This window comes from Gymnodraco acuticeps, unplaced genomic scaffold (genome assembly GCF_902827175.1).
Source record: "Gymnodraco acuticeps unplaced genomic scaffold, fGymAcu1.1, whole genome shotgun sequence".
Lineage (NCBI taxonomy): Eukaryota > Metazoa > Chordata > Actinopteri > Perciformes > Bathydraconidae > Gymnodraco > Gymnodraco acuticeps.
In genome coordinates, this window is record NW_022991521.1 from 1 (window position 1) to 72,089 (window position 72,089).

The 72,089-nt window shown below is 40.5% G+C and overlaps 3 protein-coding genes across 6 annotated transcripts; 2 read left to right on the forward strand and 1 right to left on the reverse strand.

Annotated features, from left to right (window-relative positions):
• Positions 1–57: 57 nt before the first annotated feature.
• On the reverse strand, positions 58–19,504 carry LOC117533378 (src substrate cortactin-like). Of its 4 annotated transcripts, XM_034197074.1 has the most exons (11): positions 19,352–19,504; positions 15,530–15,633; positions 15,352–15,425; positions 13,391–13,520; positions 10,726–10,836; positions 9,407–9,461; positions 7,495–7,605; positions 5,924–6,034; positions 4,794–4,904; positions 3,755–3,865; positions 120–558 (listed from the first exon to the last, which is right to left on the reverse strand). In XM_034197074.1, exons 2-11 carry the CDS (start codon positions 15,614–15,616, stop codon positions 263–265), a joined length of 1,197 nt encoding a protein of 398 aa, XP_034052965.1. In that variant the 5' UTR covers positions 15,617–15,633; positions 19,352–19,504; the 3' UTR covers positions 120–262. The 4 variants fall into 4 exon arrangements, with proteins under 4 accessions (XP_034052968.1, XP_034052967.1, XP_034052966.1 ...); XM_034197076.1 differs by lacking the exon at positions 4,794–4,904 and having other exon boundaries at positions 91–558; XM_034197075.1 differs by lacking the exon at positions 7,495–7,605 and having other exon boundaries at positions 104–558.
• A 6,741-nt stretch (positions 19,505–26,245) lies between these two features.
• LOC117533376 (fatty acyl-CoA hydrolase precursor, medium chain-like) lies at positions 26,246–32,122 on the forward strand. The gene is made up of 13 exons (XM_034197072.1): positions 26,246–26,485; positions 28,936–29,128; positions 29,214–29,355; positions 29,607–29,740; positions 29,873–30,026; positions 30,119–30,223; positions 30,314–30,412; positions 30,544–30,687; positions 30,810–30,887; positions 30,976–31,123; positions 31,222–31,371; positions 31,452–31,524; positions 31,608–32,122. Exons 1-13 carry the CDS (start codon positions 26,410–26,412, stop codon positions 31,792–31,794), a joined length of 1,683 nt encoding a protein of 560 aa, XP_034052963.1. The 5' UTR covers positions 26,246–26,409; the 3' UTR covers positions 31,795–32,122.
• Positions 32,123–47,815: 15,693 nt separating this feature from the next.
• Positions 47,816–54,670, forward strand: LOC117533377 (fatty acyl-CoA hydrolase precursor, medium chain-like). The gene is made up of 13 exons (XM_034197073.1): positions 47,816–48,035; positions 51,465–51,657; positions 51,743–51,884; positions 52,135–52,268; positions 52,401–52,554; positions 52,647–52,751; positions 52,842–52,940; positions 53,067–53,210; positions 53,333–53,410; positions 53,499–53,646; positions 53,746–53,895; positions 53,976–54,048; positions 54,132–54,670. Exons 1-13 carry the CDS (start codon positions 47,960–47,962, stop codon positions 54,316–54,318), a joined length of 1,683 nt encoding a protein of 560 aa, XP_034052964.1. The 5' UTR covers positions 47,816–47,959; the 3' UTR covers positions 54,319–54,670.
• The last annotated feature ends 17,419 nt before the right edge of the window (positions 54,671–72,089 follow it).

The window sequence follows — 72,089 nt, forward strand, 5'->3', positions numbered from 1 at the left end:
AGAGACTCTGGTATTGACTACAGAGCAGGGTCCAACAGGCCGTGTTGAAGGTAAAACACCACGGCCGACACAATCAAACTAGCTTGTGTTAAAATACTCAACAGATGTTTACTTCATCTCAATTAAAAGCAATATAAACAGCATATATGGTTAATATTTGCCCTTTTACATTAGATCACATTAATTAATTACTATTTATATAAATAACTTGTCTGCTAGTTTTGCAGGATGTGTAGAAAGTAGCGTTGCCTATGGAAACGTTTTAGCGTGATTTTAGTAATCTGCCCTGTTCATCTCGATAGGACAGTGGTGAGTCTGTGGGGAAAGGAAGGCGAGGTGACGATGCCAAAGAAGGAGCAACAAGCTGGAGGAGTGTTTCTGGAAAAGGATGCAGGGTAAATAATAAGGAGGGGTTTCGAGGTGGGGGATTTGGGGGTGTTTCTGTGCCTTTCTGGGACTCGTGCTTAGCCAAGCTCTCCTTGTGTTCATAGCCCAGAGCACACTGGTCCTGCTTCTCCTTCTCTACCCCATACTGCCCTCCAAACCCACGCTTATAGTCTGCAACACAACACACACACACATATATATACACACACACACACATATATATAAACAGACAGACAAACATATAAAGACAATGATCAGGGTATATGCAGGAATCCTGAAGTCACATGTAAGACATTTTAAGACCTTTTTTAAGACCCTTTCCATACATTTTAAGACCTCATCGCCACTTGGAGTTCTAACCGGTTACCTTGGCGACACACTTTACCTCACATTGACTATATACAGTATTGATTGTCCTTCCTCCTGATCTTCCAACCATTTGGACGCAGACTTGCATTTCCCCATAACGATGTTGTTTAACAACCGGCGTAAACGGACCTTCGTGCTATCAAGCAGTGAGCGTGCGATGTCCTGTTCAGATGACGTCAAACCCAACGGGATGCCATCAATAAACTACACAGAATCACACTACACACCTACGCCATGATTACATTCAGGCAGACTGTAGAACACAACCTCTTTGGACAATTTATATACTTATTGAAAACAAGCTACAAAATGTAATGCCTTGGAAAATGCCGTTTAATAGCCTTCATTTTCGCTAAATTGATTTATCAACTTTTAATACTTTTTAAGACCCCGCGGACCCCCTGTATAGGGACATGATGTTAACGAGATACAGCCTGATGATACACTAGACAGGCTTTTCAGTGACATGAAGTTGTTCTGGTTCTACAAGACAAGAACCAGAGGGAAGAGCATCATTCTTCACGTGATGAATACATTATTAACAAATCTGAAGAAATGTTCAAAGACTTTAAGCTAAACATTGAGTTTTTAATAACAATTGTACTATATTTAGTCTTGGGATTACTTTGTTTTCCATAAGTTTCTTTATGTTTGAGGCCATCATCCTAACAAATAATCCTGAATTTATCTAAAGTCGTTTATTGGATCAAGTGAGTTATGGATAAAAAATAAAAAAACCTTTGTATGCTTTGTTTTTGGGGGATATACTAAACATTGGAAGTAGTTACAGTTGGATACATAATAATAAATAAATAGATAGATATACTATATTTACAGGTGCACGCAAGCATTCACACGTACGTTTAATAACAGAATTGTATTCAAATACACAAAAAAAGGTGTTGAAGGAACTCATTCCTGCCCCGTCTTTTTATCTCCTTTTGTCACTACTCTGAACAAAAGGATGAACACGGAGACAATAGGTTGTGAGGGGATTGTAGCATCCTGTGGCCATGACTATCAGATTTGATTACATGGCTTAGTTGAATACTTGATTCTGATTGGTCAATTCAGAACACGTGACACGTTGTTAATCCAGAACAGACAGACCGCTGTCAAGGACTTATTGACCGTTGTTAAGGACGCTCACATCTGCAGAAAGAAGTCCGGTCGATTGAACTGTATACAGTTTGCTTTTCGAACTGGAACAAGAAAACAGCGGAGAAGTAACGGGGCAGAAACCCTCCTTTTTACGCAGCGGTCCAGACATCGACATCGAACGGCGACACATATTCAGTGTGCAGTTCCTTTGGCATTAGGGCAGGGATATCTAGATACTTCCCGAGGTTTGACATAATGAATTGTGCTACTTTTAAAGCAACCAACGATGTTTTCAAATCTGTAATCAAAAAGCTCCGCCTTCCTGCCGTTGCTACCCTATGGTTGCTACGTGTAACAACGGACTATTTTTCTTAGCGGATGCATGTCAATTTAAATCAATACAACTATTTTTTAAATCCATAAAAGCATTTCAATTAGTATTGGGAGTCATGTCGGGATCATATGCAGCGACTTGGTCCTTATGGGGTCGCTGCACATTATCCCTTACATTTGTTATAATGAAAGGCGAGTTTATTTATATAGCACCTTTCAACACAAGGCAATTCAAAGTGCTTTACAAAAGACGAAAGACATTAAGAAAATGGCAGTAAGTGGATCATTGTGATGTTAGTAGGTCAGCACAGTAACATGATGGGATTCCACTTGTTATAAATTGGTCTGAATGAAAGCTTCAGCTAACATTCAAATATAAATCTGAGCTGCGGTTTCACTTCCTCCATCAGAGCTTTGTTTTAACAGCAGATTGAGGAAGTGAACTTTTGAAAGACCACATCCGAAACCACAATATAAACCACATCAGAGCCGAGGAGGAACACAGGTTTCACAGAGAGTAGCTACACTGAAAGCAGAACACATTTAAGATCCTCGTTCAACGTTCTAGCAAAAGTCAGATGAGGGTTTGATGTGAAACAGTTTAAATGGAGAAATGTAGAAAACAGCTGTTCAACAACAAAATATTAGGATGTGCAGAGCAGTAAGTCTGAACGACATTTTTAAAATGACATCGCTGGTCTTTTGTGAAATGTATAGAAAAAACCTAAAGGACTTTTAAACGGATGAAGACAAAGTGTGTGTTGTTGGTTTTTCTGTAGCCAAAACCGTTTTTGTTCGACTGATATGTTTATTTCCTGTTCCACGCCCAGTTTCTGGCTTTATTACAGGAGCCTGCTTTGGATTTGTGATTGACTGATGAAGGATAACTGAGATTGGTAGTGGTTTAAATGTCTCATTAGCAGCACATTTGTAAAATAACAGCTGAGAAATAAGTTAATGATCATCTATCAGACCTGTCTTGTGGAGTTACGGCCCGTCCACACTACAGCTTCAAAAAAAGCTTGGAGCTGGGCGTGTCTGAAGCTCGACCAACAACCAATCACATGAATCTCCCGCCCCTGACACACAAGCAGCGGTTTGATTGGCTAGAGCTTGTACTGGCATATGATTTGATTGGCTGACGCTTCCACCAAAAGCTTCAGAAGCTTCAAAAGTTGAACATTGCTCAACTTTTGCAGCCTGAAACGCCAGGAAAGCTCCGCTCTGCTTCCCACAATGCAGTTCGGCGAAAAGTGACGTCACCCCATTCAAAGTGAATGGGCAGACGCGTTGGAAACCGTTTTTGAAGCTGTCGAAGCTGTAGTGTGGACGGGCCGTTAGTCACGGATAACGTTTTCCTTTGGTATCAAGCTAAAAAGTTGTAGCATGACATGTTTGAGTTAATTCACCTCAGTAGACCACGTCCTGCCCACGGTGCAAAGTTGAAACTAAAATAGGTTATCGTGCAGCCAAACAGTCTGAAAACACTGTTTCTCTACTGTCTGTAATCTGATACTTCTAACATCCACTTGCCATTCCTTTCACATTTCTGATTTGTTTTTACCTTTCTGGGACTCGTGCTGCTGTAGTTTCTCCTGGTGGTCCCATCCCAGCGCAGACTTGTCCTGTCTGTCCGTCTGCACACCAAACTTCCCTCCAAAGCCCTTCACATAGTCTACAGGCAGACAAAGAGACACAATGCAACGCCCCATCTGTTTTTTAAAGGAATTATCTCCAAACTAGAAAGACTCAAAGTTGCAACTCATGTCGAAAGCTTCACTTCAATCAATTCATGTTGTGCTGACGCGAGTGCATGATGTGCATATTTAGAAACAACCCACAATTCATGTGTGCAGTATTGCAACTTTGACACAACACTAGCAGGCCTGTTATCAGAGCACGTGACCCGGTTATCACATATGCAAATCTAGGAGGCAAACACAGCCCGGTGCATTGTGGGGAATGTTTGAAGTCAACTGCTTTTGACAGCAGCCCGTATCTAAGAGCTGCAGTAAAGGTTGAACAGGTGTGTCGGACAAGAAGCTGCAGGTAAAGCAACGAGGAGTTCAGACAAGTCAGGACTCATTCAGACCCTCTGGACTCAAACAATCAGTTCAGGGATCAAATGTTAAATACCAACTATGTGCAATATGTGCAATATATATATATATATGCAATATATACCTGGCTGCTAAATCCTCAGAACTGTTACAGGATGTGTATTCTGTAAATAGTGTAACTTTTTTGATTATAACTTTTTTTTAATCTTTATTACTTCTGTATGCATGCTTAACATTAAGCTGTCTCTTTTCTGCCGTAACGCGCATGCCCCCTCTGAGGGACGAATAAAGGTATCCTGATTCTGAAATCAAACTGCAACTAACATGTTGAGCACCATTTGTTTTGGTTTTCACTCAGTAGGGAAGGATCAAATATATATAACCAGTGGAAAGGAAAACAATCCAAAGTGCTTTTCCCCCACTGTCACGGCAACTGAAGTCATTAGACATGAAACCGTCAGTAATCAGTTTGTTCTCAGTGGGTATAAATCACATGCTGTTTATCATTGAATGAAGGAGCAGTTTGTTCCTGTGCGCACCAACCTGTCTGGGACTCGTGCTTCTCAGTTTTTCCCTGGTACTCAAAGCCCATCGCGCTCTTGTCCACTTTGTCGGTCTCAACACCGAACTTTCCTCCAAAGCCTTTAGTGTAATCTGAAGAGGAGAGGAAACATTTAAAGTGTGCACAGGAAGAGGAGCAGTGTGTACCCATCACACATATGGGGTGTTTCTCAATGTCGAGGAAGGATGCTCCAGAGCCACTATTTCAAGGATGCTACGTCATCGAATCCTGCCGAAGGACTGTTCCAATGTCCAGGATGCTTGGAATTCTACCGAGGACTGAATCCTTCATTGCGGGAAATTTCGAGGATGCACCAGTGGGTGTTTCTCAATGTCGAGGACGCTTCCTTGGTAGGACATGTCCCTCCGAGTCAGGTCCTTCAGAAGCGAGGCAAGAATCCTTCCTAGCCTCGGAAAACGAAGAATGGTGGAACAGGCTAACAGGTGTGCGTCATATGCGAGGCCCCGCCTTAAATGGAGCGCAATTTCCGCCAAAGATTTGGGAAATTGGTCCGTGCGCAAAGCATTGTGGGGATTTTAAGACCGGAGGATACACATGTGCAGCCTCGAAATTTCCCGCAACAAAGTACGCCGGCCTCGGTAGAATTCCAAGCATCCTGGACATTGGAACAGTCCTTCGGCGGCACTCGATGACGTAGCATCCTTGAAATAGTGGCTCTGGAGCAGCTTTCCTCGACATTGAGAAACACCCAGTGTCTCCTCCGCGGTCTTAAAACCCCTTCAATGCTTTGCGCACGGACCAATTTCCCCAAATCTTTGAAGGAAAATGTAAGGCGGGGGCCTCTCATATGACGCACACTTGCTAGCCTGTCCCATTATTCGTTCTCCGAATGAAAGTAGGGTTCTTGCCTGGCTTCTGAAAGAACTGACTCGGAAGGACATGTCCTACCAAGGAAGCGTCCTCAACATTGAGAAACACCCAGAGTCTGGAATCTAAAACTAGGAGGGAGGAACTTATTCAAAGATTTTTATTAAAGAAATGCTGACGTATTTCCGAAAAGACTGCCAACACATTCAAACATCCATTGCCTACAACACAAGGGAACCGGAGTCAATCCTGCACCACTTTTCTCCGGGTTCTTGGGACAAACCTGTCTGGGACTCGTGCTTCTCAGTTTTTCCCTGGTACTCAAAGCCCATAGCGCTCTTGTCCACTTTGTCGGTCTCAACTCCGAACTTTCCTCCAAAGCCTTTAGAATAATCTGAAGAGGAGAGGGGGGGAGAAACATCACAAGTTAATAAAGGAAGGGGAGGAGCACCAACAAATGTTTCTCTCCCTGTGCAACTGCACTGTCGACATAAAATGAGGTTGATCAATAATACTTTTCATTATGTCCTGTTTATCTATCTATCATGGCAACACTTCCCTTCTGTAAAAGTGCGCATTTTTACATTCACCACAAGAGAGCCCAATTTGATATGAAAAAAACCATATGAGCATATTTCACAATTGTATATCTGCCGTTTTGGAAAGAGAACAAATACGTTAGGTGGAAGAAAAGCTTAAAGGTGGGGTAGGTACGTTTGAGAAACCGGCTCGAGATACACTTTTTGTTATATTCCATGGAATGCTCTTAACATCCCGATATCAATGAATATCTGAAGTGCTTTGTGGAAGCCGTGGCGCTGTAAAAAGCACGACCAATCATTTGAGCCGGCCCGGCTAAAATAACTGGATGGCCTACCTGCCTGTCAGCCTTCCATCTGTGCACAAACTTATCTCGTGCCCTCATTGGTCATGTGCGCATTCGTGTGTGTTGGAGGAGGGGCTCTGTAAGGAAGTGGCAGATTTTTTCCGGTTGTGTATTTTCAAATTCTAGCCACTCGAGCTGGTTTCTCCAGAATTACCTACCCCACCTTTAAGGGTGACAAACAGCATGTTTAAGGGGAACAGTAAACTAAATAAAAATATCCCATGGGCACTTCCAAGTCTTTGCCAAGCACCTGAAATCTGAGATGATAAGGGAGGAACACGTTCAAATATGGTAATAAGTACAAAAGGTCTCCCATGTTCTTAAAGACCCGTGTCCCACATCTTACAAACACTATTATAAGTAGGGCTGCACAATTTGAATAACTTATTGTGATTAACTTGAATGACACTGCAACTGCGATATGATTTGAGATATTAGATAGAATGATAATTTCCTGGAAAAACTATTCACATTATCATAAAAAAATATATATATAAATACATTTAAAGACACCTAAAAAGTCTGTTTTCTTAAATCTGTAAAATACATTTGGGAAGTCAGGACTACAGCTCCGAGATCATTCATCCAGATATTTTCACACATTTTGCCTTTACTAGATATTGTGCTTAAGGACATTTGGATATTGAATTTATTGTGATACATTTTAAATATTTGTGCAGCCATAATTATAACAATGTTTTTACGCTGGAGGAAAAAACACATCACAAATGCAACTGAGAGAAAACATAGTAATAACCTAAGTCATGGTTTGCAACATTTTATAAGCAAGCAGAGGCTGAGGACTGAAGGAGGAGGGAGAAATGCAAAACAACATTTATCAGGATCTGCATGGAGCTCACTTTTTGAGGTGTGTGTGTGTGTGTGTGTGTGTGTGTGTGTGTGTGTGTGTGTGTGTGTGTGTGTGTGTGTCCATCAGGCCACGTCTCTCCGGTGTTAATAGGACAAACCTTTCTGGGAATCGTGTTTGTCGGTTTTCCCCTGGTAATCGAAGCCCATGGCGCTCTGGTCCACGCGGTCCGACTGCACGCCGTATCGCCCCCCAAACCCCACGGAGTGGTCTACACAGCAAAGCAGGGGAGGGGGTCAAAGGTCAGGGGGAAGCAGCATGAAGCAGTGGTCACGAAGCAGCGGCCCAATTCCAAACTCCTCGTTAACATTACAGACATCTTTGTGTGTCTCAATTTAAAGGTAGGTAAGGATGGAGAAACCAGCTCGAGTGGCTAGAATTTGAAAATACACCGCCGGAACAAATCTACCCCTTCCTTCAGACTTCCTCACAGAGCCCCTCCTCCAACACACAGGAACGCGCACATGACCAATGAGGGCACGAGATAAGTGTGTGCACAGATGGAAGGCTGACAGGCAGGTAGGCCATCCAGTTACTTTAGCCGGCTCAGATGATTGGTCGTGCTTTTTACAGCGCCACGGCTTCCACTGATGACATTTTTTAATGTATTTATTGTCAAAGCATTTAATATATTCATTGCTATCAGGATGTTAAGAGCATTCCATGGAATATAACAAGTGTTTCTGAAGTGGATTACCTACCCCCCCTTTAAGAGAGCCCTTAGCGAAAGAGCGGGCACAAGAATTAGCAGTAAATACCAAAGTAGTCTGTTCCATTAACTTCTTATCATGTAATAAATAAACGAAAAAGATGGTAATCTGCACGATATGTTATCCAAACGAATTTAAATAATCAGACGGGATCGATTTGATCCAGACGTGAACACTAAGCGGTTTCCACTGTATTAGCTCATGTGTGCTAAATACTAAAAAGAGCTCAAGGCACCAGATGTGAACAAGTGACTCCACTCTGAAAACTCATTTAATTTATTCCATTATTCTCCCTTTGTCATACATGCATGTTTATTCTATCTTACCTAGTTCAAACCAATGTTTAGACTGATGAAATAAATGTTGCTGTTTAACAAACAAAACACTCTCTTCAAACCTAGATGTGCTAGTAAGATACATTTGAAATACTTTCTGTTTAGTGTCTCTCTTCTCAGCTTCAGATCGCTTATCACGGTGTCCCGTATCTCCATTCTGTCTTGGGATCATTGTTGCATTTTGAACTGTTTGCCAAACATTCGTTGCTGTCATTATCACGATCATGTGGTGCTGTTTTTAAGTCCAGAAGAAGCATATCTGCACTGCCGTTAAACTGAGACAGCACTGAGGAAACGTTGGAACTGGGCAAATGATCCTCAACTGTGCGCAGGTGATGAAGGCAACACACAGGTGATGACAGAACGGGGAAAGCAGCTTTAGAGATACTCAAACGCAAAGAAGCCACGGTTCACACTGTACACTCGCAGTGTGGACGTAATACGAGTTGTTTTGTTTGGCTCTCTTCCAGCACATTCAAGGTTACAGGGACGTTAAATAAATACTTCTCCCATAATCTTTTTTTCCCTGAGAAGTCTTGAAAGACATAGAAATAATTCAAGGTATCGCCATTGTGTTATTTGTGTGGGTGAAGTATTCCTTTACCACACTAAAATACCTCCAAAGCTGAAAGTTAGCAACTCAATCGTCTTGCGCTGAAGTATAGAGCAACACAATGCGTGTGCTACCGTCATAACAATTACAAACTACACTTCAACGTATAATATGGCAGGAAACAAAGACAAATCAACACCATACATAAATCTGTCTGTACAGGAGCGTCCTGGCTGAGCGACAGCCAATCGCTCATCAAACTGGAAAAAGTCTCCTGCAGGCGATTTAGAAATCTATCGCTGTTAGCTAAACCTAAATGGATAATACAAATAAACAGATGAAATGAAGTGGAAGTGAGTTCTACACTTCAGGTGATCTGAGGCGGAAGAAGACGTGCACAAAGACAACCCTTACCTTTCTGAGACGCGTGTTTCTCCGTCTTCCCACTGTACTCAAACCCAACAGCTGACTGCAAAGAGAGAGGGAGAAGACACTCAGTTATTAATATGAACTTACTGACGGTTTACCCCTCGTCACGCTCCACTGCAGTTAAACTCAGAAGCGTTAGATATACAATGTGACACTGAGAGATAAACAGTCTTTATGTCCCTTGCATACCTAGTTGTAGTTGTTGCTTAACACAACAGTGACAAGCTCTTTGAACCTAAATGTTGGCTTTGGACATCTTTTACTAGGACTGCATAGAAGCTTTTTTCATAACGTACACATATGATTATATATATCAGTGTTTCCCCTACCATTGTCCAACGGAGCCCCGCGCCCCCCCTGACACTCAGGGTGTTTTAAAAGGAGTTTGTTTTTGTGTGTATATATATATATATATATATACATATATATATATAGCACTAAATTGCAACTAATCTATATTTCACATTGAACATGTGCTCTTTTATTAAATAAACTAAACGCTATCATTTTAAGTTTTTGACCCAAAGAAACACTGATGCATTAATCAATAACAATAATCCACAGCTCCTCTTTCTGCTCCAGAGGATTTAAAGAACATATATCCCAATACCAGCCCCCCCCCCCCGTATGTCTACTTGTATGGCAAAGTATGTCTACTTTGCCATACAAGTAGACATGCACGTCTATTCACTCACAGGCAAGTCTACGGACAAGCTAAATAGACAGTTTCTATGTAAAAAACGACATTTGGAAAGCTTTAAGAGGCAATCAGGTCCAGCAGCTGCTTCATCAGCCACATTAGAAGCAGCAGTAGCTCAAAGGGACTTAGTTTGGGAACTGTAGGGTCGCCGGTTCAAGTCCCAGAACGATTAGCAAGTACTGCTCAATGCATTTATATGTTCACTTACTCTGATAAATCTGATATTTTCACCATGGATGTATCTGAGTTTTATTATATTAACATGTGCTTGCCTCCATATTTAATATAAAAATGTAACGGCGCCGGTGATGATGGCTGCCGGGTCTTTTGCAACTTTGTTCGCTTTATTTCAGTGTTTGTTTGCTTTTCGTTGTGTGCTTTTATCACTTGTATAGAGACTCTTATGGCACTACTTCTATTCTATTGTCTTGTCTTGCACTGTTGTATCTGTTTTATTGTGTTGCTCTGTTGGAGGAGCCTGTGACCTAAGATTTGCATCGACATAACTACAATGTAGCTATGTTCGAATGACAATAAAAGCCTTGAATCTGGAATCTGTTCGTCTGTAAACTGCCATGAAATAAAGGCTTTCTAACTGAAGTACCTGATCGACACGGTCCGCCTGGACTCCGAACTTCCCTCCGAAGCCTTTAGAAGTGTCCGTCTGGGAGCAGTGCTTGGACAGCTTGCTCTGGTAGTCATGACCCACAGCGGACTGAGAAGAAAAACACCATTTCAACACATAAGGAGGGCAGTGAGCGAGGGGACACTGGAGGAGGGGGGGGGGGGGGTCAGGGAAAGAGCAGTGGAGCTGGAAACTAAGGAAGTGGTGACACCTGACTCATCACAGACTAACAGTGTGTGGAGTAAACAGCGCACGGTCATCACATTCAAGCTGCAGTGACCACGGCACAGAGATTAACGAGTGGAAACAGCCAACACACACTCAGCCTGTTCACACACACACCGAGAGTATTAAAGGTCCCCAATCACACTGTTTTTCATATTAAAGGTCTCAGATATATACAGAACATGTCTCTGAAGTGTTTGGCTCCAAACACCAAACAGATCATTGCAGCATTACCCATAATCCCCTCTGTTTCAGCCCTGTTTCCAAAGTGCTGATTCTCTGTCTGTTACTTTAGATGAAAATAAGGAGCCCCTCCCCACGCCCCTCTGAGAGAGATCTGGTTACAAAGAACTCAATGGAGCTCTAGGAGGAGATTCAGGTGATAAGGGGGGGGGGGGGGGTTACCTTGGTTGCTGATTGGCTAATGGTTACACAAGACAAAACATCGTTATGACATCATAAAGTGGCCAAAATCTGATCAGCTCATTTTCAAACAGGTTTTTATAGAAATGGATCAAAAAGAGAGAGAATCTTTGTTCCTGAAACTTTCAGAGTCTCTTTCCACAGAGGGGACACATGTTGATGTAGAAGAGACATGAAGAAGAGGGGACACATGTTGATGTAGAAGAGACATGAAGAAGAGGGGACACATGTTGATGTAGAAGAGACATGAAGAAGAGGGGACACATGTTGATGTAGAAGAGACATGAAGAAGAGGGGACACATGTTGATGTAGAAGAGACGTGAAGAAGAGGGGACACATGTTGATGTAGAAGAGACATGAAGAAGAGGGGACACATGTTGATGTAGAAAAGACATGAAGAAGAGGGGACACATGTTGATGTTGATGTAGAAGAGACATGAAGAAGAGGGGACACATGTTGATGTAGAAGAGACATGAAGAAGAGGGGACACATGTTGATGTAGAAGAGACATGAAGAAGAGGGGACACATGTTGATGTAGAAGAGACATGAAGAAGAGGGGACACATGTTGATGTAGAAGAGACGTGAAGAAGAGGGGACACATGTTGATGTAGAAGAGACATGAAGAAGAGGGGACACATGTTGATGTAGAAAAGACATGAAGAAGAGGGGACACATGTTGATGTTGATGTAGAAGAGACATGAAGAAGAGGGGACACATGTTGATGTAGAAGAGACATGAAGAAGTGGGGACACATGTTGATGTAGAAAAGACATGAAGAAGAGGGGACACATGTGATGTAGAAGAGACATGAAGAAGAGGGGACACATGTTGATGTAGAAGAGACATGAAGAAGAGGGGACACATGTTGATGTAGAAGAGACATGAAGAAGAGGGGACACATGTTGATGTAGAAAAGACATGAAGAAGAGGGGACACATGGTGATGTAGAAGAGACATGAAGAAGAGGGGACACATGTTGATGTAGAAGAGACATGGAGAAGAGGGGACACATGTTGATGTAGAAAAGACATGAAGAAGAGGGGACACATGTTGATGTAGAAGAGACATGAAGAAGAGGGGACACATGTTGATGTAGAAGAGACCTGTGATGTGAGAGACATGAAGAGGGGACACATGTTGATGTAGAAGAGACATGAAGAAGAGGGGACACATGTTGATGTAGAAGAGACATGAAGAAGAGGGGACACATGTTGATGTAGAAAAGACATGAAGAAGAGGGGACACATGTTGATGTAGAAGAGACATGAAGAAGAGGGGACACATGTTGATGTAGAAGAGACATGGAGAAGAGGGGACACATGTTGATGTAGAAAAGACATGAAGAAGAGGGGACACATGTTGATGTAGAAGAGACATGAAGAAGAGGGGACACATGTTGATGTAGAAGAGACATGAAGAAGAGGGGACACATGTTGATGTAGAAGAGACATGGAGAAGAGGGGACACATGTTGATGTAGAAGAGACATGAAGAAGAGGATTTTGTATAATAGGAGACTTGTGAGATGAATTTATCATAATAACCTCGTGAGGCTGTCCAACAACATCATCTCGGACCCAAACCATGTTCTGAACAGAGAATATGAACTGCTACTATCTAATGGGAGATTCAATAAAGTCAGACTGAAGCATCCTTAGAAGCATCCTTTGTGCTCCAGTCAATCCTCACAGTAAACACAGAGCTGAATCCAGATCAAATGCACGCTGAAGGCTCTTTGAGCATGTTTTCTCTCAGTGATCGTGCTGTTATGTTAAATGTGTGTTGTTTGTTTGTCATGTATTGTGTCTTGATGTTTGTCTGTGTTGATGTTACACATGGAGCTGCTGGGATGCAAGTCACATTTCAGACTTGATCTGACCATTAAAGTATTATCGTATCGTATTAATATTTAAACTTGTAACATAAAGTATCTTTCTTCCCCAATACTGTAGATCAGCAACCATTACAGTCCTGTCTTTGACTCCCTCTCACCTTGTCCATGCGGTCTTGCTGAACTCCGAACTTCCCCCCGTATCCGTCGGATGCTTTGGGCTCGGTGTCCTGCTCCTTCTTCCTCAGAGAGCTGTGCTCCGTGGACACCGCCTCACGCAGGCGGTTGATACTAAACCAAGGAGGAAACAAGTTAGGAGACACATTTAGATGATTCACATGTTTCATCCCACAGGCCAAAAGACTGTTCAACACCTGAACTTTTGAAAGAACATCCATAACATCGATCTGTTTCAACTTACAAGTTATTTATCGAATATATTATATTCCAATTACTTGTATATAGACTCTTATTGCACTATGAATTGTATTTCTGTGAATGGTGCTATACTAAATAAAGTCATTATTATTATTATTGAGTGTTTTATTGGTTGTTTCTGCTTCATGCAAGGACTGATTCTGCAACACCATGCCTTTAAATGTTGTGATATATTGTGATCCATATCGTTTTACACACTGTACCATACCTGTCATGTTCATACTGTAATATCTAGCTATTCTTATCCATATGTATATACTAGGGATGTAACAATATATCGAATATCGCGATAAATAAATGTCTCAATACCGTCGTGAGACTGACAAAATCTACCGTGATTTTTTTTAAATTATTTTATTTTTATTTTAAATAAAAAACATTTTAAAACCTTTATTTAACCAGATGGTCCCATTGAGATCATCGATCTCTTTTTCAAGGGAGACTGTCCAACATGGCAGCAAGTAGGTTACAACATGAACATAAAACAACAGATAACACAAAAGGACATCGTATTTACAGGCCTACGTTTACACACCTAGAGACATTGATACCAACAGTATATGTATATCTTGCCCTGTCAATAAGCCTCACCTTCTTGGCAACAACTGTATTGTTTTTGAAGTGGTGGAGAGACAATGCACAGTTTGACCCACTGCTGTCACCCATGGCCAAAGCATATCTCTCTGTCCCAGCAACATCAGTACCAAGCAAGAGAGTTTTCTCCACAGCAGGGGATATTGCAAACGCCCAAACATCCCAGCTTCTACCTGGAAATGTGGACATGCTCATATTCCTAAAAGATAACCTTGATGACGCTGAGTGAGTGAGTGAGTGAGTGAGTGAGTGAGTGAGTGAGTTAGAGTTGAGTTACTTGAAAAACTAAAGTGAAACTTGATTTATTCTATTGCCGGGTCTGATTATTATATTGTTGACACTTTAAAATACTACTATCCTACTAAAATGCTGTACAAATCAGATTTATTATTTAATAAAGAAAAAAAAATTCAAGTACAAATTTTTTTTTAAAACTTTTTTTCAATATCGCGATAAATATCGTACCGTGGACTTTTTAATCGCGATATTATCGTACCGTGAGTTTGAGGCTCCGTGGTAAACTGTGGTAACATGAAGAGCCGTTTGGGAGCTGAAACAGCCGGCGCATTAAGAGAGCCGAGCCAAATTATCCGGCTCACCAACGTAAAAAGACAGTATCTATAAGGGACGGCTCAAGTCAAAATTCAAGCACCCCATTCATGGATTGAAGTTGTGTGTTGTTTTTGCTTGCTTTCGCTGCCGCGAGTTTTGGTCGCTCAGTGATGAAACGTATACCATTGGAATCTGTGGAATCTCAGCTTTCATATGATATCTTGTTTGTGCAGAACCGATGAAGTACATCATATTTATACCGCGAGTTTTGTGATAAGTGCGTTAGCATTTTTTCGCTTAGTGCTAATTCAGAGGCTCGGCGTTAGACTTGTGTTTTGTTTCGGTAAAATGGTTAATATCGGCAGGTAGCTGACTTTCTTCCCGTTAAGTGGGTATGACACATTCATAGTTTGTTCAATGTTAAGAAGCCCTCAGACGCTGTTTCTTGCAAGAAGTTGCGGCTTAACAGGTTAATGTACTTTAAATCAAATACAGAGCCTAAATTCAATGCTAAGAGAAAAATGATTGTCTTTCTCACTCTATGGACTCCTGATGTCCCGAGCCCTCCACCGTCTTGGCCCCCCAGCGCTGCTCCCTCTCCGACACGTCATTCTAGAAATCCAGGAAAAACACATTTGAATGGCAAGGGAAGGACATGGAGACGAGACGAGGACTCAAAGAGGAAATGGAGGAAGGATAAAGTGTGCATTGTTTACCTCAAAGTCAGGGTCCGTCTCCCAGTCGTCCCCTCCGTCGTCTTGTTGCGCAACCTTAACGGACTGTCCTGCTGATGCCCTCCACATCTTCAATCTTATACACACTGAAAAACAAGAAAATATATACTTTATACGGACGGAGGGATACGATTTTCTGAAGCTAAAGAAAGCTGCGAGATAGTGGACGTTGTGTTTCGAAGTTTAACTGCAGCGTTTTACTATTTATTCAATCCATTACTCCGTGTTTCGAGATGGCCGTTTGTGCTTAACGTTGGCTGTTAGCTCTATTTCAACATTAATGAGCATGTTTTGAGAATTTCAATATTATATTTTCAATGTTTTTTTTTCACATTTGGAAGTGGAGTGCCTTGGACCTTTTTGGCTTTGTTTTTGACCTGATTGGTCGTGGAGCTTTTTTTTTAAAAAAATTATTGAAGCACTTTTAAGGCACCTTAAACAACAAGACCAACAACTTCCATCCTGTCAAAGCCTTTATTATCTAACTATATATGAAAATGCAAACAATATATAAATTGATTAACAGAAATTCATTGTACCCCCAGCAATAAATGTATATTGTGATTTGATTATTTGACCAGCCGAGACTTAAATGCATGTTTTGATTATGAATATTACATTTTAAGTTAGCTCAGGTCGACAGAATTGTTTCATTTTCAATATTAAAATATGTATTTTTCACTTTTTTCTTCAAACCAAAGAGCACCATGTCGGTACTTCTGAACACTCTGGAGGTTTCCTTTTTTTAAGTTGACTCAATTTGTCTAATGTAGATAAATAAATGTTTTTGATGAGTCATTTATCAAATCAGAAACTACCATCACTCGTGAGGATTTAAGAAAGACTAACTTTGGATGATCCAACCATAATTGAACAAATCAAACAGTGAACTTAAAGGAATGGTATGCTCATGACACTCATTTTTAAATAATTATCATCCGATAAAACAGACCAGTCTCTACCAGTCTTTTTTTTTTTTTTTTAATCCGATGACATTATCAGTGATTTTAAACTGATTAATTACCGAAATAACATCAACACTGTGGGCGGCGCCATTTTACCGGACGTGACGTAAACCATGCGTTTGGTTTCGAGGACACGTTGATGTTCATGTTATTTACTGTAGTTACTCTCTTCAAATATGCCTCATTGTATCGCGAAACATTGCCACAATTCTGATAGGAACAATCCACGGAATGCTCGGTTCCATCTGTTGCCAAAAGGTAAGCGTAGGAAGTACGTTCGGAGGCAGTGGCTAGCGAAATGTGGCCGGCCCGAACCGAAAGATCCACAGGCGCATGTATGCAGCGAACATTTCAAGTTTCCGGACGACTACTCTGAGAGTATGATAAAACATAACATGGGATTTATTGAACAACCATTACTTAATGGAGATGCAGTACCATCGGTCTTTCTGGTGTCATCACCGACCAGGACACCAGTTCGGCCAGTTGAGAAATCGCCCTCTGTAAGTGTGAAGCGACGGAGGACCAGAAGTAGTGCTCGGAGTAAGAATAAGGTATGTTATAGCGCATTTCCATTGCAGCGGGTAGCCCCGTTTAAACGTCCTTTATCGTCCAGGCCAGGCCAGTTTTTGGTGGCCTTTCCATATAGCGTAGTACCGGCTAGTGGGTATTTCCCCCCAGTTTTTCCGGCCCCATAAAATCGTGGTTCTAGGGCCAGGGACAACGAGGCTGAGTATGCTAAACTAGAGAGGGAATCGCTAGCAAGGGTGGTACTACATGCATACATATCTAGTAATCAAAATCATTGTATCTACTAAGTAGTACTAAGTAGGCTCGAACCTGTATGGCTGAATTCCCCCTTCCAATCTCTTCATATTGCTCAAAACTTCTTCCTCGGCTGACGAGTCCGAACTCAAATACTCCGCCATGTTTTCGTGTGTTTACAAAGTGAACGCATGGATGACGTCACGACCATCACGTGACTACTGAAAATGGGCAAAATGGCAGCGGCCTGACGGAATATACAGGTTTTGATAAAAAAAGAGCTATAAAATCATTATTTACCGGGGAATATCGCTGATTTCTTCAGGGTATGGTTTAAACATAATGTTTCACTAAATACTGAAGTTTTGATTAATTATCTAATGAGTGGAGCATTCCTTTAACAAAAAAAGGAACCAATACAAATAATGATTATACTGTTTATTAAAATGCAATTTTCTTTTTAACAAACTAAAGTATAAGTACTGTGCAACTTTTGTGATTTGTTTGTTGTGCCGGTTGACGGTATATTGTATTGAAGTCGGGCCACCTTTTCTCCTGACTTACAGAGTCATGTCTGCTCACAGAACACAGCAGATTTAGCTGCATTTCAACAGCTGACTGCACCTTTGATATGCAGCAACTTTCCAGGCGCTTTTTCCCATGTTTCTCCGGCTTTGATGCTGAATCTGTACCAGCTGCTTTCATGGTGAGTCACCCTAACCATGCATTTTAACTGAGATGCTGCAGAACTACATGAACAGTGTGGTTTGTTTCTCAGTCATCTCAAGTGACATGGCAACAAAAGCTTTCTGTACTAATCCCAATTCCTGACTCAGCTAAATGTGGGCAATCAGCATCTGTGTTCAATCTGAGTCTGCAGGAGACGTGGCTGCTTCACCTCCGGAGAGAGATCAGAGGAAACGTCACCAGACCAGGAAGCAGCGGCCTGCGAGTCCTAACAACGTTCAGTATGTGAAGACAGGAGGATCTTCCACAACAAAACCACACCCATAACCCAGATATCTGAGCAGGCAGGAGGAGCAAAAAATGCCTTAAAGTGTAAATAAAGTCTGGATAACAGGGAGAATTAGGTTAGACCAATGATTGATAAGTATTTCCATTACATTATGCATATACTTCTACTTCACTACACGTCAGAGGCACACTTTATATGTCATACTCCAAATTGCTCCACAATGAAAAACTACAATATTTAAATGACACAGCAGAAATGACACAAGCATCTGGACAGACAGCTCCTTCTCAAACAGACTCATTCAGCTCTGACGGATACAGGACAACCATCCTGCCAACAGCAATAAACCTGTGAAAGATTCCCAAATTGGGATCAATGGAGTAAATCTTATCGGATCTTATATGACATGTATTTGTAAGTGAAAAAGGAGTAATGTTCTATGATACAGTGAAACGAGCCCATTAAGTTCATTTAGCTGCTTATGTCTGTACTTCTACTTAAGTGCAGTGGTGAAACGAGGACTTCTAATTATAATGTATAATACAGTATTTTAAAACCATAGTATTTCTACTTTTACTTAAGTATAGGCTCTGTGTACTTAAGAGTCAGACCCATGAATGATCATTGTTTCCGTGTCATTGAATACCTTTACCTTAGCTTAATGTTAGTGAGCTTCAATCACAGTAGGTCAAGCCACATGCATTAAAGCACTATCATCTCCTTACATGTTAATTAAACCACTTTAAATGATAAAAACGCAGTTTAATAAGCATTTCGTCTGGTGTTTTCTGACACATTTCTCAGCGTGTCTGCGTCCTCAGGCTGATTAACAGGCTTTGGAAACAGGATGTACACCTCATAAGTAATTATGTCGACACATGAGGATTGAAACGTGAAGTGAACAGCGGAAAATGTGCTTTATATAGCTTCAAAAAATGCGGTAGTGGTAACATTAGCTGTGGTATTTCCTGTTCCAATTGTCCTAGTTAGCTAGCAGGCTAAAGCTAACATGGAATGACTAACTGACTCAGCGCGAGCGTGGCGACGTTTTTCCACAGGTAGATTTTAATCCTCCAACTGAAGTGTTAAAATACTCACCGTCTACAAAGGTAGATCCGACCTGAGTCTAAGAGGAATATTAAAATATCCCCCTGGTGGATGCAGTTCCTTCACACCTCAAGCGTTGATGGAGAAACTGGGATCTCTGCTGGCTCTTACTTCCGGCTCTCCCAGACGTGATGACGTCACACGTAGGCGGGGCATGTACGGGCACGTACGGGCACGTACAAATATATACTCACTACATCTTAACTGCGAACGAAAGAAGCAAAGCAAACCCGTTCATTCGTTTAAAACAGGTCTCTCCAAAATTCACTTTGCCAAGCTGGGAATCAAACCACCAACCTTCTGACTCTTAGACATCCACGTACCCTTTCAACCAAAGCATCCTGAACATGTTTCAGTATAATTTTACCGGGTGGGCTTCTACGTCTATTATAGGTTAGGGTTATAATAAGAGGACTAGTCAGAGGTAAAAACATTTGTTGAAACTCATCACAGGGCATCTGGAGACAGGTTTCTTTAATATGTCCTTCAGAGACAATGAAATTAAGCCTTCTTCCCAACTTTACCAAACTTCATATTTTTTACGCCTCCTTGTTTTTTTCCTTCGAGCTAAGGACGTTGCAGTGCATAGTCATGTAAGCGAAATCGAAACAAAAAATGACATTTACAACAACAACAGCATTAGCAACATAAACAGTGCCACATCTAGTGTTCGAAAAGGAGTGAGAAGAAGTATAATTTATTTAATCTCACCCCCTTGTCCCTAAATGATTTATTTATAATCTATAATCTGCAATAATTATCATTTGTATGCATTATTATTGTTATTATTATTATTCTGCTTTACCTGTTGATTGACATATATACATATACACCTATACATACACATACATATACTGATATACATATATGCACACATACATATACACACTTACATACTCACACATATACACCTACACATAGTCAAACACCTTCCCCATCCCTGTACCTCGAGAAAATAATTTCTCTGTATTTCCTCTTGAACTGGTTAATGTCCGGACATCGCTTAAGCTCCACATTCACACTGTGCCATAGTCTCACTCCACAAGCTGAGATACAGAAAGTTCTTCTGGTTGTACGGACCCTATGAATTTCGAATTGAAATGGTCTCCTTGAACTATATCCCCCCACTCGTTGAGTGAATACTTTTTGGATGTTTCCTGGTAAAACGTTATGATTAGCCTTAAACATGATTTGTGCCGTTTGGAATTCTACCAGGTCTGTGAATTTGAACAATTTTGACGGCAGGAATAATTTGTTAGTGTGATCAAGATATTTGGCATTGTGAATGATTCGTATGGCTTTTTTTGTAGAAGAGATACTGCATGTATATAACTTTTGTAGTTATTGCCCCAGATTTCAGCACAGTTATTCAGATATGGTAAGACTAGTGAACAGTAGAGAATGCAAAGTGATTTCTGATCTAGAACTTGTTTTACTTTGTTTAGTATGGAAAAGCTTCTTTACAGCTTTGATTGCATGTTTTATGTGTAATTTCCAATTTATTGTGTCATCTATTATTACCCCAAGAAATTTAATTTCATGGACTCTTTCAATTTCAACCCCATCTATTTGTATTTGTGTTTTTGTTCTATGTTTACCGAACAGCATTCATTTTGTTTTACTCAAATGTAATGATAGTTTATTTTTGTCAAACCATGTTTTTAATTTGTGCATTTCATGTTCTATGTTCTCCACTAGCTGTTCTAAATTCTCCCCAGAACAGAATATATTTGTATCACCAGCAAACAAAACTAGCCTCAGTACATTGGATACTCTACAGATGTCATTTATGTACAGTATAAACAATTTAGGACCCAACACTGACCCCTGGGGGACACCACAAGCAATGTCCAAACATGAAGAACAGTCATTTCCCATCTTTACATACTGCTGTCTATTGCTTAAATAGCTTTTAATCCAGTCTAAAACTATACCCCTGATACCATACCTTTCTAATTTATATACTAGGATGTCATGGTTGATTGTGTCAAAAGCTTTTTTAATATCTATACAAATCCCTACTGCATATTTGTTGTGTTCAAGGGCATCTGTGATATCCTCAATTGATTCCATAATTGCCAGTGATGTTGATCTGTTTGATCTAAATCCGTATTGACTGTGACTCGGACTCGACTCCGACTCTCCCTAGGTGACTCGGACTCGAAAAGTGGGGACTCGAGCAGGGGCGTCGCCTGGACCTGGAAACATTCGGGGCTTAGCCCACAGTGGCGGCGCTACAGTCAAATTTTCTACTGCAAGACTCCCCACACGCACATACACAATTGCGCCATCTGGTGTCACAAACAAAAAGCTTTGTTACGGCAATGGAGTGTGGGAGACTCTCATAGCACGTGAGGATCTCTTGAGGGTAAGGTGCCTGTATTATCTCGGTGGACAAAATGTATGTTTTTATTTTATAAGGACAATAACGTTCTGTTGTGTTTGTTTAGTTTAATGTTAATTGTTTAATGCTCACAGTCACAGCAACATGTTTTTAGTGTGATTGGCTATTTGTTTTATATGATTTATCAATGTGATCATCAATAGCTAATCTGAGCACCAGAACCCAGCTCACGAGTCCTTTGATGCTGTCCATTGAAATGCAGGTATGTGAGTTTTGTACACCAGTTTATTTATGTTTAATGTTTCACATTGCTCCACATGATGCCTCGACTACAAAGTCTTCCATGTTTCTACGCTTCTTCCTCTGTGTCACAGTTTCGGGAATATCAAGATCATTGCACAGGGCCTTGGTCTTGTCATAGACCTCATGTGCTTTCTCGTTACTTTGGTAACTTTTCAGTGTGTTCTCAACTGCTGTTTTGTAATCTACTGCCTGCACCAAGTCAATTGTTTCTTTCTGCAGGTATTCAAGCAGGCCCTGAGTGGTTGAGAGCAGTGTCTGGAACATGACAAGCATGTAGATGGTACTGCATTTTCAAAGCTTGCTTTCCAGTCCCTTTGCTAGAGGGGCTAAAGGCTCCCTAAAGTCTTGATCAAAGCAGGAGGTTTTTGACATGCCCAGCGAACAAGTTGTTTGTCCCCTACCTCTAGCTGTTTCTGAAATGTTTGCAATCTCTGATGGTGGACAAGAGATGTGGAGAAGAAAGAGTAGAGACACTCCAGGAGATCAACGCAGGTATGTGAGTTTTGTACACCAGTTTGTATAAGTTTAATGTTTCACATTGCTTGTGAAAAATATACTACCACTATACGATAACTGAAATGTGTTGTTGACTGGACACTTATTTTGTAAAAGAGATAGCATGTGAGGATCTCTTAAGCAATGCAGCTCACGTGTCCTTTTTATATGCTGTCCATTGAAATGCAGGAAAGTAATCACCAGCTCTGAGTGATCTGTTGCCGAGGGGACAGTACACCGGAGTTACATAAGCACAGACAAAGTGCTATTTTGGGGGGAACTCACCTCCTCTGGGGTCCCCCAGGAAGATTTTTTTTAAATACTGAAGTTAAAAGCATCAATCTTGTGCACTTTGAGAGCAACATTAAGAGATATGGATACATCTCTCAACACCCATATGTCAAAAATAAATCTCAGAATCAGAAACGGGTTTATTATTTAAAAACACTTCATTTTCCAATTAAATCATAAACTATGTCAATTTATTAGAAGTTGTTAGTAATCAGATTAAACAGAAAAAAGGGATGGAAGGAGGAAATAATAATCCCTCATCTCTTGCTGTTTGCGGTTGAAATGATCTCTTTTGCTGGCCAAACATGCTGGATGGAAAGCAGTGGTGTCTCACTTGCCTTGGCCCTGTATCTGCAGTCCCTAAATCAGTCATGTTACTCATTGACTCTTGTCTGTTCTGGTGTTCCTGTTCATTGTTGTCTCCATTGTCGTTCTTGTCTTTTGTATCTCCTTCTTGTGTGTCCCTTTCTCCCGTTCTCCTTTTCTTCATCCTCTACTCTGTTTGGCTCATCTGTGATGACTGTGTAGGTAAACACAAACAAGTATGTAAGTCAATCAGTTTCCAGCTCTGTCAAATAAATGAATTTCAAGATACACACATTTGTCTTCATTAAAATGAGTGTCACCACACTGTCACAAAATGTAATACTAACCAATTGAAAATAGTTAAATTGACGTCTCTTGTAGATATCACTGTAAGAGTAGTTATCTGCCAATAGGACAGAATCATTCCTATACAAAATGCAGTTTGAGTAATTCACTTAATATATTTACTTAAAACTTTAATATAGTCATTTTCACTTAATACTCTAATATAGTCATCTTTCTGCATTCAACACTAAGGAAAGCTGTACAATTTGACATGATAATGAGGAAAAAAGGCCTCCGACAATGCAGATCATTTTTTGATCATATCAATTTTAAGATGGGGGTCAAGGCTTAATATTTGGGAGCATAGTGTCCCTTGCTCCCTTTCAGGAGCCCCACTGGATTGGCTTTGATCTGAAATATTTGTATAAAAAGCTTGTTAGCTGGCTGTCCATCTCATAATGTTCACATAGAAACTAGCTGTCAATAGGAAATATCAATCAGAAGAATTATATTTTCATGCAAAATCTGTCACAAAAAGAGGTTGCACATTTAAATGCAGGTGTTGTTATGGCAACGTCAGTGGCCAAACAGCCACATTTACTGCTGCAAATACGTTCAAACATGCTGTCGACACGTAAAGCAGTGGCAACTATGCCACCATTTCAGCTGACTTTTTCTCAGAAATACTGTCACATAACATCCATATATTTCAGTGCTAGGTTGATGCTTAGCTAAGCTAACTATGAAACACGACAGGACTCAGGAATCAGGATCAACTGTGTACTGTAAGGTAGCTTCTAGCTTCATGTCGAACACAGACAGTAAGTCAACATTTCCCAGAGAGCTTTCTTTGAAATCACCAAGTAACGCTAAAAAACACAACATTTAGATTGTATGACAAAGTGTTTATTTAATATATCTGGCTAGCTATAGCTACTTGCTAACGGTTTAGCTTACCCGCGCGATTCAAAGTAACGTCAACGTAGCTATAATTTATGCTTTGCTTACATGTTCGCATAACTTGTAAGTTTACTGACAGGTACATACCTTGTTCACCTGGCTCAGGTGGTGGCTCTGGGGTTGTTGTGTGAGCCACCACTTGAGAATTGCCGTCTTTTTTATTAAAGAAATGTCTAATGTCCATCTTCAGAATCTCCGCGTCCGGGGCTGACAGTTTAAAGTTTAAACATTGTCACAGAGGAGAGGTACGTACCTGTCAGCCAATAAAACACGTGTATTTCCATGCAACTCTCTGATTGGTCTGGTGGCGTCGTCTTGCCTATGTGTTGCATTCACTGAACATGGGAAATTACAATTCTACCGTCCGTCCTATAGGTAAAGTAGGTTAATGTATTATATTATTGAGGGAGAATTTGTCCGGGGCTAAAGAAAAAACATCCGGGGCTAAAGCCCCGGATGCCTACCCCAGGCGACGCCCCTGGACTCGAGAGTGACACGGGCCGTTTGTCAATGGGCCCTTCTCACTTCGGTTAAATGGATTCCTTGCTTCCCTCACTTGCGTCGTTTCCCTGTGACTAGTCCCTCCCACCAGGGAAGCATGGAGAGATGCAAGGAAACCACGAGAAGCAGGGAAATTAGTTTTAAGAGCAATGGGACGTCCTTTCCTCCGGAGCGTCACGTGAAGCGACGTCCATTTGTGATGACGCCGCACAGCTGTTCGTCTGACAGCAGCCCTGTCCCCGTTGTTTTCACAAACACCCCCGCCTCTGCTCTGTTAGTACACATGTACTGACACAAACATTTGTATCATCTGTTGTAGACCCCAATAAATAAAATAAAATAAGAACTCATACTCAAAGAAGATAAAAAAAACATTCTTAAAATGTATAAACGAACAATAGTTAGATTAATATTGATTAGAGTGCGCAATAGAAATAAAATAATTGAGAGAAGAAAAAGAGCTATGTTATCTATCAAAACCCAGTTAGATTAACATTCATTGGATTGCACACTTTGTTTGTTTGTGTGGATATGTAGCACATTAACATTTTAATAGCACTTAATGACTGACTGAATGGAAATGACAATAAATGAAAATGCAAAACGAAAAAAGCGATCATGAAAATGTTTCCAAAAAATGAATTAAATGATTTTTGACCACTTTGTTGTTCAGATATCACATATTTGTCACTATGATACATTAATTGAAACAAAACACGGTATAATCTGAGGAGTGACTCCCGTGAGGTTCATGTGTTTATGACGGTATGATCAGACTAAATGCATGTTAAATGCCCAGCATTCGCCGCCACTCGATGACGTAGTAGCCTATACTTGAAATAGTGGCTCTGCAGCAAGTGTACTCGACATTGAGAAACGGCCTTGGACTCGTGAATTGGTGACTTGACTACAACACTGCATAGAACAGAACATTACAATAAGTACAGTCAACTGTGTAAACTAATCATATTTTATTCAAACTTGTGGTGTGGTTCTCTTGTTTCCTCTTGACAGGTGCAACAGTCATTCTATGGACACACTTATGTGATAGCACCATCTGTGGCTTGTTGTGGGGGATAGGCCTATTATACTGTAGTAACAACATTTCTGTACTTGTGCTTTCAAGATTAAATGACAGTTTTAGATATAGGAAGTGCTTATTAATACACTTATTTTCTATAGTGTGTGTGCCAAAACACCATAGAAATACTATAGAAAATACTGATACTAGTGTTTTTTTTGTAAGGGTTAGCCTAGCTCAAATATGGACAGACTAGCGTAATATCATGTTTTAACTTAACAGAAGAATGTGAAATATCGAGAAAATGCTTGAAGTTACGAAGGCCTGTTTAACCGTCCGGAAAGTCTTGTTGATGTATTTTTGTTGATGTAAATGACCAGTTGCTGTGATATAAAAGCGACAGAGTCACGCCTTGTGTTGCACGTAATAGGTTAATAAGTGCAGGATTCCACTGGTCAAAGTTGAGACAGCTTCTTTGGAGGTTTCATTTCCAGTCCTTCCTGCTTGCAGAGCCAAGCAGTGTGAGCCGCAGACACCACCACCATGACGTTCCGTGGAAAACAAACCTTCTTCTTTCTGACGTCTGTGTTATTCCTCTATGTTGCTGCAGATCCACATGGTAAGTGAAGTAGATTACTTATTTATTTGGCAACACTTTTATGCAGATCTGGCTGCAAGGTGGAGTTGTAGTTGATTTTCTTTAAATGTCTTTTAAGGCGAGACACGGCAGGCAAAAACATCGTTTTTCATGCACTGGTCAATTTTGAGATTTTGTGCTATTTTGATTCCATAACATGTTTTCTTTCAGGCTTGTGGAAGGAAAACGTACAAAATACACATGTAAGTGTTTATTTTACTATAGTTTGTCTATTTGCGTCTGTAGATTTCTCCTAAATTCACCGGTTTTTGTGGGGAGAGGACACTGGCGCCTGTTTGTTCGCCGCTTCTCCTACGCCTCAGAGCTGCTTGTAGCACTTCGGGATTTGAAATCAAATATGAAGTGCTTTATAAATGAAACCCATTATTACCAAAAGTTAGCATTCTAACCATAGCGTAACATAAAGTACCGCGACCGCTGTTTGCACCACATATATCGTTGGAAAGTTCCGTCTCTCCTGCACAATCTCATCGGATCCAAATATGGTCATTTCCTTTGTATCAGGAACCAATCGTGAAAGTACAAAGGGGTCTTTAAACCAAGAAACGAAATCTCATTGGCTGGTGTCAATTTCTGACAACGTGATTCGTTCAGATGCGTCACGTGGTGTGCTAAAACACTTCCTGGAAATTTAAAATCTCAACCTGTCGTTCAATGGACAGCTTCCCCCCCCCATCTATGTATATACTCGCATTTTAGACTCTGTTACTAACTGTATATCTGTAGACTTGGTATGTCTTAAATGTCCGGTTAGGATGTATTAGAACGAAATCTAAAATGAAAATTGTAAATAAGCAATCTGTATGTAAAAAACCACCTGTATGTAAATTGTAAATAAGCCATCTGTATGTCAAATATGTCTTATATGTCTTAAATGACATGATGAATTGGAAATGGGGGACCCTGATGTAAACAAGACGAAAGTCTTTCTCTGGTCTGCATCCCCTTAACAATTGTATGTTTTGAGCTGTACTGTACTGTACCCAATATACAAGCTGTTAATAAACTTTTCAATCAATCAATCAATCAAATCTCAAAATGGCAAAAGAACGGCGAACAAAACGTTCACAGAGAAGACAACAATTGTCACTTGCACGAAGCAAGGTTATAAAAAAAACAAATGACCCCGAACATGAAATACATTCACGGAGTGCGTTGAGGCGCAAGCTGTCATCCAAAGAACAGGAGGGTTTAGCTAGCGCCTCACTGCAATCTTTAAAGGTCGTTTTCTCAAAATGAGTTTTTTCTCCTACTCTGAGTCCGGGATTTCCACTTCAGTAGCACGTGGATACACCAAACCTTCCAGTTATATTCCTATCAATATTATGGAGGCTTTTACATTAGGGTTTGTTCATATATCATTCATAGCCTGAATTATATAACATTTTATACGGCCCAAAACTTCACAGGTTTGGTAACGATGCAGCCATCAACGCATCTAAGCGTATGATGGGATGTCATCAAATGCCGTTGGCATGGCATTCGCCATCAAGTTAGTTCAAAAGTTTGCAGTTAAAATATTCTGCTTTTTTTCCAAGCCTTTTTACTTTATTTTCTTCTCTCATCACACATTCGAGCCCCCAGTGTTCATGTATCATTTCAATCTCAATTCTTCACTTTCTTCTTACACATTACATTTCAGCATAGCAATTTAGCGTCAGCTTTTCAGCATAAAGCATTCCCACTAGCAATTTCTTCAGGAATTGCATTCTCTAGTTAAACATGCTATTTCAGAAACTTGTAATAAAAAAAAACAATTGCCTTATTGTAAGTAATTAACTGGAGAAATGTATAGCTGATATCTTTAAGTTAAAAAAATTACCCTATTCACCTGGGGTGTCTCGCCTTAAAAGTGATATGACTGGAAGCTACCTGTTTGCATTTTCTCACGCCTCAATCGAGTTGACCTTTCAGCCACTGACGACCGTGCCTATGTCCAAAGGTGAAACATCTCTGCCAAAGAGCAAATTAGGATAAGAGTTCATGCTGTAGTTAATATTTCTTTTTTTTGCTGTCTTCATGTAATGCAGGATAAGATGATATTCAACTAATTGTTGCCAAAGTGAGTTATATTTTTGATTTATTTATACAAAAGCATGGCAAAGATTAAAGTAAGCTTTAACTGGGCTCGAGTGCTCGACCATAGACTGTATATAAATGGACGTAGTGTCCGTGGTGACGTCACCCATAGGGTTTGACATGGCTGAAATCAATTGGAAAGTTGTTGTATTATCTAAAACGTTTCCATTTATTTGTTCCAACATAATCTAGAACCAGCCAATGAACACATGTTGCCTACATGAGGGAAATATATGCGCTACTTAGCTATAACACATGTTATTTTTCCAGGTAAGTTACACTGATACATTGCATTACATTTAGATTCTGAGTCCGTCCTAATATCCTCACAGCACCTGAAGTCCACACTAAGCTGGGGAGCCTGAGAGGTCAGACTCTGAGTGTCAAGGGGCAGGAGAGTGGGGTCCATGCCTACCTGGGTATCCCATTTGCCAAGCCACCTGTGGGCCCTGCTCTGAGACTGGCTGCCCCCCAGCCTGTGGAGGGATGGGAAGGAGTGAGAGATGCCACCAAGCAGCCACCCATGTAAGGCCTCCACATGCTACAGGTGTCGCATACCTTCCTTTAAAATGATATTCAATACTCACTGAAAATCATGTTTCTTTTTCAGGTGTGTTCAATATAAAAAGTTCGCCTTAGATGTGTTGGAAAAACTTGGTGGCCTGGTCGTGGATTTGCCAGACATTTCAGAGGACTGCCTTTACCTCAACATTTACACTCCTGCCGACAGAACTCCCGATGCCAAGCTTCCAGTAAGTTGCTCCATGTCGTGAGTGATACTCAGTTTACTTTGTTCAGGTTTGGATAAGGATTCCTTTTGAATAATCCATACTGAGTGACAATGTAGGTTTTTTAAAACCATACCCCAAAGGGATTGATGTCACAATCTATGTTATTATCTAGTCATATTAAAGTCTTTGTTAATGTGGTTTATTGAGAATCTAAGTAAGAATGTGCCTTCAATGCTTGTTGAAAAGTTTAAGGGCTTGCATTACCTTACCAGGTCATGGTCTGGATTCATGGTGGAGGGTTTGCTATGGGGTCAGCTTCTACGTTTGACGGCTCCGCCCTGGCTGCTTACCAGGATATGGTCGTAGTTCTGATCCAGTACCGTTTGGGTCTTCTGGGCTTTCTCAGGTTAAAACCACTCAAATCACTAAGAAGAGTTAGAATTACCATACTAAAATAATATCTCACTACTTTGGATTTGATGTGAAAAAGTAGTCCCTTTTACTAGGCGGTGAACAATATAATTGTATGCCTTTCCAGCACTGGAGATGAGCACATGTCTGGGAACTTTGGCATGCTGGATCAGGTAGAAGCTCTGAGGTGGATCCAGCAGCACATTCACAACTTTGGAGGAAACCCAGATGTAGTTACAATATTTGGGGAGTCTGCTGGCGGAGTGAGCGTATCTTTACTGGTAAGTATCAATCTGCAGTTGAATACAAAAAAAACTACAAAGTTACTTCTGTCATCAGAACCTTACATTTTCTTTGTCGCTTGAATCGACAGCTCCTCTCACCATTGTCTGATGGCCTCTTCCACCATGCCATTGCTGAGAGTGGCACTGCTGGAATGGATATTGTTGTTGTAAAGGATCCTCTACCAGTAGCACAGGTTAATTATAAGTGTGTGTAAACATTCTTCAGTGCACAACACATTTGTTTTTCTAAGTCGTTAAGATGGATCCCACATATATCTCCTCAGATGGTGGCAAATATGTCTGGCTGTAGCCTCGAAAGCACACAGAAGATCGCTGATTGCATGAGAATCGTCGACATAAAAACTATTGAGGCTTTGGGAGAGGTGAGATATTGAATGCAAATAATATATAGATTTATTTAGTAGGATTTCTTTTTAATAGGAATATTCTGCTAGATTTCCATGATGTTTTAAGTATTTATATCAACTTTTTCTTTTACAATTTTTTTCTTAAGGATCAAACCTTGAGAATCTCTGTAAATATTGATGGACACTTCCTGAGAAAAACAGTGGACGAGCTTTTCCGTACACATGAACTTCTTACCGTACCATTCATGACCGGCATTAATAATGATGAAGGGGGCTGGATGCTTGCTGATGTAAGTGCAATTGCTAAATTAGCACTGATGTGTATGTGACTGAAGAGCTTAACAATTGCCCATGAAAACATGATAATGTGTTGTCTCTGTGCTTGTCTAAAATGTGAATTGTCTTCCCTAAGTTTTTTGCTCCTCCAAACTGGACAGAGGGGATAGATAAGGAGCATTTGATGAACCCTCTGTACCTCTTCTTCCCTAATGTAAGGCAGACTGTTCTGGACATTACAATGTTACAATATACATCATGTTGAAACTTCTTTGACAGATGTTTTGTTCATTTTTTTCCAGCCCGAAGATGCAATCATTAGAGAGTTAGTGTTAGAGGAATATATTGGAACGGGTGAAGATCGTGTGAAAAATAGAGACGGGTTCACCGAGCTGTTAGGGGATATGATTTTTAACATTCCTGCCATTAAGACTGCTAGTGTCCACAGAGGTATTTACCATGCAAATATTTTGAGGAACCATTGCTAAATATTTCTTGCCACACACTTTTAAAAACAAAATATCTCATGTCCAATCTTTTATTAATAGATGCAGGTGCTGATGTATACCTGTATGAGTACCAGTATCCTCCACAAATCCTGAAGTCAAGAAGGCCAAGCTTTGTTGGGAGTGACCACGGAGATGAGATCTTTACAGTTCTCGGATTGTGCTTTACAACTACCCATGTCACATTATCCGGTCAGTGACATATATAAATCACAATTTGAATAGACCACCAGAGATATGCAAAGTGTTTTAACAGATTATCCCAATGTTAGAGCCATGCACTGAGGAGGAGGAACAGCTTAGCAGAAAAATGATGAGCTATTGGAGCAACTTTGCTCACACAGGGTAGGAATTTACCTTTATTACAAGATAATACACACATGGAGATAAGACTGTTTTTATAACTGTGATTGTGTGTGTTTTTTAAGGTCTCCTAATGGGGATGGGCTGGCCCACTGGCCAAAGTACGGCACAGGGGAAGAATACTTGTCAATTGATTTAAAGGAGCAAGTAGCTGGCCAGCACCTTAGGGAGAAGCGGTTTGTCTTCCTGACTCAGACTCTCCCAGAAAAGATCCGACAACACAAAGAAAAGATGGAGCGCAACGAGCTGTAGAACAGTCTCCACCTCCATCATTTTCTGATTCAGTGATTCCATTGTTAAAAAGTCAGTCAAAAGGCATTGCATAATATTCATTAATACAATCCACATTTGTGTGGTCATCTGTGGCTTATAAAAAGCATTCACTTATTAATTACATTTATACAATTTAACTAAAATGTTTAATGTTGTGTAATAACCTTTTATTTTAGATAGTTTCAGGCAATACTTCTTTAAAATCTAGAAGCTTGAAAATAAATGCCTCCTTAATTAGTGGGATACTTCTAGTCTGAAATGTACTTAATAATCTGGATTCCCATATCAAATAAAAATCTTCTGAAGCTGCAGTGTGAAACATTGTACTGACTTTCCCTCACTCATTACTGTATATGTCAAGCAGTTTTTATTCTCAATTCGCACCAAGAAACACACACACGGTGTGATATGTCCAACACTGAGGTATGAAAGGTGAACATGAGACCAAAGAAGAAATACAGTCTACAAAAATGTTTTTTTCCCAGTTTTTACCGAGAAGAGTGCTCAAGCTGGAAAGCTCCCTGAAGTCCCATGTGAGCCGTTCAATAGGTCATTTATTTTTCGACAAAATCAGGTGTATCGCATTGAAAATAGTATAAAGCAACACATTTTCCAAAGGCAAATCATTCAAATAGCACAGAGGGTGTTCAGACATAGCAAAACAATTGAGAGGAAACTAATAAAAAGGGGGGGCCAGTCCATGTAAACATTTATAAAAAAAACACATACTTTTAAAAGACTTAAAATTGTCAAAAAGCTCTAAAAAGTAGTGTTTTTAGCCTCGACTTAAAATAACTCAGCGTTGGTGAAGACCTCAGGTTTTCTGGAAGTTTGTTCCATTTGTGGGGAGCATAAAAACTAAAAGCAGCTTCGGCGTGTTTGGTTCTGAGCCGCGGAACAATGAGTAAGACGGCCCCGATGATCTCAGAGCTCTGGGGGGCTCGTAACAGGACAGCATGTCGGACATATATTGGGGTCCCAAACCATTTAATGCTTTATAAGTTAACAATATAATTTCAAAATCGATAGGTATAGGTTATGTTATTCTATTGCAGTACAATACATCTTTCCAACTTACATAATACTATCTCAAGTGAGGTGACATTAAAGGTATGTTTGATGTCAAACCAAAAGCAGGAGCACGTCTCTATCTCTTAAGTTCAAAGGGCAAAATGAGACGAGAAATGTTCTCTTATCAATTGTTAGAAAAGTATTTCTATTGGAGAAAATGCTAAAATGAATGTCCCTACATGAAAAAAATGTATACACATAAATACTCAAGTCCTGCTTTTCACTGACTTCTGGCCAAGAGAATAACACCTGAGAAGCTGTCATTTTTTAAAGCAAAACAAAATTAAAATCAAGGCATGCTGCTCAATGAAAATAAAACATCTTGTTAAGATTAAAGTTATGAGCGAGATGCGATAAGATCCAAACAAAAAGCAACATGCAGTTTAACATGTTGGGCACTGAAATCACAATAATGCTATATAGTAGAATACATTGGACACCTTTATTGTCTTCAAGCACTATCAAGTAGGCCTACAGACATGGTTTTAGAATCAGAGGCACGTACAGTTTGATCCTTTATAAGTGGTACGAGTTATCATTTTTCTCCTGCAGGGAATAAATTAATAAAGGTTAATATTTGACCTGTGCACTGGAGGATAAAGGTCATACTGAGGTGAACTGATACAATACATGAGGTGAACTAGCTTAATTAGACCCATGTTTGTGAAACACATCATAGAACGTGAGTTAAGCTATCGTGATATGATGTTCTATCAGCTGAGGACAGAGGTGATTTGTGTCAACTGGTTGTTATTATGCATTATAAAACGGACAAGTCAAATCAAGCAATCTGATTGGTTCTTAGCCGTGATATAATGAGCGTATATCACGGGTAGAATTGTAGGCCTAGTTACTTTTCACAACAAGTCAGTATCCCTCCACGTCTGAGAAAAGCTACAACCGTTACATTACGTCCGTTACGAAACGGAACTAACTAACAAAGCTTAAGATGGAAACATGTAAGGGATAATGTGCAGCAATGACTTATTGACCGTTGTTAAGGACGCTCACATCTGCAGAAAGAAGTCCAGTCGATTTAACTGTATACAGTTGGGCTGCTTTCGAACTGGGACAAGAAAACAGCGGAGAAGTAACGAGGCAGAAACCCTCCTTTTTACGCAGCGGTCCAGACATAGACATCAAAACATATTCAGTCGCCAATTACTTTGGCATTAGGGCAGGGATATCTAGATACTTTCCAAGGTTTGACATAATGAATTGTGCTACTTTCACAGCAAGCAACGATGTTTTCAAATCTGTAATTAAAAAGGTCCGCAAAAACGCTATCGACCAATCAGATTGCTTGATTTGACTTGTCCGTTTTATAAATATATTATTATTTACATTTCGTCCGTTACGAAACAAACTTACAAAGCTTAAGATGGAAACATTTAAGGTTAACTTCGACCTCCGGGGTGGTCTTATCTTAATTGTCTCACCCTTAATTGTATTCACCCTTAACTCCCACCTGTCGAGTACGGCTGTACTGAGGTGTTTTTCCTACGGAGACGTCGCGAAGAGACGGAGCGACTCCACCTGTTGCTGCCTGCGATCTGTGATCTACGGAGGCCTGCTCATCGCGAAGAGACAGAGTGGCTCCACCTGTTTGCTGCCTACGATCTGCGATCTACGGAGGCCTGCTCGATGATTTGTGCCATTTGGAATTCTATCAGGTCTGTGAATTTGAACAATTTTGACGGCAGGAATAATTTGTTAGTGTGATCAAGATATTTGGCATTGTGAATGATTCGTATGGCTTTTTTTGTAGAAGAGATACTGCATGTATAGAACTTTTGTAGTTATTGCCCCAGATTTCAGCACAGTTATTCAGATATGGTAAGACTATAGTGAACAGTAGAGAATGCAAAGTGATTTCTGATCTAGAACTTGTTTTACTTTGTTTAGTATGGAAAAGCTTCTTTACAGCTTTGATTGCACATGTTTTATGTGTAATTTCCAATTTATTGTGTCATCTATTATTACCCCAAGAAATTTAATTTCATGGACTCTTTCAATTTCAACCCCATCTATTTGTATTTGTGTTTTTGTTCTATGTTTACCGAACAGCATTCATTTTGTTTTACTCAAATGTAATGATAGTTTATTTTTGTCAAACCATGTTTTTAATTTGTGCATTTCATGTTCTATGTTCTCCACTAGCTGTTCTAAATTCTCCCCAGAACAGAATATATTTGTATCACCAGCAAACAAAACTAGCCTCAGTACATTGGATACTCTACAGATGTCATTTATGTACAGTATAAACAATTTAGGACCCAACACTGACCCCTGGGGGACACCACAAGCAATGTCCAAACATGAAGAACAGTCATTTCCCATCTTTACATACTGCTGTCTATTGCTTAAATAGCTTTTAATCCAGTCTAAAACTATACCCCTGATACCATACCTTTCTAATTTATATACTAGGATGTCATGGTTGATTGTGTCAAAAGCTTGTTTAATATCTATAAAAATCCCTACTGCATATTTGTTGTGTTCAAGGGCATCTGTGATATCCTCAATTGATTCCATAATTGCCAGTGATGTTGATCTGTTTGATCTAAATCCGTATTGACTGTGACTCGGACTCGACTCCGACTCTCCCTAGGTGACTCGGACTTGGACTCGGACTCGAAAAGTGGGGACTCGAGAGTGACACGGGCCGTTTCTCAATGGGCCCTTAGCACTTCGGTTAAATGGAATCCTTGCTTCCCTCACTTGCGTTGTTTCCCTGTGACTAGTCCCTCCCACCAGGGAAGCATGGAGAGATGCAAGGAAACCACGAGAAGCAGGGAAATGAGTTTTAAGAGCAATGGGACGTCCTTTCCTCCGGAGCGTCACCTGAAGCGACGTCCGTTTGTGATGACGCTGCACAGCTGTTCGTCTGACAGCAGCTCTGTCCCCGTTATTTCACAAACACCCCCGCCTCTGTTAGTACACATTTACTGACACAAACATTTGTATCATCTGTTGTAGACCCCAATAAATAAAATAAGATAAGAACTCATACTCAAAAAAGATAAACGCCATTCTTAAAATGTATAAACGAACAATAGTTAGATTAATATTGATTAGAGTGCACAATATAAATAAAATAATTGAGAGAAGAAAAAGAGATATGTTATCTATCAAAACCCAGTTAGATTAACATTCATTGGATTGCACACTTTGTTTGTTTGTGTGGATATGTAGCACATTAACATTTTAATAGCACTTAATGACTGACTGAATGGAAATGACAATAAATGAAAATGCAAAACGAAAAAAGCGATCATGAAAATGTTTCCAAAAAATTAATAAAATGATTTTTGACCACTTTGTTGTTCAGATATATCACATATTTGTCACTAAATGATACATTAATTGAAACAAAACACAGTATAAACTGAGGAGTGACTCCCGTGAGGTTCATGTGTTTTCTTCACTCCGCTGGGAAACTGCTCTCATGTCAAGAAGCATCAGATCGGTGCATGCACTGCCTCGTCCAATCAGTGAGCGATACACAGTAAAGGGGCGGGGCGAGTGTCTGAGGATTTCATCGAAGGATGGTCTGGTGGTTCCTCGGTTATAGCTCCTCCATTATCGCTCCTCGATCCTCGGTCCTCCGGCAAAAATAAGGCCATTGGGACGCTACTCAAGATGGCGCAGACAAATCAACTTCCGGTGAGACTGAGACCGAGGAGCGAGGAAATGAAAAATAAGAGAAGTGAGAAGGGCCCAATGTCGAGTAAACCTGCTGCAGAGCCACTATTTCAAGTATACTACGTAATCGAGTGGCGCAGAAGGACTGCCTTAAGGCCCAATCCCAAACCACTTCCCTCGACCCTACCCCTCCGTGATGGAGTGAACTCCGTCTGTAGCCACACTCGCAGCTCAACGAGGCTCCCTCCTGTCAGACGGAGGGAGTAAATACAGCAGCAAGCTTTGGGACGGCCTCCCCTCTCTCTGGCAGAAACAGGAAATGCCGTAACTGTATGTAACAACGGTTTCAAATCAGCATCTCTTAGACAAAAAGTTTAAATGAATAACTCAAATAAAACTCCAAACATCTTTCATTGTGTTTCAAAGCTCTTTTAGTTTTAAACCTGATGTTTATAAGCTTCTTAGTTTTTGCAACGGTCTGTAAATATACACAACTTTATAATAAAATGCACACATTTACCTTTTTCTAGACTAAACACAGGTATGATCCTAAGTTAAAAACATATGAGGTTATCATGAGGTTGTTAACATCGCAATTTATCACTATCGTTTAGTGATTTTGCAAAGAATGAACCACTCTCTGTTTTTGTACCATTCTGCGTTGAAGTACCTTCTCTTTGCTCAAATAATCTACTAGCGGTCTCCTTTTTTCCGATAGTTAGCTGTACAGCTTTACCCGCCTCAATGTCCCAACAACAAACCTCCATGCAGTCGGAACCAGCCTGTTTCGGTTCAACGGCGGCGGCGGTGGGGGCGGCGGCGGTTTTGACAGTTTCTGCGGCCGCAGAGGTGCTGCTTTTGGGTTCATCTGGCTTCGCTGTTTCTATGATTGATGAAGGTCCAGGCTCCGGAGATGTGGATGTCAGGGATGTGACCTTCCAGTTGTTACATTTAAGTTTAGATTGACTGTATTTGTGACCTGCTCCATCGAAATCAGTCGCATTGACCCGAAGACACATTTTGAGTTGTATACACTGTTGGAAAGAGGATATTCCTAGCTTTCTAATGTTATCAGGATTGTTTTTGTACTCCAAATATTAAGCGAAATATGTCACATTATATAATGACTGTCACTGTCACTGTTGAGAAAAAGGCCTTAAAAGTTTCCTCTTCTCTGGAATCCATCGATCTGATTGATTATTAGTGGAGCAAATGATCAAATACTACGGAGGGAAGATATTTTCGTTTGGAGGGGAAGCTCGCGAGTGTGTGTGTATACGTGTGTGTGTGTTTGTGTAATTTTGCGTTTGTGTGTATTGTGTTTGTTTCCCGGGGAAAACACTCACGAGAAACACCGGCTGTTGCTATGCCTCCTATGACGTTAAATTACTCCGTTCTCCGCTTGTAATTATGCCGTTACAAGCTTCAAAGTTGTATTTATCATCTGAATTTGCCGAAACAAGTTTAATATTCTGAAAGCCAAGACTTTGTTTAATTAAAATCAGATGAAAACAAACTGTAACGGACCCTGCCGTGTTATCTATGATTACTATACTCTTACATTCATAATTTCAGCGGAGGGAGGGGGACGACGCTGCTGGAAGAGCAGATTGCGAGTGAGAGGTGCCTGTCTTCATCCCTTTACAAGCTTCAAAAATGTATTTATCGTGTGATTTTGGAAATAAAAGTTTCATATTCTGAAAGCCAAGACTTTGTTTGTTTAAAATCAAACAAAACCCCGAACCCCCGAACCCTTGTTTTTCACGTAAATCCACGTTTATTCTGAAATGAGCCGTTGCGACTTCCGACTGATTTCGATAGAGCGGGTCACATTTAGTTTTCTTCTGCGCTGGTTCTTCTGACATGTTTGCAAGTGTATATATTATGTATAGGTTAACGGCTGACACACACAGAACAACGTAACAAATAAAGTAAACAACGTAACAAATAAACAAATCTAAGCTTTTTTATTGGTTGTAATTTACATGGATACATTTGAATGGTGTGACAATGTCCTATTTGATTGGGTTAAAATGTACATATTCTTCCTGTTATGTCTGCCTGCTTTATTTTACCTAATGCAAAGTTACCTGCTGCTCCATCGAAATCAGTCGCATTGACCCGAAGACATATTTTGATTCCTAGCTTTCTAATGATATCAGGATTGTTTTTGTACTCCAAATATTAAGCAAAATATGTCACATTATATAATGACTGTTACAGAGTCATCATTTTGAGAAAAAGGCCTTTAAAGTGTTCTCTTCTCTGGAATCCATCATTTCTCATCATCATCAATCATCATGATTGATTATTACCGGAGAAAATGATCAAAATACTACGGAGGAAAGATATTTTCGTTTGGATTACTGCACTCACGAGAAACACCGGCTGTTGTTATGCCTGCTGTGACGTTAAACTACTCCGTTCTCCGCTTGTAATTATGCCGTCACAAGCTTCAAAGTTGTAGGCCTATTTATCATCTGAATTTGCCGAAACAAGTTTAATATTCTGAAAGCCAAGACTTTGCTTATTTGAAATCAGATAAAAACAAACTGTAACGGACCCTGCCGTGTTATCTATGATTACTATACACCTTACATTCATAATTTCAGCGGGAGGGAGGGGAGCGGCGTTGAGGAACAGCAGAGTGGCCAGTGAGAGCTGTCATCTTCCCTTTACAAGCTTCAAACATGCCTGTAGCTAATGAGATTGAATATAACAATAAAAAATAACAAAATATACACAGCTAGATCAGATCACGTTTTAGATGCGACTTTAGAGTAGAGGGGAATTATTGAAACGGGATTTGTACAGTTTTCCGCGGCACAGTTTCATGGAAACACGTCAGCTTTTGGATGACAGTCAATATGGATTCAGGAAAGATAGATCAACATCTATGGCACTAATGGAATTAAGTGAGGAAAGAGCAAACTGCATGGACAATAAAAAACAAGCAGTGGGAATATTTATAGACTTACAAAAAGCATTTGACACCATAGATCACAATATTTTACTGATAAAACTGGAACGGTATGGCATCAGAGGGGTGGGATTAGACTGGGTGAGAGATTATTTAAGCAACAGACAACAATTTGTTGAATTTGTTGAAAACATAAAACAAATCCACAGATACAATTAATACTAGATATTAACATACACATATAAAGAGTATATGAAATGAAGTTCCTTGGTGTGGTTTTAGACCACAAAATCAGCTGGAAACCTCATATCACTCATGTAAAAGCAAAACTGGCTAAAACTATCGCAATATTGGGAAAAGCCAGATACATTCTGGACCACAACTCATTGCATACTCTATATAACACACTAATATTGCCATATCTGATTTACTGTGTGGAGATTTGGGGAAACACGTACAAAACCAACCTACAGCCGTTATGCACATTACAAAAAAGGGCTATAAGAGTTATCAATAATGTTGGATATCTTGAACACACTAATGTATTATTTTTGAAGTCACACATATTGAAGTTCATTGATCTGGTTAAATTTAAAACGGCACAAATCATGTACAGAGCCAGACATAATCTACTTCCTAGGAAATTAAAAACATTGTTCATAGACAGAGAGGGTGGGTATAATTTGAGAGGAAATCTACATTTTTTACAACTCAAGGTCAGAACAACTCTGAGAAGTATGAGTATAACAATGTGGGGTGATTTTATGGAATGGTTTGGAGCAGGAGTTAAAACAAAGCACACGCATAATTCAGTTTAAAAGGATGTACAGAAACACTTTTTTGGAAAAATATGAGAATGAAGAAAGATGATTGAAGACGAGAAATTATTGTATATGTATGTATAAATGTAAATCTAAGTAGGAATAACTTGCATAATGATTTAAAGGACAATCATTGATCAAGTAAGGGGTGGGAATTAATAAGCATTTGCTTCCTCCTACTCCCTTTCGGACACATATGATTTATTATTATTATTAATATGAAGACTTTTTTTGTTTTTTTTGTTGAATATACAAATATTACCATGAATGTGGATAAATACTGTATTATAACAATACGGTATTCTGTTTTTCACATTTGTTATTTGTTATTTGTTATTTTTGAATCTGTTCGAAATAAAGACTGAAAAGAAGAAAAAAAAGGAAAAAAAAATCTGCTGCTGCGAAAATGTGGGGCAGGGCTGAAAAGTGGGGGGGCCGATGGCCCCCTGGCCCCCCATCGCTTCCGGCGCCCTTGTTGTTAACATCGCAATTTATCAGTGGATGTTTGCTGGAACTACTTGTTTCCTGACGGACACACACAGCGTGACTCCGGTCAGGTAGAGACCGGTCTCAAGTCAGCACCGCTGCAGACTCGCTGTTTGAGGGCTTGATAGCCCACTCCCCCTCCACACTCGTTGCTTTGGAACAGCCCTCAATATGGCGGACCCTCCGCGTGAACGCGCAAACGGAGGGGTAGGGTGTAGGGGTAGGGTGTAGGGGTAGGGTGTAGGGGTAGGGTGTAGGGGGCGGTTTGGGAATGGGCCTAAATGCATGTTAAATGCCCATCGTTCGCCGCCACTCGATGACGTAGTAGCCTATACTTGAAATAGTGGCTCTGCAGCAAGTGTACTCGACATTGAGAAACGGCCTTGGACTCGTGAATTGGTGACTTGACTACAACACTGCATAGAACAGAACATTACAATAAGTACATTCAACTGTGTAAACGAATCATATTTTATTCAAACTTGTGGTGTGGTTCTCTTGTTTCCTCTTGACAGGTGCAACAGTCATTCTTTGGACACACTTATGTGATAGCACCATCTGTGGCTTGTTGTGGGGGATAGGCCTATTGTACTGTAGTAACAACATTTCTGTACTTGTGCTTTCAAGATTAAATGACAGTTTTAGATATAGTAAGTGCTTATTAATACACTTATTCTCTATAGTGTGTGTGCCAAAACACCATAGAAATACTATAGAAAATACTGATACTAGCCTACACTGTTTTTTTTGTAAAGGTTAGCCTAGCTCAAATATGGACAGACTAGTGTAATATCATGTTTTCGCTTAACAGAAGAATGTGAAATATCGAGAAAATGCTTGGAGTTACGATGGCCTGTTTAACCGTCCGGAAAGTCTTGTTGATGTATTTTTGTTGATGTAAATGACCAGTTGCTGTGATATACGATGAACTCAGTGTACATCTGACCGGGTTACGACATTTCCTATTGACGCAGCAACCACTGTAAGTTATATTCTTGTTTAATTAGACTTCTCTGTTTCATTTATTCGACTCTGTATAATTGTTCTGTAGTTATTGTAGCTAAAACGGCTAAATCGCTTTTGAGAGATTTTAAATCTCATATCTGCTCAGGCGAAACCTGCTTCACAGGTCTCAGCTCTCAATCATGCATTATAATATAGGCAGGGCCAGTCTATTGATTGCGTGAAGTACAACCGCGTGACTCAGTCATCTTTCACTTAAAAAAGCATTTCAATACCGCATTTAAAATCTGATGAACTCAGTGTACATCTGACCGGGTTACGACATTTCCTATTGACGCAGCAACCACTGTAAGTTATATTCTTGTTTAATTAGACTTCTCTGTTTCATTTATTCGACTCTGTATAATTGTTCTGTAGTTATTGTAGCTAAAACGGCTAAATCGCTTTTGAGAGATTTTAAATCTCAGATCTGCTCAGGCGAAACCTGCTTCACAGGTCTCAGCTCTCAATCATGCATTATAATATAGGCAGGGCCAGTCTATTGATTGCGTGAAGTACAACCGCGTGACTCAGTCATCTTTCACTTAAAAAAGCATTTAAATACCGCATTTAAAATCTGATGAACTCATTGTACATCTGACCGGGTTACGACATTTCCTATTGACGCAGCAACCACTGTAAGTTATATTCTTGTTTAATTAGACTTCTCTGTTTCATTTATTCGACTCTGTATAATTGTTCTGTAGTTATTGTAGCTAAAACGGCTAAATCGCTTTTGAGAGATTTTAGATCTCAGATCTGCTCAGGCGAAACCTGCTTCACAGGTCTCAGCTCTCAATCCTGCATTATAATATAGGCAGGGCCAGTCTATTGATTGCGTGAAGTACAACCGCGTGACTCAGTCATCTTTCACTTAAAAAATCATTTAAATACCGCATTTAAAATCTGATGAACAGTGTACATCTGACCGGGTTACGACATTTCCTATTGACGCAGCAACCACTGTAAGTTATATTCTTGTTTAATTAGACTTCTCTGTTTCATTTATTCGACTCTGTATAATTGTTCTGTAGTTATTGTAGCTAAAACGGCTAAATCGCTTTTGAGAGATTTTAAATCTCAGATCTGCTCAGGTGAAACCTGCTTCACAGGTCTCAGCTCTCAATCCTGCATTATAATGTAGGCAGGGCCAGTCTATTGATTGCGTGAAGTACAACCACGTGACTCAGTCATCTTTCACTTAAAAAAGCATTTAAATACCGCATTTAAAATCTGATGAACTCAGTGTACATCTGACCGGGTTACGACATTTCCTATTGACGCAGCAACCACTGTAAGTTATATTCTTGTTTAATTAGACTTCTCTGTTTCATTTATTCGACTCTGTATAATTGTTCTGTAGTTATTGTAGCTAAAACGGCTAAATCGCTTTTGAGAGATTTTAAATCTCAGATCTGCTCAGGCGAAACCTGCTTCACAGGTCTCAGCTCTCAATCCTGCATTATAATATAGGCAGGGCCAGTCTATTGATTGTGTGAAGTACAACCGCGTGACTCAGTCATCTTTCACTTAAAAAAGCATTTAAATACCGCATTTAAAATCTGATGAACTCAGTGTACATCTGACCGGGTTACGACATTTCCTATTGACGCAGCAACCACTGTAAGTTATATTCTTGTTTAATTAGACTTCTCTGTTTCATTTATTCAACTCTGTATAATTGTTCTGTAGTTATTGTAGCTAAAACGGCTAAATCGCTTTTGAGAGATTTTAAATCTCAGATCTGCTCAGGCGAAACCTGCTTCACAGGTCTCAGCTCTCAATCCTGCATTATAATATAGGCAGGGCCAGTCTATTGATTGCGTGAAGTACAACCGCGTGACTCAGTCATCTTTCACTTAAAAAAGCATTTAAATACCGCATTTAAAATCTGATGAACTCAGTGTACATCTGACCGGGTTACGACATTTCCTATTGACGCAGCAACCACTGTAAGTTATATTCTTGTTTAATTAGACTTCTCTGTTTCATTTATTCAACTCTGTATAATTGTTCTGTAGTTATTGTAGCTAAAACGGCTAAATCGCTTTTGAGAGATTTTAAATCTCAGATCTGCTCAGGCGAAACCTGCTTCACAGGTCTCAGCTCTCAATCCTGCATTATAATATAGGCAGGGCCAGTCTATTGATTGCGTGAAGTACAACCGCGTGACTCAGTCATCTTTCACTTAAAAAAGCATTTAAATACCGCATTTAAAATCTGATGAACTCAGTGTAGGCTACATCTGACCGGGTTACGACATTTCCTATTGACGCAGCAACCACTGTAAGTTATATTCTTGTTTAATTAGACTTCTCTGTTTCATTTATTCAACTCTGTATAATTGTTCTGTAGTTATTGTAGCTAAAACGGCTAAATCGCTTTTGAGAGATTTTAAATCTCAGATCTGCTCAGGCGAAACCTGCTTCACAGGTCTCAGCTCTCAATCCTGCATTATAATATAGGCAGGGCCAGTCTATTGATTGCGTGAAGTACAACCGCGTGACTCAGTCATCTTTCACTTAAAAAAGCATTTAAATACCGCATTTAAAATCTGATTAACTCAGTGTAGGCTACATCTGACCGGGTTACGACATTTCCTATTGACGCAGCAACCACTATAAGTTATATTCTTGTTTAATTAGACTTCTCTGTTTCATTTATTCAACTCTGTATAATTGTTCTGTAGTTATTGTAGCTAAAACGGCTAAATCGCTTTTGAGAGATTTTAAATCTCAGATCTGCTCAGGCGAAACCTGCTTCACAGGTCTCAGCTCTCAATCCTGCATTATAATATAGGCAGGGCCAGTCTATTGTCGCCCATCAGCTGTAGATAGTTAACTAACAGCCGAAGACTGACAAAGACATTGGAGTCCTACGGGAGTAAGACTGACAAAGACATTGGAGTCCTACGGGAGTCACGAGGGAGGCAAAGAGGAGGCAAATCCTACTCTGATTGAGCTGGTGTCTTATTTCTCTTTTCTTTAGTTTTCTAACCCCTCATGCTATAATCATGTGTATTTTCTCCATTCCTGTTCATGTGTCTTCTCGCAATTATCACTGGCCCCGTGTATCTCGTAATCGATATAACCGGCCTGCTCTCGTCTATCCCACATGCTCCACTGAGATCCAACATCTAGTTTCAGGTGACCTGTGGAATTGCCAGTCAGCTGTTCCTAAGGCTGACTTCATCTCTGGCTACGCCTCCCTGCAATCTCTGGATTTCCTTGCTCTCACTGAGACTTGGATTACTCCATCCAACACGTCCACCCCAGCAGCTCTCTCCACTGCATATTCCTTCTCCCATACACCCAGACCAACTGGCAGAGGAGGTGGCACTGGTCTCCTGCTCTCTCCCAAATGGAGCTTTTCCCTCTTCAAGCTACCTAACTTCACTCCTTCCACCTTTCCATGCCGTCACAGTAACCCATCCTATACAATTGACCATAGTTGTTCTCTACCGTCCACCAGGCGCCTTGGGGGACTTCTTGGAGGAATTAGATAATCTCCTCTCACACATCCCTGAAACTGGCCCTCCCGCTGTACTTCTCGGAGACTTCAACCTCCAGACGGGGAAGATAGACGAACTAACATACTACTTCTAACCTCTCTGTAAACCCGCTCCACACATCCGATCACTTCTTCATTTCATTCTCTCTACCCCTTTCCAAACATAACAAACTAATCTCTTCTCATCCTGCACTTGTCCGCCGTAACCTTCGTTCCCTCTCCCCCTCTACCTTTGCCTCGTCGGTGCTCTCCGCCCTCCATTCCTCTGACTCGTTCCAACTCCTGCCTTCAAACTCTGCTGCAGAATCTCTCCTCTCTACTCTCTCATCCACTCTGGACTCTCTCTGTCCTCTCACATCTCGGCAGGCTCGTCAGTCCCCTCCTGCTCCCTGGCTAAATGATGCACTGCGTGCTAATAGAACCGTCCTTAGGGCAGCAGAGCGGAAACGGTGGAAATCCAAACACCGTGACGACCTCCTAACCTATCAGGCTCTCCTCTCCTCTTTCTCGGCTTCAATCTCTCAGGCAAAAAGCCCTTTCTTTCAAGATAAGATCCAATCTTCCTATTCCAATCCGAAAAAACTATTTTCCATCTTCTCCACCCTCTTGGACCCTCCAAAAGCCCCTACCCCCTCCTCACTTCTGCCAAGCGACTTTGTTACCCACTTTGAAAAAAAGGTTGATGATATTCGCTCTTCTTTTTCTGACTCACCTTTACTCACCACTGGGTCACCAGACCCTCCTTCCACCAACACACTAACCTCCTTTTCCCCTCTCTCTCCAAGTGAGGTTCTTACCCTCATTACCTCTGCCCGCCCTACCACCTGTCCTCTGGACCCTATCCCTTCAAACCTCCTTCAGACTATCGCTCCTGATATTCTACCGTTTCTCACCCATTTCATCAACACTTCTCTAACTTCTGGTCACTTTCCAAACAGTCTCTAGGAGGCAAGAGTAAACCCTCTCCTAAAGAAACCCACTCTCAACCCGTCTGATGTTATAAACTACAGGCCTGTCTCTCTCCTCCCGTTCCTGTCTAAATCACTTGAACGCGCTGTCTTTAAACAACTCTCCTGTTATCTCCATGAGAACAACCTTCTGGATCCGCACCAGTCTGGTTTCAAGGCAGGTCACTCCACAGAAACTGCTCTCATTGCTGTCACGGAGGAACTGCACACTGCCAAAACTGCATCCCTCTCCTCTGTCATCATCCTGTTGGACCTGTCTGCTGCATTCGACACGGTGAATCATCAGATCCTCCTTCGCACTCTCCAAAAACTTGGAGTTTCAGGCTCTGCACTTTCCCTCCTCACCTCATATCTGAAAGACCGTACCTACAGGGTGACTTGGAGAGGGTCTGAGTCCGACCCTTGTCAATTAACTACAGGGGTCCCTCAGTGCTCTGTTCTGGGTCCCCTCCTCTTCTCCCTGTACACAAACTCGCTCGGATCAGTCATTAGCCCGCATGGTTTTTCATACCACTGCTACGCTGACGACACCCAATTAATTCTGTCCTTTCCCCGCTCAGAGACCCAGGTCGTCGCACGCATCTCTGCTTGTCTAGCTGACATCTCTCAGTGGATGTCTGCTCATCACCTCAAGCTCAACCTTGACAAGACTGAGCTGCTCTTCCTTCCGGGAAAAGATTGTCCCACTCTTGACCTAACAATCAACATCGGCACCTCAGTTGTTTCCCCGACTCAGACTGCAAGGAATCTGGGTGTGATCCTAGATAACAAACTGTCCTTCACTGCAAAGATTGCTGCTACAACCCGCTGCTGCAGATACACGCTTTACAACATCAGGAAGATACGTCCCCAGCTGACACAGAAAGCGACGCAGGTTCTGGTCCAGGCATCTCACGCCTAGACTACTGCAACTCCCTCCTGGCTGGTCTACCTGCATGTGTCATCCGACCTCTGCAGCTCATCCAGAATGCAGCGGCTCGTCTGGTCTTCAACCTACCTATATTTTCCCACACTACTCCGCTCCTCCGCTCCCTTCACTGGCTTCCGGTAACTGCTAGAATCCACTTCAAGACACTGGTACTTGCTTACCATGCTGCGAATGGATCTGGCCCTTCGTACATCCAGGACATGGTTAAACCATACACCCCAGCGCGTGCACTACGCTCTGCATCAGCCAAACGACTCGCTGCGCCCTCGCTGCGAGGGGGACCCAAGTTCCCATCGGCAAAAACATGTGGGTTTGCTATCCTGGCTCCAAGATGGTGGAATGAGCTCCCCATTGACATCAGGACAGCAGATAGCTTGCACATCTTCCGGCGCAGACTGAAAACTCATCTCTTTCGACTCCACTTCGAGCGATATAACTTTTAACAAAGCACTTATATACTGATAAAGGACTGGCTTATCTAAAGCCAGTTGAGTAGCACTTGAAATGTTTTGGCTCTATGAAACCTGATGTACTTATATGATTCTGTTTTCTTCAAGGTTGTGTCTTCCTGGTCGAATGTACTTATTGTAAGTCGCTTTGGATAAAAGCGTCAGCTAAATGCAATGTAATGTAATGTAATATAAAAGCGACAGAGTCACGCCTTGTGTTGCACGTAATAGGTTAATAAGTGCAGGATTCCACTGGTCAAAGTTGAGACAGCTTCTTTGGAGGTTTCATTTCCAGTCCTTCCTGCTTGCAGAGCCAAGCAGTGTGAGCCGCAGACACCACCACCATGACGTTCCGTGGAAAACAAACCTTCTTCTTTCTGACGTCTGTGTTATTCCTCTATGTTGCTGCAGATCCACATGGTAAGTGAAGTAGATTACTTATTTATTTGGCAACACTTTTATGCAGATCTGGCTGCAAGGTGGAGTTGTAGTTGATTTTCTTTAAATGTCTTTTAAGGCGAGACACGGCAGGCAAAAACATCGTTTTTCATGCACTGGTCAATTTTGAGATTTTGTGCTATTTTGATTCCATAACATGTTTTCTTTCAGGCTTGTGGAAGGAAAACGTACAAAATACTCATGTAAGTGTTTATTTTACTATAGTTTGTCTATTTGCGTCTGTAGATTTCTCCTAAATTCACCGGTTTTTGTGGGGAGAGGACACTGGCGCCTGTTTGTTCGCCGCTTCTCCTACGCCTCAGAGCTGCTTGTAGCACTTCGGGATTTGAAATCAAATATGAAGTGCTTTATAAATGAAACCCATTATTACCAAAAGTTAGCATTCTAACCATAGCGTAACATAAAGTAGGCTACCGCGACCGCTGTTTGCAGGGCCGCCCCTCCCTACAGGCCAATCATACAGGCTGCATGGGGCCCCGCCTTGCGCAGGGGGCCCCGCCCAGAGGGCCTCAGCTGCTGTGCGCAGTTCTCCGCTCAGTTCTCCGCTCAGTTCTCCGCGCACCCCCCGCGAGAGTGAGAGGTGACAAGGGGAGCACGTGTGTAACCCGACACCGTTGCAATGAATCGACATCTGACCAATCACGGCTTTGATACGGCCACTAGTGCAGGTGAAGAGATGTCGGTGAAAAGACAGTTTCAGTCCGGGGCAAGCAAAAGGGGAAACAAAACATGAAGAAACCAGAGCATCACTCGAAGGTGGGTTATTGTATGAGTCAAATGTACAACTTGTGAATGTTGTATAAGTCAAATTGCCAATTGCCATATTAAAACATCAGCTGCAATTCAGGACATGAAGAAGGCAGTCTCTGCATAGCATATAGGCTAATGGAGATGCAGTATTTCCATTATTCTTTATTTAACATTCATTCAAGTATGTGATGCCTTTTATCTGCTAATGTACAGGAGGAAGAGTGATACACTGTCTGTCTAGTTGGCTTACATAACAGTTAAAGTTTGCAGCCTAAAAAACATGGAGCATTTTTTCCCCTTTTATTCATTTTTATGTCAATTTGCACATTTCATGGTGACGCTCAGCCTCTCCCCTTAAGGCAAGGCAAGGCAAGTTTATTTATATAGCACCTTTCAACACAAGGCAATTCAAGGTGCTTTACAAAAATGAAAGACATTCAGACAAAGGCATTAAAAACAGTAAAAGATAATAAAAGAAACATTAAAAGAAAAAATATATGAATACAAAGTAAACTTTTACTCCTAACAGTCATCATCATGTCAACCACAACACAGAGAAACACTGATAGAAATGTGTGTGTAGTTGTTGATACATTGCTGACAGAGGGAACTACATTTGAATACAGATACAGAAGAAATATCAGTTTTTGAGCATGTCATAAGCATGTTTTGTCTTGACAATATTACAACTATATTATAATAAAATAATATATTTATATTATTGAATTGATTATGATTATTATTATTATTATTAGTAGAAGTAGTTTATTTGCATTAATTATATTTTAATCTTTTTGAGGTTAGTATTTGGCAGGAAATGCAGACGTACCTGTAAACGCATACTGAACGACATACATGCACATTTACCATTTACCTCACTGTATAAAAAAGTAACTGTGTTGATAATAATAATAATAAACAGGAATTATATTTGCAAAGTAGCCTACTTTGTTTCCAAAAACAACTGTCGGTTGGGGGGGGGGGGCCTCATCTCACAATGTCGCTTGGGGCCCCAAGTTGTCCAGGGGCGGCCCTGGCTGTTTGCACCACAGATATCGTTGGAAAGTTCCGTCTCTCCTGCAAAATCTCATCGGATCCAAATATGGTCATTTCCTTTGTATCAGCAACCAATCGTGAAAGTACAAAGGGGTCTTTAAACCAAGAAACGAAATCTCATTGGCTGGTGTCAATTTCTGACAACGTGATTCGTTCAGATGCGTCACGGGGTGTGCTAAAACACTTCCTGGACATTTAAATCTCAAAATGGCAAAAGAACGGCGAAAAAAACGTTCACAGAGAAGACGACAACAATTGTCACTTGCACGAAGCAAGGTTATACAAAAAACAAATGACCCCGAACTTGAAATACATTCACGGAGTGCGTTGAGGCGCAAGCTGTCATCCAAAGAACTGAAGGGTTTAGCTAGCGCCTCACTGCAATCTTTAAAGGTCGTTTTCTCAAAATGAGTTTTTTCTCCTACTCTAAGTCCGGGATTTCCACTTCAGTAGCACGGAGATACACCAAACCTTCCAGTTATATTCCTATCAATATTATGAAGGCTTTTACATTAGGGTTTGTTCATATATCATTCATAGCCTGAATTATATAACATTTTATACGGCCCAAAACTTCACAGGTTTGGTAACGATGCAGCCATCAACGCATCTAAGCGTATGATGGGATGTCATCAAATGCCGTTGGCATGGCATTCGCCATCAAGTTAGTTCAAAAGTTTGCAGTTCAAATATTCTGCTGCTTTTCCAAGCCTTTTTACTTTCTTTTCTTCTCTCATCACACATTCAAGCCCCCAGTGTTCATGTATCATTTCAATCTCAATTCTTCACTTTCTTCTTACACATTACATTTCAGCATAGCAATTTAGCGTCAGCTTTTCAGCATAAAGCATTCCCACTAGCAATTTCTTCAGGAATTGCATTCTCTAGTTAAACATGCTATTTCAGAAAACTTGTAATAAAAAAAAACAATTGCCTTATTGTAAGTAATTAACTGGAGAAATGTATAGCTGATATCTTTAAGTTAAAAAAATTACCCTATTCACCTGGGGTGTCTCGCCTTAAAAGTGATATGACTGGAAGCTACCTGTTTGCATTTTCTCACGCCTCAATCGAGTTGACCTTTCAGCCACTGACGACCGTGCCTATGTCCAAAGGTGAAACATCTCTGCCAAAGAGCAAATTAGGATAAGAGTTCATGCTGTAGTTAATATTTCTTTTTTTTGCTGTCTTCATGTAATGCAGGATAAGATGATATTCAACTAATTGTTGCCAAAGTGAGTTATATTTTTGATTTATTTATACAAAAGCATGGCAAAGATTAAAGTAAGCTTTAACTGGGCTCGAGTGCTCGACCATAGACTGTATATAAATGGACGTAGTGTCCGTGGTGATGTCACCCATAGGGTTTGACATGGCTGAAATCAATTGGAAAGTTGTTGTATTATCTAAAACGTTTCCATTTATTTGTTCCAACATAATCTAGAACCAGCCAATGAACACATGTTGCCTACATGAGGGAAATATATGCGCTACTTAGCTATAACACATGTTATTTTTCCAGGTAAGTTGCACTGATACATTGCATTACATTTAGATTCTGAGTCCGTCCTAATATCCTCACAGCACCTGAAGTCCACACTAAGCTGGGGAGCCTGAGAGGTCAGACTCTGAGTGTCAAGGGGCAGGAGAGTGGGGTCCATGCCTACCTGGGTATCCCATTTGCCAAGCCACCTGTGGGCCCTGCTCTGAGACTGGCTGCCCCCCAGCCTGTAGAGGGATGGGAAGGAGTGAGAGATGCCACCAAGCAGCCACCCATGTAAGGCCTCCACATGCTACAGGTGTCGCATACCTTCCTTTAAAATGATATTCAATACTCACTGAAAATCATGTTTCTTTTTCAGGTGTGTTCAATATAAAAAGTTCGCCTTAGATGTGTTGGAAAAACTTGGTGGCCTGGTGGTGGATTTGCCAGACATTTCAGAGGACTGCCTTTACCTCAACATTTACACTCCTGCCGACAGAACTCCCGATGCCAAGCTTCCAGTAAGTTGCTCCATGTCGTGAGTGATACTCAGTTACTTTGTTCAGGTTTGGATAAGGATTCCTTTTGAATAATCCATACTGAGTGACAATGTAGGTTTTTTAAAACCATACCCCAAAGGGATTGATGTCACAATCTATGTTATTATCTAGTCATATTAAAGTCTTTGTTAATGTGGTTTATTGAGAATCTAAGTAAGAATGTGCCTTCAATGCTTGTTGAAAAGTTTAAGGGCTTGCATTACCTTACCAGGTCATGGTCTGGATTCATGGTGGAGGGTTTGCTATGGGGTCAGCTTCTACGTTTGACGGCTCCGCCCTGGCTGCCTACCAGGATATGGTCGTAGTTCTGATCCAGTACCGTTTGGGACTTCTGGGCTTTCTCAGGTTAAAACCACTCAAATCACTAAGAAGAGTTAGAATTACCATACTAAAATAATATCTCACTACTTTGGATTTGATGTGAAAAAGTAGTCCCTTTTACTAGGTGGTGAACAATATAATTGTATGCCTTTCCAGCACTGGAGATGAGCACATGTCTGGGAACTTTGGCATGCTGGATCAGGTAGAAGCTCTGAGGTGGATCCAGCAGCACATTCACAACTTTGGAGGAAACCCAGATGTAGTTACAATATTTGGGGAGTCTGCTGGCGGAGTGAGCGTATCTTTACTGGTAAGTATCAATCTGCAGTTGAATACAAAAAAAACTACAAAGTTACTTCTGTCATCAGAACCTTACATTTTCTTTGTCGCTTGAATCGACAGCTCCTCTCACCGTTGTCTGATGGCCTCTTCCACCATGCCATTGCTGAGAGTGGCACTGCTGGAATGGATATTGTTGTTGTAAAGGATCCTCTACCAGTAGCACAGGTTAATTATAAGTGTGTGTAAACATTCTTCAGTGCACAACACATTTGTTTTTCTAAGTCGTTAAGATGGATCCCACATATATCTCCTCAGATGGTGGCAAATATGTCTGGCTGTAGCCTCGAAAGCACACAGAAGATCGCTGATTGCATGAGAATCGTCGACATAAAAACTATTGAGGCTTTGGGAGAGGTGAGATATTGAATGCAAATAATATATAGATTTATTTAGTAGGATTTCTTTTTAATAGGAATATTCTGCTAGATTTCCATGATGTTTTAAGTATTTATATCAACTTTTACACATTTTTTTCTTAAGGATCAAACCTTGAGAATCTCTGTAAATATTGATGGACACTTCCTGAGAAAAACAGTGGACGAGCTTTTCCGTACACATGAACTTCTTACCGTACCATTCATGACCGGCATTAATAATGATGAAGGGGGCTGGATGCTTGCTGATGTAAGTGCAATTGCTAAATTAGCACTGATGTGTATGTGACTGAAGAGCTTAACAATTGCCCATGAAAACATGATAATGTGTTGTCTCTGTGCTTGTCTAAAATGTGAATTGTCTTCCCTAAGTTTTTTGCTCCTCCAAACTGGACAGAGGGGATAGATAAGGAGCATTTGATGAACCCTCTGTACCTCTTCTTCCCTAATGTAAGGCAGACTGTTCTGGACATTACAATGTTACAATATACATCATGTTGAAACTTCTTTGACAGATGTTTTGTTCATTTTTTTCCAGCCCGAAGATGCAATCATTAGAGAGTTAGTGTTAGAGGAATATATTGGAACGGGTGAGGATCGTGTGAAAAATAGAGACGGGTTCACCGAGCTGTTAGGGGATATGATTTGTAACATTCCTGCCATTAAGACTGCTAGTGTCCACAGAGGTATTTACCATGCAAATATTTTGAGGAACCATTGCTAAATATTTCTTGCCACACACTTTTAAAAAACAAAATATCTCATGTCCAATCTTTTATTAATAGATGCAGGTGCTGATGTATACCTGTATGAGTACCAGTATCCTCCACAAATCCTGAAGTCAAGAAGGCCAAGCTTTGTTGGGAGTGACCACGGAGATGAGATCTTTACAGTTCTCGGATTGTGCTTTACAACTACCCATGTCACATTATCCGGTCAGTGAAATATATAAATCACAATTTGAATAGACCACCAGAGATATGCAAAGTGTTTTAACAGATTATCCCAATGTTAGAGCCATGCACTGAGGAGGAGGAACAGTTTAGCAGAAAAATGATGAGCTATTGGAGCAACTTTGCTCACACAGGGTAGGAATTTACCTTTGTTACAAGATAATACACACATGGAGATAAGACTGTTTTTATAACTGTGATTGTGTGTGTTTTTTAAGGTCTCCTAATGGGGATGGGCTGGCCCACTGGCCAAAGTACGGCACAGGGGAAGAATACTTGTCAATTGATTTAAAGGAGCAGGTAGCTGGCCAGCACCTTAGGGAGAAGCGGTTTGTCTTCCTGACTCAGACTCTCCCAGAAAAGATCCGACAACACAAAGAGAAGATGGAGCGCAACGAGCTGTAGAACAGTCTCCACCACCTTTCTCCTCTCCATCATTTTCTGATTCAGTGATTCCATTGTTAAAAAGTCAGTCAAAAGGCATTGCATAATATTCATTAATACAATCCACATTTGTGTGGTCATCTGTGGCTTATAAAAAGCATTCACTTATTAATTACATTTATACAATTTAACTAAAATGTTTAATGTTGTGTAATAACCTTTTATTTTAGATAGTTTCAGGCAATACTTCTTTAAAATCTAGAAGCTTGAAAATAAATGCCTCCTTAATTAGTGGGATACTTCTAGTCTGAAATGCACTTAATAATCTGGATTCCCATATCAAATAAAAATCTTCTGAAGCTGCAGTGTGAAACATTGTACTGACTTTCCCTCACTCATTACTGTATATGTCAAGCAGTTTTTATTCTCAATTCGCACCAAGAAACACACAAACGGTGTGATATGTCCAACACTGAGGTATGAAAGGTGAACATGAGACCAAAGAAGAAATACAGTCTACAAAAATGTTTTTTTCCCAGTTTTTACCGAGAAGAGTGCTCAAGCTGGAAAGCTCCCTGAAGTCCCATGTGAGCCGTTCAATAGGTCATTTATTTTACGACAAAATCAGGTGTATCGCATTGAAAATAGTATAAAGCAACATATTTTCCAAAGGCAAATCATTCAAATAGCACAGAGGGTGTTCAGACATAGCAAAACAATTGAGAGGAAACTAAAATAACTCAGCGTTGGTGAAGACCTCAGGTTTTCTGGAAGTTTGTTCCATTTGTGGGGAGCATAAAAACTAAAAGCAGCTTCGGCGTGTTTGGTTCTGAGCCGCGGAACAATGAGTAAGACGGCCCCGATGATCTCAGAGCTCTGGGGGGCTCGTAACAGGACAGCATGTCGGACATATATTGGGGTCCCAAACCATTTAATGCTTTATAAGTTAACAATATAATTTCAAAATCGATAGGTATAGGTTATGTTATTCTATTGCAGTACAATACATCTTTCCAACTTACATAATACTATGTCAAGTGAGGTGACATTAAAGGTATGTTTGATGTCAAACCAAAAGCAGGAGCACGTCTCTATCTCTTAAGTTCAAAGGGCAAAACTGCCTGATGTAGCTACAGTGTTTGATGAGATGACAAATGCTCTCTTGTCAATTGTTAGAAAAGTATTTCTATTGGAGAAAATGCTAAAATGAATGTCCCTACATGAAAAAAAGGTATACACATAAATACTCAAGTCCTGCTTTTCACTGACTTCTGGCCAAGAGAATAACACCTGAGAAGCTGTCATTTTTTAAAGCAAAACAAAATTAAAATCAAGGCATGCTGCTCAATGAAAATAAAACATCTTGTTAAGATTAAAGTTATGAGCGAGATGCGATAAGATCCAAACAAAAAGCAACATGCAGTTTAACATGTTGGGCACTGAAATCACAATAATGCTATATAGTAGAATACATTGGACACCTTTATTGTCTTCAAGCACTATCAAGTAGGCCTACAGACATGGTTTTAGAATCAGAGGCACGTACAGTTTGATCCTTTATAAGTGGTACGAGTTATCATTTTTCTCCTGCAGGGAATAAATTAATAAAGGTTAATATTTGACCTGTGCACTGGAGGATAAAGGTCATACTGAGGTGAACTGATACAATACATGAGGTGAACTAGCTTAATTAGACCCATGTTTGTGAAACACATCATAGAACGTGAGTTAAGCTATCGTGATATGATCAGTGCTTGAATTGGAATGAAAAAGGTGCCAGTACTCTAAAATCAGCAACTTTTTCAAGTCAATTTTATATATACAGCCCACAAACATGAATTTGGCTACTATAATGCTGGTGGGTTTGTCTCTTACTACTGTATATTTTAGAAAGGTTCACTGTACTTAACATTTTTTATGATAGGCAGCGGATATGGCTAAAGCTCAGTAAGGTCAATATTAACTGAAAATATAGCAATCAAAGTCTAGATCTTCTGCTGAAGACACATGAAGCAGAGACCTTTCAGGTGAGAGCCCCTCTGGTGGTGTTCAACATTAATGACAAGGAAACAAAGCTCTGGTCAGAAGCATTTTTTATAAAAAGCTTTAACAAAATTAAGTATTTCTGTACATTTTGAATGCAATCTAACTTTCCAACTCAGAAAACGAAAAACGAAAAAGTGCCAAAAGTCTTCTCACATGGCTGAGCTGCTTTGCAATATACTTCACCACTGAAGAATACAAATATGTATAAAGTAAACTATGATGCAATCTAACTTTCCAACTCAGAAAAATGATAAAGAGCATGAACAAAGAACATGTAAAAACAAATGCAAAATTTGCACAATCTAAAATGAGAAACTGTAACTGCAAGTAACAAAGTCTGAGCCATGGTAAAGAGTTACATTGAACACCAAGCTGATCAGATAACTCCCTGGTTGGTCTGAAGTCCTTCTATCTCCAGGATCTGTACAAATCGGCACATTATGCCAAAAGTCTTCTCACTGGGTGAGCTGCTTTGCAATATACTTCACATTGTTAGAAAAGGCTCCAGAAGGCCTTGGGGACATCAGTATCAGGGGCTGGAGCTGGACAGGCTCTTTCATCAGCACTTCTCCTTCCCTTTGCCAGCCAGGACCTCACATACTGTTCCGGATTGAACTGTCCTAGTGATGGTCCATTACATTTAATGAAAACCAGGCTGGACAGTCGGCTGACAGAGAGAGCATTCCTTTTTGCAGTAAGGATATCGTTCATGCAGCTGAATGCCCGCTCACACTCACTAGTGGAGACAGCGATGGTTCGGACTGCTTTCAGTAGAGGCTCCATGGCAGCAGGTGTACGGGATGCCCTGGTTTCCTTGTATTCGCGAAAGCCCTGAACAGTCTCTCTTCTGTCCACTTTCAGCACTTCGCACAAACGTAGCACCTCTACGTCCCCATACTGTACGTCTAACTCCTCTTCAGGCCAACTTCCAGGATGGATAACTTTCATGTCCTGGATTAGCTGATTGTCCCGGGCCTCCCGGCCATGTAATGGGATTTCTCTTGTGCTGACATGAGAGGAGGTTGTGGAAGTCATTCTGTGTCTCAGATTCTCTACCATACTGCGGAAAAACTGACCTGCATGAATCTGTACAAGCCTGCCATTCTCACGCAGGGCAACACCCTTGAAGGACTTCTCAGCTAGAGCTGTATGAACTGTAGTCATGTGTGGGCCAGGCATGGTGACCATGGATTCAAAAACTCGTATTTCTCGAGTTAAGAGCCTATCTGCTGTAGGCAGTGTCATCTCTCTTTTTTGGAGTTGCCGAGAGAGGTCGCTGAGCTCTGTGAGCGCATCGTACATCAGTCCCAGATTGCTGACAAACGTTGCAGATGTGAGCACATCATCCAGGCCCTTGTACTTTGCTCTGTCTCTGGAATCCCTGCTCGTGTCGTTTGCAGCATTTGTGAAGTGATCATGAAGCACTCGGTAGTTTTCCCAGACTGCTCTGACGCTCCTTTCACTTGAAGCCACCCAGCGGATGGACAAAACACGCCCTATCACCAGGAGACGCTGTCCGACTGCTTGCGCACACTGCGCTAACTGCCTCTGATTTTTGGGGGAGGCATGGAACAAGGAATAGAGTTTGTCAAAAAAGATCTGGAAATGATTGAGCCCTGAGACCTCCTTGACCACATCCCCAACTGCCAGCTCTAGACGATGATTGGAGCAGTGCCACACAAACAGGCTTGGGAATTTACTACACAACTGGGTAGCAACGCCTGTTCTCTTCCCTAGCATGACTGAAGCCCCATCACATGCAAAAGAAACGAAACACTGACCTAAAAAGTCCTCGTTAAAATCTCTTCCAAGACACTCCATTAACGCCTTTGTGATGTCATCAGCCGTTGTTCCATCCAACTCGATCAGCTCCCAAAAAAAACGTTTCGGGCTCAGCATCAGCTAATGCTGAGCGTAGACACACAACAAGCACCGTTTTACCACTAATAGTGGTAGATTCATCGACCAAAACACAGAGTTTTCTTTGGTTTTCTGTAATGTCTTTTGCCATTTTTTTCTTCAGCTCATGAGCTATGTGGTCGATGATTTCGCCACAGGTTTTATTGGAGTGCAAAACCCTGCCCACGTTCAGCCCATTCAGTTTCTGTACATTCAAATCAATTGGCATGTCTGTGAATGGCCGGCTATGTTTGCCAATTTTATATGCCGTTCGAAAAACTCTGATAGTGGTGTCTAATTCAGATTTATGCATAGACTGCACTTGATGTTGAATAGTTTCACGTGAAGCAGATGTAAGGATGTCAGCAGCTTTTACATGGGCTTGTGATTCTTTATGTTCTTTGATTTTTTTTTCTCAGGCTAGCTTGTTGTTTGCCCTTGTCAACACCGAAATGAGACACTGCACACTCACCCCATTCAGTTGACAGTTTCAGTCCTTGTCCAGTGTGTATTCCCAAAGATTTGACATCTCTGCATATCCGACATCCTAGCTTCTTATCTTTAAGAAGGAGCCATGCATTGGTATTGCAAAAAATATTGCACCTGGTCCGTTGTCCAGCAGTCAGGTGCATCGCTTTGCCCGGTGTTGGTGGTGGCAGTTGCGCCAGCAGCAGCTAACGTTAGAGGCTCTGGAGGAGGCGGCGGAGCTAGTGCTAATGCTAATGCACTAGAACTTGGAGCAGGAGGATCAACCAAAGAAAGCTCCCCATCAGACACAATTTCCAACACAGGCACAGCATTCTCTGTATTGTAAGTTTCTTCCGGCGACAACCGCTGTCTTTTTGCACTTTTATTAATCCACGCTAACATTTTAGAAATGCTAATTTGTGACGTTACTTGCTTTCCTTCTCTCGGGGGCGTGCCTGCTCTGTTCTATCACTCTACATAGCCACCCACTGGGTGGGAGTTGCACTGCATAAACACAACACACGTGCATCTAGGTATGTAAATTGTAAAGCATTAAAACATGGTTTTACTAACAGTTTTCAGTATGTTGTTACTTCGGCATTATTATTATTATTATTTTGAAACGTGTATTACTATTAAATCACGGTCAAATAGGTTAATTTTGACATAGTCGTTTCCACCACAGTATTTACATGGAGAAGATAAGCCCCGCCCCCTCTCCAGCACGTTCTGTTTGAATGACAGGAGTAAACAGCTGACAGCCGCTGTGAAACTCCAGCGGTTAGAGCGATGAGAATGTCCGTTCGGCACCTCATGACGCATCTACTGAGTACCGGGCGGCTGTATATATATATATATGGATGTATAATAAGAACGGCGGGAGAGTGTTGAGTACTGGCACAGTGCATGAGTACCGGAGTACCGCCAGCATGCCGGTACTGAGCAAGAAGTGCCGGTACTCCATGGGTCAGAACCAGAAGTGCCGGTACTGCGTACCGGTGAGTACCGGCCCAATTCCAGCACTGGGTATGATGTTCTATCAGCTGAGGACAGAGGTGATTTGTGTCAACTGGTTGTTATTATGCATTATAAAACGGACAAGTCAAATCAAGCAATCTGATTGGTTCTTAGCCGTGATATAATGAGCGTATATCACGGGTAGAATTGTAGGCCTAGTTACTTTTCACAACAAGTCAGTATCCCTCCACGTCTGAGAAAAGCTACAACCGTTACATTACGTCCGTTACGAAACGGAACTAACTAACAAAGCTTAAGATGGAAACATGTAAGGGATAATGTGCAGCAATGACTTATTGACCGTTGTTAAGGACGCTCACATCTGCAGAAAGAAGTCCGGTCGATTTAACTGTATACAGTTGGGCTGCTTTCGAACTGGGACAAGAAAACAGCGGAGAAGTAACGAGGCAGAAACCCTCCTTTTTACGCAGCGGTCCAGACATAGACATCAAAACATATTCAGTCGCCAATTACTTTGGCATTAGGGCAGGGATATCTAGATACTTTCCAAGGTTTGACATAATGAATTGTGCTACTTTCACAGCAAGCAACGATGTTTTCAAATCTGTAATTAAAAAGGTCCGCAAAAACGCTATCGACCAATCAGATTGCTTGATTTGACTTGTCCGTTTTATAAATATATTATTATTTACATTTCGTCCGTTACGAAACAAACTTACAAAGCTTAAGATGGAAACATTTAAGGTTAACTTCGACCTCCGGGGTGGTCTTATCTTAATTGTCTCACCCTTAATTGTATTCACCCTTAACTCCCACCTGTCGAGTACGGCTGTACTGAGGTGTTTTTCCTCCGGAGACGTCGCGAAGAGATGGAGCGACTCCACCTGTTGCTGCCTGCGATCTGCGATCTACGGAGGCCTGCTCATCGCGAAGAGACAGAGTGGCTCCACCTGTTTGCTGCCTACGATCTGCGATCTACGGAGGCCTGCTCGATGATTTGTGCCGTTTGGAATTCTACCAGGTCTGTGAATTTGAACAATTTTGACGGCAGGAATAATTTGTTAGTGTGATCAAGATATTTGGCATTGTGAATGATTCGTATGGCTTTTTTTGTAGAAGAGATACTGCATGTATAGAACTTTTGTAGTTATTGCCCCAGATTTCAGCACAGTTATTCAGATATGGTAAGACTAGTGAACAGTATGCAAAGTGATTTCTGATCTAGAACTTGTTTTACTTTGTTTAGTATGGAAAAGCTTCTTTACAGCTTTGATTGCACATGTTTTATGTGTAATTTCCAATTTATTGTGTCATCTATTATTACCCCAAGAAATTTAATTTCATGGACTCTTTCAATTTCAACCCCATCTATTTGTATTTGTGTTTTTGTTCTATGTTTACCGAACAGCATTAATTTTGTTTTACTCAAATGTAATGATAGTTTATTTTTGTCAAACCATGTTTTTAATTTGTGCATTTCATGTTCTATGTTCTCCACTAGCTGTTCTAAATTCTCCCCAGAACAGAATATATTTGTATCACCAGCAAACAAAACTAGCCTCAGTACATTGGATACTCTACAGATGTCATTTATGTACAGTATAAACAATTTAGGACCCAACACTGACCCCTGGGGGACACCACAAGCAATGTCCAAACATGAAGAACAGTCATTTCCCATCTTTACATACTGCTGTCTATTGCTTAAATAGCTTTTAATCCAGTCTAAAACTATACCCCTGATACCATACCTTTCTAATTTATATACTAGGATGTCATGGTTGATTGTGTCAAAAGCTTTTTTAATATCTATAAAAATCCCTACTCTATATTTGTTGTGTTCAACTTCAAGGGCATCTGTGATATCCTCAATTGATTCCATAATTGCCAGTGATGTTGATCTGTTTGATCTAAATCCGTATTGACTGTGACTCGGACTCGACTCCGACTCTCCCTAGGTGACTCGGACTTGGACTCGGACTCGAAAAGTGGGGACTCGAGAGTGACACGGGCCGTTTCTCAATGGGCCCTTCGCACTTCGGTTAAATGGAATCCTTGCTTCCCTCACTTGCGTCGTTTCCCTGTGACTAGTCCCTCCCACCAGGGAAGCATGGAGAGATGCAAGGAAACCACGAGAAGCAGGGAAATGAGTTTTAAGAGCAATGGGACGTCCTTTCCTCCGGAGCGTCACGTGAAGCGACGTCCGTTTGTGATGACGCTGCACAGCTGATCGTCTGACAGCAGCTCTGTCCCCGTTATTTCACAAACACCCCCCCCGCCTCTGTTAGTACACATTTACTGACACAAACATTTGTATCATCTGTTGTAGACCCCAATAAATAAAATAAAATAAGAACTCATACTCAAAAAAGATAAACGCCATTCTTAAAATGTATAAACGAACAATAGTTAGATTAATATTGATTAGAGTGCACAATAGAAATAAAATAATTGAGAGAAGAAAAAGAGATATGTTATCTATCAAAACCCAGTTAGATTAACATTCATTGGATTGCACACTTTGTTTGTTTGTGTGGATATGTAGCACATTAACATTTTAATAGCACTTAATGACTGACTGAATGGAAATGACAATAAATGAAAATGCAAAACGAAAAAAGCGATCATGAAAATGTTTCCAAAAAATGAATAAAATGATTTTTGACCACTTTGTTGTTCAGATATATCACATATTTGTCACTAAATGATACATTAATTGAAACAAAACACAGTATAAACTGAGGAGTGACTCCCTTTCATGTGTTTTCTTCACTCCGCTGGGAAACTGCTCTCATGTCAAGAAGCATCAGATCGGTGCATGCACTGCCTCGTCCAATCAGTGAGCGATACACAGTAAAGGAGCGGGGCGAGTGTCTGAGGATTTCATCGAAGGATGGTCTGGTGGTTCCTCGGTTATAGCTCCTCCATTATCGCTCCTCGATCCTCGGTCCTCCGGCAAAAATAAGGCCATTGGGACGCTACTCAAGATGGCGCAGACAAATCAACTTCCGGTGAGACTGAGACCGAGGAGCGAGGAAATGAAAAATAAGAGAAGTGAGAAGGGCCCAATGTCGAGTAAACCTGCTGCAGAGCCACTATTTCAAGTATACTACGTAATCGAGTGGCGCAGAAGGACTGCCTTAAGGCCCAATCCCAAACCACTCCCTCGACCCTACCCCTCCGTGATGGAGTGAACTCCGTCTGTAGCCACACTCGCAGCTCAACGAGGCTCCCTCCTGTCAGACGGAGGGAGTAAATACAGCAGCAAGCTTTGGGACGGCCTCCCCTCTCTCTGGCAGAAACAGGAAATGCCGTAACTGTATGTAACAACGGTTTCAAATCAGCATCTCTTAGACAAAAAGTTTAAATGAATAACTCAAATAAAACTCCAAACATCTTTCATTGTGTTTCAAAGCTCTTTTAGTTTTAAACCTGATGTTTATAAGCTTCTTAGTTTTTGCAACGGTCTGTAAATATACACAACTTTATAATAAAATGCACACATTTACCTTTTTCTAGACTAAACACAGGTATGATCCTAAGTTAAAAACATATGAGGTTATCATGAGGTTGTTAACATCGCAATTTATCACTATCGTTTAGTGATTTTGCAAAGAATGAACCACTCTCTGTTTTTGTACCATTCTGCGTTGAAGTACCTTCTCTTTGCTCAAATAATCTACTAGCGGTCTCCTTTTTTCCGATAGTTAGCTGTACAGCTTTACCCGCCTCAATGTCCCAACAACAAACCTCCATGCAGTCGGAACCAGCCTGTTTCGGTTCAACGGCGGCGGCGGTGGGGGCGGCGGCGGTTTTGACAGTTTCTGCGCCGCAGAGGTGCTGCTTTTGGGTTCATCTGGCTTCGCTGTTTCTATGATTGATGAAGGTCCAGGCTCCGGAGATGTGGATGTCAGGGATGTGACCTTCCAGTTGTTACATTTAAGTTTAGATTGACTGTATTTGTGACCTGCTCCATCGAAATCAGTCGCATTGACCCGAAGACACATTTTGAGTTGTATACACTGTTGGAAAGAGGATATTCCTAGCTTTCTAATGTTATCAGGATTGTTTTTGTACTCCAAATATTAAGCGAAATATGTCACATTATATAATGACTGTCACTGTCACTGTTGAGAAAAAGGCCTTAAAAGTTTCCTCTTCTCTGGAATCCATCGATCTGATTGATTATTAGTGGAGCAAATGATCAAATACTACGGAGGGAAGATATTTTCGTTTGGAGGGGAAGCTCGCGAGTGTGTGTGTATACGTGTGTGTGTGTTTGTGTAATTTTGCGTTTGTGTGTATTGTGTTTGTTTCCCGGGGAAAACACTCAGGAGAAACACCGGCTGTTGCTATGCCTCCTATGACGTTAAATTACTCCGTTCTCCGCTTGTAATTATGCCGTTACAAGCTTCAAAGTTGTATTTATCATCTGAATTTGCCGAAACAAGTTTAATATTCTGAAAGCCAAGACTTTGTTTAATTAAAATCAGATGAAAACAAACTGTAACGGACCCTGCCGTGTTATCTATGATTACTATACTCTTACATTCATAATTTCAGCGGAGGGAGGGGGGCGACGCTGCTGGAAGAGCAGATTGCGAGTGATAGGTGCCTGTCTTCATCCCTTTACAAGCTTCAAAAATGTATTTATCGTGTGATTTTGGAAATAAAAGTTTCATATTCTGAAAGCCAAGACTTTGTTTGTTTAAAATCAAACAAAACCCCGAACCCCCGAACCCCCGAACCCCCGAACCCTTGTTTTTCACGTAAATCCACGTTTATTCTGAAATGAGCCGTTGCGACTTCCGACTGATTTCGATAGAGCGGGTCACATTTAGTTTTCTTCTGCGCTGGTTCTTCTGACATGTTTGCAAGTGTATATAGTATGTATAGGTTAACGGCTGACACACACAGAACAACGTAACAAATAAAGTAAACAACGTAACAAATAAACAAATCTAAGCTTTTTTATTGGTTGTAATTTACATGGATACATTTGAATGGTGTGACAATGTCCTATTTGATTGGGTTAAAATGTACATATCTTCCTGTTATGTCTGCCTGCTTTATTTGACCTAATGCAAAGTTACCTGCTGCTCCATCGAAATCAGTCGCATTGACCCGAAGACATATTTTGATTCCTAGCTTTCTAATGATATCAGGATTGTTTTTGTACTCCAAATATTAAGCAAAATATGTCACATTATATAATGACTGTTACAGAGTCATCATTTTGAGAAAAAGGCCTTTAAAGTTTTCTCTTCTCTGGAATCCATCATTTCTCATCATCATCAATCATCATGATTGATTATTAGCGGAGCAAATGATCAAAATACTACGGAGGAAAGATATTTTCGTTTGGATTACTGCACTCACGAGAAACACCGGCTGTTGTTATGCCTGCTGTGACGTTAAACTACTCCGTTCTCCGCTTGTAATTATGCAGTCACAAGCTTCAAAGTTGTAGGCCTATTTATCATCTGAATTTGCCGAAACAAGTTTAATATTCTGAAAGCCAAGACTTTGCTTATTTGAAATCAGATAAAAACAAACTGTAACGGACCCTGCCGTGTTATCTATGATTACTATACACCTTACATTCATAATTTCAGCGGGAGGGAGGGGAGCGGCGCTGAGGAACAGCAGAGTGGCCAGTGAGAGCTGTCATCTTCCCTTTACAAGCTTCAAACATGCCTGTAGCTAATGAGATTGAATATAACAATCAAAAATAACAAAATATACACAGCTAGATCAGATCACGTTTTAGATGCGACTTTAGAGTAGAGGGGAATTATTGAAACGGGATTTGTACAGTTTTCCGCGGCACAGTTTCATGGAAACACGTCAGCTTTTGGATGACAGTCAATATGGATTCAGGAAAGATAGATCAACATCTATGGCACTAATGGAATTAAGTGAGGAAAGAGCAAACTGCATGGACAATAAAAAACAAGCAGTGGGAATATTATAGACTTACAAAAAGCATTTGACACCATAGATCACAATATTTTACTGATAAAACTGGAACGGTATGGCATCAGAGGGGTGGGATGAGACTGGGTGAGAGATTATTTAAGCAACAGACAACAATTTGTTGAATTTGTTGAAAACATAAAACAAATCCACAGATACAATTAATACTAGATATTAACATACACATATAAAGAGTATATGAAATTAAGTTCCTTGGTGTGGTTTTAGACCACAAAATCAGCTGGAAACCTCATATCACTCATGTAAAAGCAAAACTGGCTAAAACTATCGCAATATTGGGAAAAGCCAGATACATTCTGGACCACAACTCATTGCATACTCTATATAACACACTAATATTGCCATATCTGATTTACTGTGTGGAGATTTGGGGAAACACGTACAAAACCAACCTACAGCCGTTATGCACATTACAAAAAAGGGCTATAAGAGTTATCAATAATGTTGGATATCTTGAACACACTAATGTATTATTTTTGAAGTCACACATATTGAAGTTCATTGATCTGGTTAAATTTAAAACGGCACAAATCATGTACAGAGCCAGACATAATCTACTTCCTAGGAAATTAAAAACATTGTTCATAGACAGAGAGGGTGGGTATAATTTGAGAGGAAATCTAAATTTTTTACAACTCAAGGTCAGAACAACTCTGAGAAGTATGAGTATAACAATGTGGGGTGATTTTATGGAATGGTTTGGAGCAGGAGTTCAAACAAAGCACAAGCATAATTCAGTTTAAAAGGATGTACAGAAACACTTTTTTGGAAAAATATGAGAATGAAGAAAGATGATTGAAGACGAGAAATGATTGTATATGTATGTATAAATGTAAATCTAAGTAGGAATAACTTGCATAATGATTTAAAGGACAATCATTGATCAAGTAAGGGGTGGGAATTAATAAGCATTTGCTTCCTCCTACTCCCTTTCGGACACATATGATTTATTATTATTATTAATATGAAGACTTTTTTTTTTTTTTTTTTGAATATACAAATATTACCATGAATGTGGATAAATACTGTATTATAACAATACGGTATTCTGTTTTTCACATTTGTTATTTGTTATTTGTTATTTTTGAATCTGTTCGAAATAAAGACTGAAAAGAAGAAAAAAAAGAAAAAAAAAATCTGCTGCTGCAAAAATGTGGGGCAGGGCTGAAAAGTGGGGGGGCCAATGGCCCCCTGGCCCCCCATCGCTTCCGGCGCCCTTGTTGTTAACATCGCAATTTATCAGTGGATGTTTGCTGGAACTACTTGTTTCCTGACGGACACACACAGCGTGACTCCGGTCAGGTAGAGGACCGGTCTCAAGTCAGCACCGCTGCAGACTCGCTGTTTGAGGGCTTGATAGCCCACTCCCCCTCCACACTCGTTGCTTTGGAACAGCCCTCAATATGGCGGACCCTCCGCGTGAACGCGCAAACGGAGGGGTAGGGTGTAGGGGTAGGGTGTAGGGGGCGGTTTGGGAATGGGCCTAAATGCATGTTAAATGCCCATCATTCGCCGCCACTCGATGACGTAGTAGCCTATACTTGAAATAGTGGCTCTGCAGCAAGTGTACTCGACATTGAGAAACGGCCTTGGACTCGTGAATTGGTGACTTGACTACAACACTGCATAGAACAGAACATTACAATAAGTACATTCAACTGTGTAAACGAATCATATTTTATTCAAACTTGTGGTGTGGTTCTCTTGTTTCCTCTTGACAGGTGCAACAGTCATTCTTTGGACACACTTATGTGATAACACCATCTGTGGCTTGTTGTGGGGGATAGGCCTATTGTACTGTAGTAACAACATTTCTGTACTTGTGCTTTCAAGATTAAATGACAGTTTTAGATATAGTAAGTGCTTATTAATACACTTATTCTCTATAGTGTGTGTGCCAAAACACCATAGAAATACTATAGAAAATACTGATACTAGCCTACAGTGTTTTTTTTGTAAAGGTTAGCCTAGCTCAAATATGGACAGACTAGCGTAATATCATGTTTTAGCTTAACAGAAGAATGTGAAATATCGAGAAAATGCTTGGAGTTACGATGGCCTGTTTAACCGTCCGGAAAGTCTTGTTGATGTATTTTTGTTGATGTAAATGACCAGTTGCTGTGATATACGATGAACTCAGTGTACATCTGACCGGGTTACGACATTTCCTATTGACGCAGCAACCACTGTAAGTTATATTCTTGTTTAATTAGACTTCTCTGTTTCATTTATTCGACTCTGTATAATTGTTCTGTAGTTATTGTAGCTAAAACGGCTAAATCGCTTTTGAGAGATTTTAAATCTCAGATCTGCTCAGGCGAAACCTGCTTCACAGGTCTCAGCTCTCAATCCTGCATTATAATATAGGCAGGGCCAGTCTATTGATTGCGCGAAGTACAACCGCGTGACTAAGTCATCTTTCACTTAAAAAAGCATTTAAATACCGCATTTAAAATCTGATGAACTCAGTGTACATCTGACCGGGTTACGACATTTCCTATTGACGCAGCAACCACTGTAAGTTATATTCTTGTTTAATTAGACTTTTCTGTTTCATTTATTCGACTCTGTATAATTGTTCTGTAGTTATTGTAGCTAAAACGGCTAAATCGCTTTTGAGAGATTTTAAATCTCAGATCTGCTCAGGCGAAACCTGCTTCACAGGTCTCAGCTCTCAATCCTGCAATATAATATAGGCAGGGCCAGTCTATTGATTGCGTGAAGTACAACCGCGTGACTCAGTCATCTTTCACTTAAAAAAGCATTTAAATACCGCATTTAAAATCTGATGAACTCAGTGTACATCTGACCGGGTTACGACATTTCCTATTAACGCAGCAACCACTGTAAGTTATATTCTTGTTTAATTAGACTTCTCTGTTTCATTTATTCGACTCTGTATAATTGTTCTGTAGTTATTGTAGCTAAAACGGCTAAATCGCTTTTGAGAGATTTTAAATCTCAGATCTGCTCAGGCGAAACCTGCTTCACAGGTCTCAGCTCTCAATCCTGCATTATAATATAGGCAGGGCCAGTCTATTGATTGCGTGAAGTACAACCGCGTGACTCAGTCATCTTTCACTTAAAAAAGCATTTAAATACCGCATTTAAAATCTGATGAACAGTGTACATCTGACCGGGTTACGACATTTCCTATTGACGCAGCAACCACTGTAAGTTATATTCTTGTTTAATTAGACTTCTCTGTTTCATTTATTCGACTCTGTATAATTGTTCTGTAGTTATTGTAGCTAAAACGGCTAAATCGCTTTTGAGAGATTTTAAATCTCAGATCTGCTCAGGCGAAACCTGCTTCACAGGTCTCAGCTCTCAATCCTGCATTATAATATAGGCAGGTCCAGTCTATTGATTGCGTGAAGTACAACCGCGTGACTCAGTCATCTTTCACTTAAAAAAGCATTTAAATACCGCATTTAAAATCTGATGAACTCAGTGTACATCTGACCGGGTTACGACATTTCCTATTGACGCAGCAACCACTGTAAGTTATATTCTTGTTTAATTAGACTTCTCTGTTTAATTTATTCGACTCTGTATAATTGTTCTGTAGTTATTGTAGCTAAAACGGCTAAATCGCTTTTGAGAGATTTTAAATCTCAGATCTGCTCAGGCGAAACCTGCTTCACAGGTCTCAGCTCTCAATCCTGCATTATAATATAGGCAGGGCCAGTCTATTGATCGTGTGAAGTACAACCGCGTGACTCAGTCATCTTTCACTTAAAAAGCATTTAAATACCGCATTTAAAATCTGATGAACTCAGTGTACATCTGACCGGGTTACGACATTTCCTATTGACGCAGCAACCACTGTAAGTTATATTCTTGTTTAATTAGACTTCTCTGTTTCATTTATTTGACTCTGTATAATTGTTCTGTAGTTATTGTAGCTAAAACGGCTAAATCGCTTTTGAGAGATTTTAAATCTCAGATCTGCTCAGGCGAAACCTGCTTCACAGTCTCAGCTCTCAATCCTGCATTATAATATAGGCAGGGTCAGTCTATTGATTGCGTGAAGTACAACCGCGTGACTCAGTCATCTTTCACTTAAAAAAGCATTTAAATACCGCATTTAAAATCTGATGAACTCAGTGTATCTGACCGGGTTACGACATTTCCTATTGACGCAGCAACCACTGTAAGTTATATTCTTGTTTAATTAGACTTCTCTGTTTCATTTATTCAACTCTGTATAATTGTTCTGTAGTTATTGTAGCTAAAACGGCTAAATCGCTTTTGAGAGATTTTAAATCTCAGATCTGCTCAGGCGAAACCTGCTTCACAGGTCTCAGCTCTCAATCCTGCATTATAATATAGGCAGGGCCAGTCTATTGATTGCGTGAAGTACAACCGCGTGACTCAGTCATCTTTCACTTAAAAAAGCATTTAAATACCGCATTTAAAATCTGATGAACTCAGTGTATCTGACCGGGTTACGACATTTCCTATTGACGCAGCAACCACTGTAAGTTATATTCTTGTTTAATTAGACTTCTCTGTTTCATTTATTCGACTCTGTATAATTGTTCTGTAGTTATTGTAGCTAAAACGGCTAAATCGCTTTTGAGAGATTTTAAATCTCAGATCTGCTCAGGCGAAACCTGCTTCACAGGTCTCAGCTCTCAATCCTGCATTATAATATAGGCAGGGCCAGTCTATTGATTGCGTGAAGTACAACCGCGTGACTCAGTCATCTTTCACCAAAAAAAGCATTTAAATACCGCATTTAAAATCTGATGAACTCAGTGTACATCTGACCGGGTTACGACATTTCCTATTGACGCAGCAATAACTGTAAGTTATATTCTTGTTTAATTAGACTTCTCTGTTTCATTTATTCAACTCTGTATAATTGTTCTGTAGTTATTGTAGCTAAAACGGCTAAATCGCTTTTGAGAGATTTTAAATCTCAGATCTGCTCAGGCGAAACCTGCTTCACAGGTCTCAGCTCTCAATCCTGCATTATAATATAGGCAGGGCCAGTCTATTGATTGCGTGAAGTACAACCGCGTGACTAAGTCATCTTTCACTTAAAAAAGCATTTAAATACCGCATTTAAAATCTGATGAACTCAGTGTAGGCTACATCTGACCGGGTTACGACATTTCCTATTGACGCAGCAACCACTGTAAGTTATATTCTTGTTTAATTAGACTTCTCTGTTTCATTTATTCGACTCTGTATAATTGTTCTGTAGTTATTGTAGCTAAAACGGCTAAATCGCTTTTGAGAGATTTTAAATCTCAGATCTGCTCAGGCGAAACCTGCTTCACAGGTCTCAGCTCTCAATCCTGCATTATAATATAGGCAGGGCCAGTCTATTGATTGCGTGAAGTACAACCGCGTGACTCAGTCATCTTTCACCAAAAAAAGCATTTAAATACCGCATTTAAAATCTGATGAACTCAGTGTACATCTGACCGGGTTACGACATTTCCTATTGACGCAGCAATAACTGTAAGTTATATTCTTGTTTAATTAGACTTCTCTGTTTCATTTATTCAACTCTGTATAATTGTTCTGTAGTTATTGTAGCTAAAACGGCTAAATCGCTTTTGAGAGATTTTAAATCTCAGATCTGCTCAGGCGAAACCTGCTTCACAGGTCTCAGCTCTCAATCCTGCATTATAATATAGGCAGGGCCAGTCTATTGATTGCGTGAAGTACAACCGCATGACTAAGTCATCTTTCACTTAAAAAAGCATTTAAATACCGCATTTAAAATCTGATGAACTCAGTGTAGGCTACATCTGACCGGGTTACGACATTTCCTATTGACGCAGCAACCACTGTAAGTTATATTCTTGTTTAATTAGACTTCTCTGTTTCATTTATTCGACTCTGTATAATTGTTCTGTAGTTATTGTAGCTAAAACGGCTAAATCGCTTTTGAGAGATTTTAAATCTCAGATCTGCTCAGGCGAAACCTGCTTCACAGGTCTCAGCTCTCAATCCTGCATTATAATATAGGCAGGGCCAGTCTATTGTCGCCCATCAGCTGTAGATAGTTAACTAATTAGAGAGGCGTGCCCCTACAGCTGTGAGAACTCAGCAATCAGGCGTCCATTTTAGTTAGCTCTTTCCTGGAGCGTCAGCTTAAGCGTCAGACAGCCGAAGACTGACAAAGACATTGGAGTCCTACGGGAGTAAGACTGACAAAGACATTGGAGTCCTACGGGAGTCACGAGGGAGGCAAAGAGGAGGCAAATCCTACTCTGATTGAGCTGGTGTCTTATTTCTCTTTTCTTTAGTTTTCTAACCCCTCATGCTATAATCATGTGTATTTTCTCCATTCCTGTTCATGTGTCTTCTCGCAATTATCACTGGCCCTGTGTATCTCGTAATCGATATAACCGGCCTGCTCTCGTTTATCCCACATGCTCCAC

Coding starts and splice junctions, on each gene's coding strand:
- LOC117533378 (XM_034197074.1), bottom strand. CDS start 15,616: ATGTGGAGGGCATCAGCAGGACAGTCCGTTAAGGTTGCGCAACAAGAC. Junction 6,035..7,494: donor CAAACACGATTCCCAGAAAG/GTTTGTCCTATT, acceptor TCTCCTCTTCAG/ATTATTCTAAAGGCTTTGGA. Junction 4,905..5,923: donor GAAGCACGAGTCCCAGACAG/GTTTGTCCCAAG, acceptor TCTCCTCTTCAG/ATTACACTAAAGGCTTTGGA.
- LOC117533376 (XM_034197072.1), top strand. CDS start 26,410: ATGACGTTCCGTGGAAAACAAACCTTCTTCTTTCTGACGTCTGTGTTA. Junction 30,224..30,313: donor ATCCTCTACCAGTAGCACAG/GTTAATTATAAG, acceptor ATATCTCCTCAG/ATGGTGGCAAATATGTCTGG. Junction 30,688..30,809: donor GGGGCTGGATGCTTGCTGAT/GTAAGTGCAATT, acceptor GTCTTCCCTAAG/TTTTTTGCTCCTCCAAACTG.
- LOC117533377 (XM_034197073.1), top strand. CDS start 47,960: ATGACGTTCCGTGGAAAACAAACCTTCTTCTTTCTGACGTCTGTGTTA. Junction 48,036..51,464: donor TGTTGCTGCAGATCCACATG/GTAAGTGAAGTA, acceptor ATATCCTCACAG/CACCTGAAGTCCACACTAAG. Junction 52,752..52,841: donor ATCCTCTACCAGTAGCACAG/GTTAATTATAAG, acceptor ATATCTCCTCAG/ATGGTGGCAAATATGTCTGG.